This window comes from Dasypus novemcinctus, chromosome 11 (assembly GCF_030445035.2).
Source record: "Dasypus novemcinctus isolate mDasNov1 chromosome 11, mDasNov1.1.hap2, whole genome shotgun sequence".
Lineage (NCBI taxonomy): Eukaryota > Metazoa > Chordata > Mammalia > Cingulata > Dasypodidae > Dasypus > Dasypus novemcinctus.
Window position 1 is genome coordinate 5186543 of NC_080683.1, and position 70185 is coordinate 5256727.

Sequence of the window (70185 nt, forward strand, 5' to 3'; positions counted from 1 at the left end):
AGGGGTGGGGGCTGCAGAGTCTCTTCCTCCTCCTCCTCCAGCTCTTTCCTCTCTCGCTCGCTCCCCCGCCCCCCTCTCTCTCGGCTGCCGCTGCTACCGTTGGCTCCTGTTCTCCTCCTCCTCCTCCTCTCTCCTCCTCTCTGCTCCTCTCTGCTCCTCTCTCCTCCTCTCTCCTCCTCCTCCTCCTCCTCCACCTCCTCCTCCTCCTTCTCCCCCTCTCTCTCCCCCTTTCTCTCTTTTCCTTCTCCCCCGTCCCCCCACCCCTCCCCCCCGGCCTGATGAGCAGGTCTCGCGCCTCCATCCATCGGGGGAGCATCCCCGCGATGTCCTATGCCCCCTTCAGAGGTACGGTGGTGAGGGGAGGGCCGGGGGGGGGGGGCAAGAGGGGGAGGGGCAGGGGGCGGAGGGGGGTGGAGAGCTGGGGCCAGGGAGGGGAGCGGCTGAAATGGAGGGAGAGGGGAGGTCCGGGAAAGCAGGGGTGAGAGCTATGGGAAAGAGAGATTGGAGGCCAGAGGGAAAAGGATAGACTGGGGATGGAGAGGCCAGGGAACAAGCCCTTAAAGAGGGGCTGAGGGGAAAATGATGAAGGGGAAAGAGCGAGCCAGCGAGGAGACGGAATGGTGAAGGATAGGGTTGGGGGAAGAGCTGCAGGAATAATTTGGGGGTGGGAGCTTAGAGAAGAGGAAAATATCAAGGAAATAGAGGGACAGGGTCTTAGGAGAGGGGCTAGAGGGGGAAATGAAAACATAGGGGTGAAAAGAGAGGCCAAGAAGATGGGGGGCGTACGGTAGGGGCTCAGAGAATGGTAGGGGGTAGGAAAAGAGGAGGATGGATGGAGAGAAGAAGGAGCCAGATGGAGAGAGAGGGAGGCAGGAGGGGGAGATGGAGGGTCCAGATGGAGGAAAGAGAGGAGAGGGAGGGAATGGGTTGGGGGAGGGGAGACCAGGGCAGGGGAAGGGCCAATTTGTGTGTGTATTTGTTGTGTGTATGGGGAGGGGATGGGGGATAGATTCAAGTAAGATTGAGTGATGGGAGCAGGAGGCAGTTTAGGACCCTGCCTCAAACTCTGACCCTCATTAAGGCCCCCTGACCGATGAAATGTAACCCCTGGGGTCTTATCTGCTCTCTTCGCTTTACCACTTTATCCCCTCCCCCACTCCCAATCTTTATTTCCATTCCCCCTCCCTCTGGTGTCCATCACATATATCTTTCCCCCCATATGGTGTCCGTTCCTTATATGAGTCCCCCTTCTGTCCTTCCCCTATACCAGTCCCCTCTCTGGTATCATTCTCTCCCTCCCTCTCTTTAAGCTCCCTTGTAGCTATGCCACCTGTCCGCCCCTCCTTCTTGACCCCCTTGCCCCAGCCCCCTGTTAGATCCACCTGGTTTGCTCTGCCCAATGTCCAGTTGGGCCCTTCTGGTGTATTCCCTTGTGCCTAGGGAATTCTCATCACCCCCGCCTTCCTTTCTCTCAACTCCATCCCATTACTTGTCTCCCAGCCCATCCTCTGTTCCCTATCCCCCTCCCCATCTTGTCATCACAGGTCTGTGCCTACCCACTTCCCCTAACACCCCAGCTCCTGTCTCATCGTCTGTTCCTCTTCTCTTGTCTCTTTTCTGGGGTGTTGAAGATTTGAGGTACAAAGACCCTGAACTTTGAATGGTTGAAACAGGGGCTACAAGAGATTCCCATTTGCGCCCTGAGGGATTTTTTTTTTTAAACCTAGTACATCTTTCCCCTTTCTCAGCCATGTTATTGCACCTCTGCATCTGCCTCCCAGAATCCTCCTTCCCTAAGTCCAGGCAGTCTGTGTGTGTTTTCCCAGAGTTGTTCCTAAGCTAACTTCCCTGGGTCGGTCCCTGCTTCCAGGCGAATGTGCTCACCGAAGTCTAACCTGCCTCTCTTTGGCTGCAGCCTCAACCAGCCCCTCCCATCATGTCTATCAACAAATTTCTCCTCTGGGTGTACCGTGTCTGAGGGCGGTGGGCGTGTTGCCTGCAGTGTCTGCCATATAGGGCCTAGGTACTGGCTAACTATCAAGAGAATATTGGTTAGAGTCTCTGAAGTGGCATTGAGGTAAAGTTTCAAACTGCTGGGGTTTCTAGGTAGTGGGGCAGAATCTATATTCTGGGGGGTCATCTCTGACTCTAGTCTTCAGGTTGGGTAAAGTTGAAGGATGTGTTTATAGACAGAAAAGGGCCAGATTTTTTGAAAACTGCCACTCAGGGGCATTCACTTGGAGTGAAGCCCAGCGACCAACTCTTTTCCTGCAATATCTCCATGGCTAATTTTTTCATAAAAGTTGACACAACTTGGTTTTTTCTTTCTCCAAATCCCCTCTCACTCTGATACCTTAGTTCTGACTTTTGTCCCTTTTCTCCGGTAGCCTAATTTCTATCATTTGGTGTCACCAATCTGATCTCTTTCAGCCTGTCACCTATTGTGTCCCTGTGATGCTGTGTAGCATTGGGGTTTAAAGGGGAGGCAGTTTGCAGGAAAAAGGGGCATGGCAAGAAGAACAGCAAAGCTGGGGAAGAAGGAGCCTGAGGGCCTCTCTGAGCACGGGTGACTCTTGGTCTCTGTTCTTCTCTTCTAGAAGTTCTGTCCTATCCCCAGCCCTTGTCCCTAGAGACCCCCTCCCTGTTTCCAGGCCTGAATCTCCCATTCTTTGCCCCTGCAGCCCCTCACTGTGGAGATGACTTCTACCCTGTCCATGGAGGCTGGGTCGAGAGGGGGAGAGGAAGTATTAAATCTTTGATCACTCGACACAGAGTAGAGGGAAGGGGTGGGGAAGAGGTCAGTGGATCTCGCATCTCCCAAACCAGGGTATATTTTCTACCTCCTTCATCCCCTGCTAGATGCTGACAAGAGTCATCTTCTCCCTACTGCTGGGAGAACCAGAACTTTCCCAAGGGAAAGGGTGAGGGGAGGAGGGAGAGAAGGCCCCGTCAATGTCTCTGACTCTGTGAAGGGGTGAAATCCCTCCAGATGTTCAGCTCTCAGAATCTCATGAACCCAGTGTCCCAGCCTCTGCCCCATTCTTTCCCACATCTGTGTAGCTCTCCTCTTACCCTCTTGCAGCCGGGCAGTGCCACCGTCCAAGTCCTTGGCTTTTGCAGTTATTTGGATGCACTCCCTCTTCCCAGACACCTGCCACCAACCTCTTTGTGTGTTTTTTCTTCCACCAGTTTTGCTGCACCTCCAACTTTTTATTTCCTGGAGAACTCCTTTACTTTTCTCTGCCCTGAGATGTGCACTCTTGCTGCCATGATGTCATTCCCCCCACCTGAAGCAGCCTTTTATATTTCTTTCCCCAAGTCTATAGAGCCCCCTGTGATGTGCTTCCCCACCCACCTTTTTGCCCAGATGTATAGGCTTATCTTCTGTTCTTTTAAAGTTGCCATGTGCCCCAGTCCCATCTGTGATCTCCTCAAGGCAGGAAGGGGTTCCTCTCACTTTGTGGACTCTCTTCTTCCCATTTTGGACCCCTGTCTCCCAAATATGGAGAGCCTCCCTTACCATTTCTTTGTATCTTTGTTCCCCCAGATGTACGGGGACCCCCTATGCACCGAACGCAATATGTTCATTCCCCGTATGATCGTCCTGGTTGGAACCCTCGGTTCTGCATCATCTCGGGGAACCAGCTGCTCATGCTGGATGAGGATGAGGTGAGCAGGGTGAGGAGGTGGGGAAAAGGCCTCTGGGGATCCTGGGAGAATGTGGAGAGAAAGATGGGAAGAATCCTCTTTGGTGAATGGGAGAGAGTCAGAGAAGGTGGTGGACAAAGAAGAGAAACATTTGCAGGTAGAGGGTAGGGGAGGAGGGTGAACATTGGGCCATTGAGATTTGGACTGGGGTGTGATAGAAGGAGCAATCAGTGATCATTCTTTCACCTTGGGCAAGGGGTCTTTGAGGGCAGTGTTTAGTATTGGGGAGGAGATGTGGTTCTGAAGATTTGGGGCTGCCTCCTGTTTTCGCCCTGCCCATATTGTGGGATAGGTTCAAACAGGGAAGGGAAACTGAAGGACTTGGAGAAAGTGAAGAAATGGGAAGGCCTCTCTTCCAAAGAGATCTTCAGGAAGCCTCTTCCCTTCCCCCACTGGGCTTGTCCTTTCCCCCAAAGGGGAAAGGGGTAAGGGGAATTGAGGGACCCAGAGAAAAGGCAGGAGATAGTGGGGAGTCTTTGTGTAACTAGGGCTGGGGGTACTGGGAGAGATGATGGAGGTTAGCAGGTCTGGGCAAGGAAGGGGATGAAGACTGAGAAGGCTTCCAGCAGGGACTGGTTGGGCATCAGGAGGGAATGGAAGGGGGAGATGCTCGGGGATGAGGGGAACTGGGAATGTGGGGAGTTGTCTGAAGGAGTAAGAGTGGGGTAGGTGGCATGGACTAGCCAGAGTGAAGGCGAGGCAGTGAACAGAGGGTTCTTGCGGGGGGTAGTGGCCATGGCAGGGTGGTATGAGAGAGAAAGGAATGGGGTTCTGATTTGAGAGCTGAGTCAGGAGTGGCTAGTCCAACAGAGGAAATAGGAAATGCAAATGCGAAGGGTGGATGCCCCCAGTTGTGATTCAGACTGTGGGGGTGAGTTGGGGGGCCAGCTATAGAAAAATGGTAGGGTGACCTGGGAGACAGAGAGGTGGTGAGAGATGTGTCCCAGGATACCCTGAAAAACTACTGGGGAGAGAGAGTGGGGGCAGGGCTAGAATTGGAGTTTAGGGTTAAGCATGGTGTTGAGGGACCAGGGAGAAGGGGATGGGCAGGTGGAGAGTGTGGCAAGACACTGGGTGGAGGGGTTCCAGGTCACACAGTAGAGGCGTTTAGGGAAGGATGTGGTGACTCTGAGGGAGAGGTGATTTAGGGGCACCAGGGGGTCATCTGAATGAGTCACAGTGGTCCCTGGCCTTGGCCAGGGCTCTGAGGTCTGTAGGATGAACTGGGGAAACTGGAACCAATAGGAGTAGTCGCTTTTGGGAATCTGATGGGGGAAGACAATGAAGGGATGCAGAGATGGGGACAGGTCAAGACAGGTCAGTAAGACCCAGTCAGATGGGCGCACTGGCCCGCAAGCTGAGGGTCACCCGGAGTGGAGTGTCCACAGTGCCGTGGGGGTGGGGGTGGATTGGGGAAAGTGAGCCACAGAGAGCTGGAATGGTGAGTTCTGGGGCAGGGGCTGGGGGCTGGGGGCGGCTGTGGTTCCGGTGGCTCCCTGGTAGGGGTGGAGGAAGCTGGAGGGTGGCCGGTGTGGAGGTTGGGAAAGAAGTGGTGAGGGGCCGCTGGGGTGAGGCTACGGGAAAGGTGATGGATACAAGGAAGAAGGGAAGTGAGAGGGGCCGGTGGAGGTGAGGAAGGAGACAAGGGTGGGGGGAGGTGACCAGGCCCTCTGGGGGAGGGGAGGTTGGGTCCCAGTCTGGCCGCACGCCGGGCTGTGGGAGGGAGACAAGCTGTGGATCCTGATTATAAATGCAGCTTCTGCTACCCCCGTGACAGGCACGGAGGGAGAGGAGAGGGTGAGGCGGTGGGAGGTTGGAGAGCAGGGAGGATGGAGGAGCTGAAGGTCAAGGGGAAACTGATGCAGGGGGGCAGCAAACTCCTAAGCGGTGGCGGGAAGACCTGGGAGACTTCTCTGGAGGGTGTTTCCAGAGAACTGGAGAGAGAAAAGAGGGGGTGGGCCTGGAGGGAATGAGGGAGGGAGACTGGGAGAGAGACGGGAAAAAGAAATCCGCTCCAGGGAGACCCAAGGAGTGGGGAGGGGGCGCTGGGTGGGCTGGCCCGGTGAGAAGGGCTGCCCGGGCTTCCTTGATGGGGGGAGGGGAGGGGGCGTGGGCCTGCGAGGTGCTCTGACCCCCCCCCCTCCATCCCCCCACCCCCCCCAGATACATCCCCTTCTGATCCGGGACCGGAGGAGCGAATCCAGTCGCAACAAACTGCTGAGACGCACAGTCTCCGTGCCGGTGGAGGGGCGGCCCCACGGCGAGCATGGTACGGCGGCCGAGCAGGTTCTCGAGCCCCGGCCAGGGCCGGGGGCGGGCCGGGGGCGGCCGGCGAGCGGGGCCGAGGCCCGAGGAGGCTGGCGGGGCGGGAGGAGGCGGAGCCCGCGCCCAGGCCCCGGGGGCGGGAGGAGGCGGGCCGGGGCAGGGCGGCGCCGAGGCCCGGCGGGTGCCCGCTCGGCTGCGCGCCCCCTTCACGCGGGCGGCGAAGTTTGCCTGGCGTCCCGGGGCTGGTACGGATAGCTCCGTAGCTCCGAGGCTCCGGCAGCGCGCTCCTGCCTCCGCCCCTCCCGCCCTGGTCTGCAGCCCCGAGACACCGACCGTTCCTGCCCTCACCGACCCCTGCCCCTTCCCGTGCTCTGGTTCTTCCCAGACCTCTCCCCTTGCCTCCTTTTTCCTCTGCTCATCCCCACTGCTTTTCTTTCCTGCGATTCGGTCACCCCTGTCCTCGGCTCGCCGGCTTCCCTCGGCCCCCCGGCCCTCTCGAGGCCCCTGCCTCTCCTCTCCGCTCCGGGTGGACTCATCGACCCGTCTCCTCTCCTGTCTGTCTGTACAGAGCTATCTCCTCGGTCTGTCTCTCCAACTCTCTCTCTCCATCTGTCTCTTCCCCTGCCTCCCTCTTTCTGCCCCCCCACCTCCCTCTTTAGTCATTTAAAAAAAGATTTTTGTCTTCCTGAGAAGTTCGCTTAAAAGGTTTCCATGGGAACGGTGAGGGAGATGAAGGCAGAGAACAGAGATCTGCAGCCAAGGTGCAGAGAGATGCCCTCACCCCTGGAAACCCCCTTGTCACTGCCCGCGGCCACCACGTTCCCCTTCCACAACTAAGAGTCCAGAAGCCCCCAGCCCATGCCCCGACCTCTGGGTGGTCTCTTCCCCCCCCCCCCCCCCCCCCCCCCGCCAGCTTCCCCTCCCCCGAGGATTCCAAGCGTGCAGTTCCTCTCCGTCAGAGAGCCAGTGGCCTGTCCCCGTCCGCTGGCTCCGCTGGCTCTGTCTGTCTGTCTTCTGACAGTCCCCGGCCTCACTGCCGTAGAGGCCAGCTCTGGGTCCCTGAGTGGATGGGTGGGCGGCCAGGATGTGTGTCCTTGTCATGGAAACTCTGCCCATAGGGGTGTGTGGGTTGCCCATCTCTGAGAAGCAAAGCCAGGTGGTGGTGGTGGAGGGCTGTGTGCAGAGCCTGAGCGTGAGCCCGGCACATCTGTGTGGCGTGTGTGGGCTGTCCACGCCTGGGAAGGGTGTGTGTGTGTGCAGGAGTGCGTGCCTCGTCCCCATGGCCAGGCCAGGACGGCCACCCGTCACGGAGCAGGTTTCTCATGTGTCCCCGTGCTTGGCACCTCTGCCCAGTATTGCCCACATGTTGTCTCACCCTCAGGGTCTGGGGTTTCCTGTGGGGTTTGCGTGGAGCACCACAGTGTACTGGGACTTGGGGGTGGTATGTGGAGGTCGCGTGCTCGCGTGGAATAGGCCCTGGGGGGGGCGGTGCCCGAGGTATATGTATGTATTTTTTTGAGGGAGGGCTTAGTGCCAGAGTTCACGGCTGGTGAATGCTGGGGGTCTTCGGGGGGATGGGAAAGGCGTGGGGAGATCTGCAGGGATCTCGGCATCGCCCGGGCCGTGGGGGCCTTCGGGCGGGTGGGAAGGTGCGTGCTGAGGAGGTGGAAGCTCAGCCTGGAGAGGTCGCCGGGCCTTGAGGGGCACCGGACTGCGGGGTCCTCCTCTGTGGGGTGCGGCTGCAGCCCCGGAGGCCTCCGCGGATTTTTTAGGGGGAGGGTCCTGCCCAGAAGGGGATGTTGGGAGGCCCGGTGGGTTTTGGGGGGTCCCCTCGCCCCCCTCCCCCGCTCCTCTTGCGCTGTCTCCGGGCGACGGGGCTCGTGACAGAGGCGGCCACGGCAGCAGCGGTCGCCTAGCAACGGCGGCGGGGCCCGGGCAACGGCGGCAGCGGCGGGAGCGGCGGCGGAGGGAGCCGTTCCCGCGGCCGTCACCGCGCGGCCGTCCGGGCCGTCCCGGGCCCCGCCGCTGCCCCCGCCGCGCCGGGCGGTGCGAGCCGGGCCGCGCCGCCCCCTCTCCCTCCGCACCCCGCCCCGCCCCGCGCGCAGGGCGGGGCCCTTCCCCCACCGGGCCCCCCGCCCCCCAGGCCTCCGTGGGGGGCGGCGCGAGGTAAGGGCGGGGCTGGGCGGGCGGGGAGCGCGCGGGGGGTTGTCGCGCGCGCGGGGGGCGGGGGCGCGCGTGTGCGGGGGCGCGGAAAGGGGGGTGGGGAGGCCGCGGCGGCGGCGGCGGCGGCGGCAGCTGCTCCCTCCGCATGTTCTCGCTACATCTTCCGAGTGGGGGGAGTTATGGTAACCGGAGGGGGTGCTGCGGAGGTTGGGGGGGGCGGTCGGGGACCGGCCCGGGAGGGCCAAGGTCGCGAGCGCGCGGGGGCGGCCGGTGGTGGTGGGGTCTTGGAGGCCCGCGGTGGAGGGGGCAACCCGTGTTTCCGCGTGTGTGCTCGTGCCCATGCTCGTGTCCCCGTGTGTCGGTGCCATGTGCACACGCGAGCCTCAGTTCGTCGTGCACACACGCGCGGCCGGCAGTGTGCAAACCTGCCTCCGCCCGGTGCCCGCCTGGCGGCTCCTGGGCCGACCCCTGGCCTGCGGGGCAGTCCGTGGCCATGCTGGACCGAGTCACCTCTGACCCTGAGCATGCCTGTCCTGAGCCGGGGCTCACCTCCCGTCAGCCTCCGGTGTGTGGGGATGTGTGGCTGCTCAGGCAGGGTTTTCTGTGTCCCTGGTGGCTGATGTATGTCTTTGCATGTGTGTTCCAGCATTGGCCTGGGTATCTGTGTCAGCCCAGCACGGGTGTCCAGGGTGTGTCTGCATGTGGGTGGTGTGTGAGTGGGGGTCGGGGGAGGGGGTGAGAGTGTGTTTGCTGAAATCCGACAGTGTGTGAAGCACCTTTGGGCTAGGCACTGGGTGAGCTTCTCTGCTTGGCCAGAGTAGGGAGAGAAAAGCTTGAAAAGAGCAGGAGTGGGATAAAGAGGAAAAGTGGGGAGAAGGGCAGAAAGGAGGAACGAGAAGGACTTGGAGAAGAGAGACGTGAGAGCCAGGGGGAAAGAATAGCTGGAGAAGGAGAATGTGGGAAAAGCCTGGACCAGATTTAGGAGAGAGGGGAGAATAGAAGAGACCCTAAGATGGGGAACGGATGGTGATGTTGGGAGAAGAGGGGCCTGGGAGCTGAAGACTGCAGGGGGTGGGAGGAGAGACGGCCTCTTGGTAAAGTGATCGCTGAAAGAAGAAAGGGCCCTGGAGTCATGCAGGGTCTGTGGGCTCAGGCTGGGCTGGATCTGGAGGACTTCTCAGGCGTGGGGCCTGTTAGGGCAGCAGCCCCCGTCCTTAGAGGTTCCTCTCCCCAAATCCTTGCCGTTTGTCCAATCCTGTTCCCATCCTGTTCTGGCAGCCTCCCTCCCCTGGCTCCCCTTGAAGATCTGCCAGCTGGGTGGAGAGAGGAAGAAAGGCCAGAGAGACATTAGGGACTTGGGGGGTGGGGGCCTGGGGAGATTCTGTGGGTGATGATGAGATTAGCGAGGTTGCAGAGGCAGGAGTCCAAGCCCTTGCTGCGTGTGTGTACGAGTGCAATTGTGTGTGTACACAGGGTGGGTACCTGTGTGGGTGTGTGCACAATGCCTGTGTTACGGGCCTGTGTAGGTGGCTGTGTGTGCATGCATGTATATGTCGTGCAGGGCTGGGATGTGGAGACCCAGGGTTGCAGTGGATGCTCATCAGGTTGGCTTTGTGTGTGTACACTGGTACGTGCTGTGTTCTCCGTACATGTCACTGCATGCAGCACTAATAATAGGATGTCCTGTGTTTCTGTCACTTGGCCCCCTTTTCCTCTCTGTTCTTGCTATTCTCTTCCTTGCAGCAGTGAGCGACTTTGTGAGCTTGTGTGTGTGGCTTCTGTGTACCTGTGACTGAAGTGTGAGTTCATGCGTCTTAGTTTCTGGTAATGTGTGTAAGGTTGTGTTACTTCCAAGAACTGAGTGAATCCATTAGCAAATTAGTTCTCTTTCTGTTAATTCCTTAGTTTCAAAGCAAAATTGTAGTGGGTTTGCATTAGACTTTATACCCTCAGTAGAGGAGCTTTCCTCTGAAAATAATGGCTGAGCTAGATTCCCTGGAATGAGACCGAGAGAGCCATACCTGAGAAATGCAGAGAAACGTGACTAGGAGAGAGATGGCCTGAACCCTTAGACGCGTTCTTTAGCGTGCAACAGGAGGATTAGAATACTGCCTTTTTACTCCTTGTCCTTTTTATCATTCTGGTAGCAGTAATGGATGCCTGCACTGGAGTTGGGGGGGGTGGGAGTGGGAGGAAAGGGGGTTGTCCTGAGACAGAGTAGACGTGGTTGTACTTTTTGTGTGAATGGAGGATGCCTGTGCTTTGGGGTATGGGGACGCCTTGATGTGTCAGGATCATGATGTACTCCAGCATGGATCCCAGGGATTAAAGCGTGCCCCCGGCGTGGGGGCCATGTGTGCGTCTCGGGGCTCAATGTCCTTTCCTGTAGTGTGCTGCCCGCTTGACTGCCCGAGGGATTTGGGCCCCACGTGCACACCAGCGGTTCTCATGTGGGTGCCTGGGTCCAAGTACGTACTCCCTCGTGGCAGTGCTCACCTATGTCTAAGCATGTATCCCAGGGGGTCGTGAGCTCTGGGTCTTGTGGATCTGCACCCCGTGCTCACAGTTGTCTGTATGTCTCATAAGCACATAAACCCCCATTTATTTTTTGTATCGTGGTCCTTATATACACGTACCCCACAGTCAATGTATGTTTCTGTGCTCTACACATGTGTTCCCAAGAGACTGATGAGGGTTCCTGTATCATGGGAATCATATTTTTGTGTGCAAATCTTTGCTAAAACCTAGGGTTTAGAGTGAAAGGGGAGCTGGGAACTGATTCTAGGGCAATTCGCAATTCTCTAGGCAGGCAGTGAAGATGTAGCCGTGGCCCTCCCTAGTTCTGGAACCTAGAGGGTTAACAGGCAGCTCTTCCGGTCCCCCCCCCCCCCACAGCCTGTAGCTTCTTGTTGCCGTGGAGATGGTAGCCCCGCCTCTGATGCAGCACCTGCCCCCCCATTGGCTGCAGTGGTGACTGTGGGGCTGAGGGGGGAGCCCAGGCCTGGGCAGCCATTCTGGAGCTGGAGCTGGAGCTTGGCATCCCCCCACTTTTATTCTCCTTGAGCCCCTCAGCCCCTCTAAATCCTCTCGCAGCTGAGCCGTAGCTTCTCTTCTGAGCTGCCGCCCCTGCAGGCCCTTGGCTCTCTGAGCCTCATCGGCAGCCACCTCTCTTCCTCCTCCTCTCCCTGCCCTCACCTGGGAGTCCCTAGAGCCCCCACTGCTCAGCCTCCCCACTCCTCTGCATTCTTTCTCTCCCTTCCCCCCTTCCCTTCTGAGTCCCTGCCACTGCAGTGCACGTGGAACCGGCCCCTTCTTCCTACCCCCCCTTCCTTGGGTATTTCTGTCCCCAGCCTTCCTCCCTTGTCACCCTTCACAGGTCCCTTCCAGGACCTCCCCCTCCAGTCCTGGGAGGGGGTCATGGGAGGCAGCCCTGGCACTCCAGACAGACAGGGATTCCAGGAGGAGGGGGACAGGTTGAAGATGTCCCCAGCCCAGGGAAGAGGAAAGCCTGTCTATAGGCAATGACCTTTGACCCGTCCTTATCCCCAGCTGGCCCCTTCTGAGGGGGGGTGACACCAGGGACCTAGCCTCCCTGGATCTTCGGTGTCCCTCGCTCCTGGGGTTTTACCGACCTTCTCAGCCATGCCCCTGTGCTGACTGCCAGCCCCAGTCATGGGCCTAAGGCCTCCCACCCCGTCCCCCTCGGGGGGCTCCGGCTCGGGTTCCTTGCCCCCTCCTTCCCGCCGCCAGCCTCTCCGCCGCCGCTGCTCTTCCTGCTGCTTTCCGGGGGGTAGGTGAGGCTCGAGCTGAGGGGCCGAGGGAGGTGGGGGGCGCGCTGGGGCCAGGGGTGGACACAGCTCCCCGACCCTCTCTCCAGCTTCCTCTCCCCGACTTCCCCCTGGTCCTTTCCTTCCCTCCAGAATACCACTTGGGTCGCTCGAGGAGGAAGAGTGTCCCAGGGGGGAAGCAGTACAGCATGGAGGCCGCCCCCGCCGCACCCTTCCGGCCCTCGGTGAGTGAGCGAGGGACCTGCCAGCTGGGGTGCCCCGCCCCTCCTGCCCAGCTGGAGCCCCAGGCTGCGGGCTGCGGAAGGGGGCAGGAGGAGGGAGCGGGTGTGCCTGCGTGTCTCCCCACCTCTTCAGTTTCCCATTCTTGGCTCGGCCCCCTGCTTCTGGGACCCTCCCTCCCACCGTCTCCACGCTGGTGTGCCTGTGTTTGTGTGTGCACTCGCACCCGCGGGAGCGGAGGAAGACACGCGGGTAGCAGGGCTCCTGCCCCCCTCCTCAACCCTAGAGGCTTCCCCCTGCCCCTGCCCCTCCGTCATCCAGGTACTCCCTGCCCCCACGGCGTGAGCGGGCAGAGCCCACCCTGCCCCAGCCCACTCCTATCCCCATCTCCCCCCCAGCAAGGCTTCCTGAGCCGGCGGCTGAAAAGCTCCATCAAGCGCACGAAGTCACAGCCCAAACTTGACCGGACCAGCAGCTTTCGCCAGATCCTGCCTCGCTTCCGAAGTGCTGACCATGACCGGTACAGGGCCGGGAGCGTGCGGGCCGAGCTGGTGTGGTGTGTGGCCTCTGAGTGAGCTGGGCAGGGAAGGGGTTGTCTGTGCCCGGGTTTGGAGGACTCCCGCTGGGGCCAGGGCCCGCCCGGGCTGGAGGAAGAGCTGGAGTAGGGCTCTGTCTAGCAGGGGAGGCACAGGGAGAGGGTGAAGGTGAAGCCAAGGAGGGAGGCTCCAGCCCAGGGCTGAGGAGCTGCACTGAAGGACAGCGTGTGATGAGGGCCCTTCACGGAATCCAGGAAGGGGCCGTGGGTTACGGCCGGAATGATCTAGGTGAAGGTTGTCAGGGACGGGCAGGAAGTACAGGGCAGCAGGTTGCGGGGAGCTTGAGGGGGCAGGTATTAAGGATGTGTGCTAGGGAAGGCGAGTATAGAGTGGCAGAGAAGGGGAAGGCTGGGACAGGTATGAGAGGACAGAGTGGGGGGGGGGGTGCTGCCGGCTTAACTCTGGACTCAGGCTGAGGACAGAGCCTCAGAGAAGGTCAGAGGGCACCGCCCCGGAGGCGGGGCTGAAGAGCTGATGTTCGCCTCTGCTGTCTTCTTCACGGGGCCCCCCTCTGGGTGCCGCCTCACCCTCTCCTTCCCGAGGGAGAACCCCGTCCTCCCTTTTCCCCATGTCTGGCCGCCCCCAGGATTGGGCAGGTAGGGAGGCTGGGATAAGGTGAGTCACACCTTCCCCTGCCCCCTTCCTCTGTCGCCAGGGCTGGATTTGGGGTCCGGGAGGGGCGGGGGAGGGGTGACGGTGGTGAGGGCATGGTATTCCTGGCCGCGGGGGTGTGGGGCCGGGGGAGCGTGGCGCTGACGGCAGCCAGAGCCCAATGACGGGGCTGCTATAAATAGCTCCATGGAGGCTCCCACACCCGAGCTCCCCCTCCTGCTTTCCTACTGCTCTACTCTTCACCCCCTCCCCATTCCCTACCACTCCTTCGCTCCCCCTCTGCTGTGCCCCATCTCCAGGCCCCTCAGCCCCCTTGGCTTCTCCCCTCCCGGAGTGATTTCCAGTATTTCCTCCTCTTATCCCACCATTTCTTAACCATGTCCCTCTGTCTCTCCAGGTGCCCCTCCTTAGCTGTCTGCACGCGCTCTCTCCCCCTTCCTCCTCATTGCCTCCCTCCTGTTCTTCCCCAGGCCCGTCTTCTTCAGTCTTCCCTCCAGCCTTGCTCCCCTCTGCCCACAGCTTTCTCTTATTTCTTAGGATTTCCCCCCACTCTTTCCCCTGCCTCTGCTTAAACTTGTCCTCCCCTCCTTCCTCCTTCCTCTCCTTCCTTTCTTTCCGTCACTAAATGTTTACTAGGTACTAGCTGAGTGCCATATCCAGATCACACAAACATCATCTCCTCGGTACCTCTGGTTCTTTACTTCTGTTTTCATCCTTGTGTTGAGGCTCTGGTTTCAGGGGTCACCTAGAAATCCCACCAGCCAGTCTCCCAGGCCCACCTTGTTCTCTTTCTGCCACGGTCCATTTCTGGACTGAGCCATTTCTCTGCATCCCGAGTCCCCACAGCCCCTCATGTGTGAACCGGGGAGAGCCCTTAAAGCCTTCCAGGTCCTCACCCGCGCCTCACATCCTTCCCAGGTGCAGGCTGGATTTCTTTGTCTGGGGTTCTTTCTGTCTGTGTCTGATGTGGAAGGCGTGTCACGAGGCCCTCTGCCCAAGCCTGCACCCTAGAGCCAGCTGATATGCAGGCCCTTGAGTGTGTAGGAACAGGGGGCCCTGAACCCCTCTCCCGACCCTCTCACCTGCTAGGGCCCGGCTGATGCAGAGCTTTAAGGAGTCGCACTCCCACGAGTCCTTACTGAGTCCTAGCAGTGCAGCCGAGGCCTTGGAACTCAACTTGGATGAGGATTCCATTATCAAGCCAGTGCACAGCTCCATTCTGGGCCAGGAGTTCTGTTTTGAGGTACTTGGTCTGGTGGGCTGGGGAGGACCAAAGAGCAAGGGTGGTAGAGAGTGTTGGCAGGGGTTCTGGAGTAAGTGGCACAAGTGGGATGTCCAAGAAACAGAAACTCTGGGGCTCGGAGAACAGAGAAGCCAGGGAGGAAGAGATGGGGGGCTCTCCAGGCCTCAGGAGTCACCTCCTTGCCAGAGCCCCTTCTCTCACCTTCGCACCCCTCTCTAGGTGACAACGTCATCAGGAACAAAATGTTTTGCCTGTCGATCTGCTGCGGAAAGGGACAAATGGATCGAGAACCTTCAGCGGGCAGTAAAACCCAACAAGGTAGTGGGGAATGAGGGGCACAAAGACAACTCGGCCTGGGGAAAGGGGGAGCTACAGGGGAAGCCAGGGGCCTAGGGAGAACGAAGAGCTGAAGGAGGGGAGGCTGGGGGTGGAGGGAGCAGAGGTGGATGAGCAGGGACGACCCCTGTTTTCCTCTTCCTTTCCCTACCTCATGGTCTATTTCCCTGCCCTAAATTGTAGCCTTACAGAGTTGATGAGGCTCTGAAAGTCCCCTGGCCCAGCTTCGCCTCTGCACCCTGACAGGTGGTCGCCCAGCCCCTGCTCGCAGTTTCAGCAGGACACACAAAATTGTCAGTTAGCCTGGGCCTTGGTTTCCCTTCTGTGGGAATAGGGCTGGATTAAGTGATATCTATGGTCCCTTTTGGCTTAGACATTCTAGGAGTCTGTGTCCTTTCTAAGACTTCCAGTTCCCAGGAGAAATGCTCCCAGTTCCATCAGCTATTCTTTGTATCCCAGTGTCCAGTGAGTTCACTGTTCTGGTCACTCTCCTCTGGGGGAGTTCTTTTTTTTTGTAATTTAAAGTTGTTTTAAAAGAAACTTTAGATTACATAAATATCACATCATAAATATATGGGATTCCCATATACCTTACCCCCTCCCCCTCCCACACTTTCTCCCAGTAACATCTTTCATTAGTGTAGTACATTTTTTTATAGTTGATGAACACGTATTGAAGTGTTGCTACTAAGCATAGTCTATAGTTTATATTATAGTTTACACTTTGCCCTGCACAGTTTATAGGTTTTGATAAAATGTGTAATGGTCAATATCCATCATTGCAGTGTCATGCAGGATAATTCTAGGGGAGTTGTTGCTTTTCCTTGTTCTTCTTTAAAAACTAGACCCAAGATATGATCTAAGCCAAGCAGGGTCCAAACACCAAGCTCCTTTTCCACACAGTGCAGCATCGCCTGAGCCTCGCTGCGAGCTCGCGGTCAGTTCTGTCCTCCTGGGCCTTTTTACACCACCTTCCAAGCCTCGCCCATCCTGTGCCTGTGCAGTTCATTTCTCTTTGCAATTGATTTCTGATAGTCTCCGAAGGACAGTCCAGTTCTCCTCTTTACATTTTGCCTTAGTGATTTTTGTTTCTTATTCCAGTTTTTAACGTCTTTCCCAGTCCTGCTTCTGTTGACGAGCATGTGAGCTGCCCTGCCCAGCTCCTTTCTCACTGTCTCTCCTGTTGATATCTCTGTCTTGCTGTCCTTTCCCCTTTCCCGCTGTGCCCACCCCGCCCTGCCAGGACAACAGCCGCCGGGTGGACAACGTGCTGAAGCTGTGGATCATTGAGGCCCGGGAGCTGCCCCCCAAGAAGCGGTACTACTGTGAGCTCTGCCTGGACGACATGCTGTACGCGCGCACCACCTCCAAACCCCGCTCGGCCTCGGGCGACACCGTCTTCTGGGGCGAGCACTTCGAGTTTAACAACCTGCCGGCCGTCCGCGCCCTGCGGCTGCACCTGTACCGTGACTCGGACAAAAAGCGCAAGAAGGACAAGGCAGGCTATGTCGGCCTGGTGACTGTGCCTGTGGCCACACTGGCGGGGCGCCACTTCACAGAGCAGTGGTATCCCGTCACCCTGCCGACGGGCAGCGGGGGCTCTGGGGGCATGGGGGGTTCTGGAGGGGGTGGGGGCTCGGGGGGTGGCTCAGGGGGCAAGGGCAAAGGAGGCTGCCCGGCTGTGCGGCTGAAGGCACGTTACCAGACAATGAGCATCCTGCCCATGGAGCTGTATAAGGAGTTTGCCGAGTATGTCACCAACCACTATCGGATGCTGTGCGCGGTCCTGGAGCCCGCCCTCAATGTCAAGGGCAAGGAGGAGGTTGCCAGTGCTCTGGTTCACATCCTGCAGAGTACCGGCAAGGCCAAGGTGAGCACCGTGCCCGCAGGGAGAGGCGGCTTGGGAGCAGGCTCTGGCCCGGAGGGCAGCTCCTGCTTCGTAAGCGCGGGCCGCAAGGGGCTGATCCTGGGTTTCCCTGGGCTCCAGGACTTCCTTTCAGACATGGCCATGTCTGAGGTGGACCGGTTCATGGAGCGGGAGCACCTCATATTCCGCGAGAACACGCTCGCCACTAAAGCCATAGAAGAGTACATGAGACTGATCGGTCAGAAATACCTCAAGGATGCCATTGGTATGGCACCCTCAGGCCCCCTTCTTCCTACCAGACGCCCACCCCGGCCCTCACGCCGCTGCCCCAGACCCCCGGTCCGCCCTCCCCAGCTTGATGCTTCCCAGCCCAGGGTCTCGGGACCCCAGCCTCCAACCACCTGGTTCCACGCCTCCCCCACCCCAGGCAGCCCCTGTCCCTGCCCTCGGGAACTGCGACTCCCCCCCTTGTGCCCCACCCACCAGGGGAGTTCATCCGAGCTCTGTATGAGTCTGAGGAGAACTGCGAGGTGGACCCCATCAAGTGCACGGCGTCCAGTCTGGCGGAGCATCAGGCCAACCTGCGGATGTGCTGTGAGTTGGCCCTGTGCAAGGTGGTCAACTCCCATTGGTGAGACTGGGAACGCTGGGCTGGGGCCGGGTGGGGGAGTCGTGTGTCTGTCTGTTCATCCATCTGTCCATCCTCAGAGAGGACTGCCTGAGCACCAGTTGTGGCTAACGTAGTGCTGGGTGCTGTCGTGCAGGCAGGGATGGGTGAGGCCTGGTTCCTGCCCTCACAGGGCAGAGCGAGCCGACAGCCTGCCATGCGGACAGCATTAGGTGCCCACTGAGGGTTCTTCATCGAGGAGCTTTGATTGAGATGAGCAGGGAAGGCTTTTGTGCAGAGGGCCCCTGGGTAGAGCTTTGAGGACTGGTCAGATTCCAGTATATGGCCGCGGAGGGCAAGGAAGACGTTTCAGAAGAAGGATGTGGGATGGGCGCGTGAGGCGGAGAAGGCAGGCTTTCAGGGGCAGTGATGAGGACATGTTTAGTGAAGAGCATGGCTCCTAAGGGAGAGGAGGTGCGAGATGTCGGGCAGGCGGGTTAGAGGTAGCATCTGGAAGGCTCCACATGCCAGGGTCAGGAGTTCGAACTTCATTGGTAGGTCATGACATGCTATCAGAGGTGCTGAGAAGTATCAGGATTGATTCCATTAGCCCCTAAGTAGCAGTGGGGGCGAGTGGGGCTGGCTGGAGTAAGGAGCACGCTGTCCAGGCCAGTTGGAGGCTATTATGAATGGGTCAGGTGTGAAAAGCAAGTCCTGAATTGGGCTGGTGGCAGAAAGGAAAAAAAAAAGATGCCGCCTCTGAGGGCAGGATCTGCTGGAGTCATCAACTGACTGGAAGGAGGGGGCATGTCTGCGGGAGTCAGGGGTGACTCAGGAGGCCCTGCTGCTGGTGGTTGGTGGTTGGGAGGGTGGTTGGGAGGCCGGTGGCCTCATTGGCGGAACCAGGGAAGTCAGGAGGAGGAGCCAGTTGGAGGTGTGGGGGCGCTGGTGAGCGCGTTTTACACGGCAGAGTTTAAGGTGTCAGTGGGACATTCAGTGGAGTGGGGAGGCGGCGTGAGTGAGCCGTTCCAGGGACTGGGATCATGCCTGGGGTACCTGCATCCCCATTTCCCTGGAATCCAGAAGAGAAGAGCTGGGGGGTCCGAGCTCCCGTACCTCAAGTGACCCTCCATCTCTCTCCACCTCTGTCTCTCCTGGTGTCTGTTTCTCTTCTCCTCTCCTCGTCTCTCTCACACAGCCCTCCGTCTCTCTCCCACGTGTCTCTCTCCCCTCCTTTCTCTCCCCCCACTCCCGATTCTCTCTCCCCAATCCGTCTGTTCCCTCTGCCTGACCCTCTTCCCCTGACACCTCGCTGTCTTCCTCCTGAAGTCCTGCGCCCCCATCCCTCTCACCTGTTTCCAACACCCTCACTTCCTACCACCCCCCTCAGCATGTTCCCTGGGAGCTGAGGGTCTCTGGGGCTCAGTCCCGGTCTCTCTCTTTCTCTCTCTCTCTCTCTGTCTCCCTCCCCCTTCCCCCAGCGTGTTCCCGAGGGAGCTGAAGGAGGTGTTTGCGTCTTGGCGACTCCGCTGTGCAGAGCGGGGCCGGAGGATATTGCTGACAGGCTGATCAGTGCCTCGCTCTTCCTGCGCTTCCTCTGCCCAGCCATTATGTCGCCGCAGCTCTTTGGGCTCATGCAGGAGTACCCGGATGAGCAGACCTCACGAACCCTCACCCTCATTGCCAAGGTCATCCAGAACCTGGCCAACTTTTCCAAGTGAGCGAAGCCTCTAGTGGGCTTGGGGTGTGCGGAAGGGTCTCCCGAGTCCCGCAGGCCTGGCACGCGCGCGTGCGTGCGTGTGTGTGTATGTGTATGTCCTTTTGTGTGTCTGCAACTTCTACTTTCTGGATCCCCTGGCCAGGTTTACCTCAAAGGAGGACTTCCTGGGGTTCATGAATGAGTTCCTGGAGCTGGAGTGGGGTTCCATGCAGCAGTTCCTGTATGAGATCTCCAACCTGACACGCTGACCAACAGCAGCAGCTTCGAGGGCTACATCGACCTGGGCCGCGAGCTCTCCACGCTGCACGCCCTGCTCTGGGAGGTGCTGCCCCAGCTCAGCAAGGTCAGCCAGTGCCCCTGCCCCGGCTGTTCCCAGGGCCCCTGCCCTCCCTGTTCCTGCAGGCGTCCCCACCCCTCTGCCCGCGCCACCCGAGGCCCTCTGAGGGCCCCAGGGAATACTCTCACCCCTCCCTCCAGGAAGCCCTCCTGAAGCTGGGCCCGCTGCCCCGGCTCCTCAATGACATCAGCACAGCGCTGAGGAACCCCAACATCCAAAGGCAGCCGAGCCGCCAGAGCGAGCGGCCCCGGCCCCAGCCCGTGGTGCTGCGGGGGCCGTCAGCAGAGATGCAGGGCTACATGATGCGGGACCTCAACAGGTGAGTGCCGTGGGGCGCCCCCACCCGTGCCCGGGGAGCTCCTACCTTTCTGTCGCAAATACCGCTCTGGGCCCCACGCGCATCTCTCTAGGCTTGAAAGAAAGGAAAAATAGGCAGGTTCTCAGAGCCGAATGGTCAGGAGACATTAGCCAGTGGTACCCTGAGAACCCTTTAAAGCCAGCGGGAGCAGGAACCCCAGAGCCCCAGCAGCAGGACGTGCCTTCGGCTCCGGCTTAGTGGTAAGCCCAGGAGACCCGCGCGGCCCGCGGTCACTCTGCGCCTCTGCCCAGCCGTGCTTGTCCCAGGGCTGAGGTTCAGCTCAACATGCCAGCTCAGCCCTGTGGCATCAAAACGCTCAGGCAGCTCCGGGAACGAGCACTCCCCCCAGACCCACCACCTCACGGACCCCCCCTTGATCCAGCACCTTAGAGCAGTCACACCCGGAAGCCTGGCGGCCCCCAGGAGCCTGCTCCGGGGCTGTAGCTCCACCCGGATGGGTCGGTGCCTGCGCCTCCCTGTGGGTCACGATTTTGATGATCGCCCTGCTTGTTCCCCTGCCCTCTCCTCCCATGACATCATTCCACCCTGCCCGCCTATCCTGCCATTCGTCCATGCCTCTCCTTCTGCCCACCTCTCTCCTTCTCTCTGTCTGTGCTCGTCCCTCTTTCCATCTCTCTCCAGCTCCATCGACCTTCAGTCCTTCATGGCTCGAGGCCTCAACAGGTGAGGGGCTCTCCCCTCCCCCTCCTCTCCTGGCTGCTCCCTCTCCTCCACTGGCCTTCACCCTCCTCCACTCTCCTCCTCAGTGCAGCCTCATCGCCACCATATCTGCCCAGACTCGCCCTCATCCTTCTCGGTGCCCCCGTCTCCCCCCTTCTGGGCCTCACTCCCTTCCTGGAGGGGCTGTGTCCTCTCCTTCCTCCCAGGTATCCCCTCCTGTCCTCCCTGCTGGCCCTCTCCAGAGCCGCCGCCAGCAGCTTAGCCCTCCCCCACGGGTCCCCGCTCTTCACCCCACAGCAGCCCTGGCCTCACCTGCTCGTGCGCCCCTTCCCTTCTGACAGCTCTATGGACATGGCGCGCCTCCCCTCCCCAACCAAGGAGAAGCCGCCCCCGCCGCCCCCCGGCGGGGGCAAAGACCTGTTCTACGTCAGCCGCCCACCCCTGGCACGGTCCTCGCCGGCGTACTGCACAAGCAGCTCGGACATCACGGAGCCGGAGCAGAAGATGCTGAGTGTCAACAAGAGTGTGTCCATGCTGGACCTGCAGGGCGACGGGCCCGGCGGCCGCCTCAACAGCAGCAGCGTGTCCAACCTGGCGGCGGTCGGGGACCTGCTGCACTCGAGCCAGGCCTCGCTGACAGCAGCCTTGGGGCTGCGGCCCGCCCCCGCTGGGCGCCTCTCTCAGGGGAGTGGCTCGTCCATCACGGCGGCTGGCATGCGTCTCAGCCAGATGGCGTTACCACGGACGGTGTCCCCGCCCAGCAACTGCGCATCCCCCTCTCCTTCCAGAACCCTCTGTTCCACATGGCTGCTGACGGGCCAGGTCCCCCAGGTGGCCACGGAAGGGGGCGGTGGCCATGGGCCACCCTCTTCCCATCACCACCATCACCACCATCACCACCACCGAGGTGGAGAGCCCCCTGGGGACACCTTTGCCCCGTTCCATGGCTATAGCAAGAGCGAGGACCTCTCCTCAGGGGTCCCCAAGCCCCCTGCCGCCTCCATCCTTCACAGCCACAGCTACAGCGACGAGTTTGGACCCTCTGGCACTGACTTCACCCGTCGGCAGCTTTCACTCCAGGACAACCTGCAGCACATGCTCTCCCCTCCCCAGATCACCATCGGTCCCCAGCGGCCAGCCCCCTCAGGGCCTGGCGGGGGGCAGCGGCGGCGGGGGCGGCGGCGGGGGTGGCGGGGGCCAGCCGCCTCCGTTGCAGAGGGGCAAGTCCCAGCAATTGACGGTCAGCGCTGCCCAGAAACCCCGGCCCTCCAGTGGGAATCTGTTGCAGTCACCGGAGCCGAGTTACGGCCCTGCCCGTCCACGGCAGCAGAGCCTCAGCAAGGAGGGCAGCATCGGGGGCAGCGGGGGCAGCGGTGGCGGCGGAGGGGGTGGGGGGCTCAAGCCCTCCATCACAAGCAGGTGGGTGAGAGTGGGGAGAAGTCCCCTGGGTGAAGAGCAGGGAGCGGGGAGGAAGTGGGGGAGTGGGGGCGGGGTGGGGTAGAGTCTGGCCTGAAGTCAGCGTTCTCCCCTCCTTTTGTTGGTTAAACCAGTGTGTCTGTAGAGCACCTGCTCTGTGTCATGTGCTCTGCTAGGCACCACGCTCTGGCTGTGATCAGCGTAGACGAAAGTCCCACCCTTGTCCCCCTGCCATGCCAGAGGGAGACAGACTAAATGAGTAACTTGCAGAGTCCTCAGGAGGTGGTAGTGCTGGGGCAGGGGGTGGATTCGGCCCACCGCCTCCTTTGGCTGTGCTCGCTCCCTCTAAATGTACCCTGCCTTTTCCCACCTTTCTTTTCTCTTTACCCCACCCTTGCCATGGCCCAGCATTCTCAGACGCCATCTACGTTGAACCCCACGATGCCGGCCTCTGAGCGGACGGTGGCCTGGGTCTCCAATATGCCTCACTTGTCAGCCGACATCGAGAGTGCCCACATCGAGCGCGAGGAGTACAAGCTCAAGGAGTACTCGAAGTCCATGGATGAGAGCCGCCTGGACAGGGTACGCCGGGCCCTGCCCGCCCCGCCCCTCGGCCTTCCCTTCACTTGCAGGGGAAGCTTCCAGTCACTTCCAGGGAAAACTTCCAGGGTCAGGTGAAACAAAGCAAAGACCTGCTCCCTTCTCTTAGAAATCCTTCAGTTTGATAGGGGAGACCAGGTACATATAACTGGGTGGTTGAAAATATCAACTCTATTTTTAGATTATATATATGGTAGACTATCCGGGGGAAACCATGTTCTATATTAGCATTACTTTCCAGGTTCTTCCCAGGGAGAACATGAGCCGTGTGCTCCGGGGACTGCTCAGAAAAGGAAAAGTTACTTGCAGTCTGTGCTAATAAATTGGTGGGGAGAGGGGCTTGCAGTTGCACTACAAGTGGGGTCTGGCTTACCCAGTCGCTGTGCCAAGGCCTGGATGACAGGGCCGGTGTGCGATGACTGCTTGTGGAAAGGGGTGTGCATTGGCCCACGTGTGAAAAGCCAGTGGAGACTGCTGATGGGTGCTGAGGGCAAAGGGCCCGACGTGCTCGGAGCATCACGGGTGACTTAGCAGGAAAGTGCCCTGGGGAAGCTGTTCCTCCAAGGCCCTGAGGAAGGAGGGTGGCTGCAGGATTCAGTCATATGCAAAGAAAGGGTCACCCTAAATGGGGGAGCAGAGAGGTTTCTTGGGGGTAGTGGTCTTTGAGCATAAGAAAACATTGGGCCTGATTTCAAGGGGCTTGCTCCAGCAACCTTTCCCTACCAAATTCTGTGAGAAAATTAAGTCCAAATGTCCTAAGATGTCCCTCATAGGCAACAGATGAGTTTCTTTCCTAGAGTGGTGTTGGTTATGAATGGACTCTCTTCAGAGAACTGAGAAAACGGCCCGTCAAATCGTCTTTCCTGTTCCGTGGTCCAGATGAGTCCTTGTTGAGAAAAGCCCTAGACCAGCACTGGCCAATAGAACTTATGGCAATGATGGAAATATTTTATAACCTGCAGTGTCTGATCCAGTAGCCACATATGGCTAGTGCAATCAAGGAACTGAAATGTTAGTTTCAAATAGCCACACCTGGCTAGTGGCTGCCATGCCATATTCTGGATCCCTAGCCGGAGTAACCCCTGCCTGCCCCTAACTAGTTCTAGAACCTTAGAGCAGATCCTGTGACTCCTCGGAGGCCTTCCAGCCCTGGAGTTCCAGGGGCGCTGCTAACAGACACTTACCTCACTTGCCGGCCCTGGGACGAGCAAAGGATGCAGGCACACGTAGGACAGTGCCTCCCTCTCTTCCTCGAAATCTTCTCTTCTGTGTTTTCCATGTGCTCTGGGCCTAGGTTTGGGCTGTCATCACCATACTGTCTGTATTTTAATTATTTATTTATTTATTTATACAGAGTTTTTTCTTTTTTCTTTTTAGTATCTTTTTTTTTACGTACTGTCTTTAATTTCGGGGTACGGTCACTCAAGGTGTGTCTGAGTCTGTCTGGGTTTCTGTGTGGATCCTTCTCTCTGGGTGCACATGTGAGGGCAAGTATATAGCTTTCAGGGTGTGGGAATCTGTTGCTCCCCCATCTGGAGAGAGACTCAGTTCCACGAGGGGAGCCTTCTCCAAGGCGGGTGTGCTTGTGTGATCCATGGGCAGGGAGAGGTCGGGGACAGTGGTCAGGTGTCCCTCCCTGTGTGGTGGCTGTGCCTGGCAGGCAGGGCTGGAGACGGGCCAGCGGGCTCAGGGTGGAGTGCCCCTCACAGTGCGGGGTCGTGTGCCCGGCGGGCAGGTGAAGGAGTACGAGGAGGAGATCCACTCGCTGAAGGAACGGCTGCACATGTCCAACCGGAAGCTGGAGGAATACGAGCGGAGGCTGCTGTCCCAGGAGGAACAGACCAGCAAAATTCTGATGCAGTATCAGGCCCGACTTGAGCAAAGCGAGAAGAGGCTGAGGCAGCAGCAGGTGGAGAAGGACTCGCAGATCAAGAGCATCATTGGCAGGTGAGGGGCGGCCCGGGGAGGGGCAGCAAGGAAGAGCCTGAGGCTGGAGTCAGCAAGTGAGGTCCCCCTCCCACCCTCATCCCCAAACTCGGGAGACCAGCAGGAAAGGCCACCACCCTGCTGCCAGGATGCCACCCACCCCCTCGCCAGATAGGAAGAAGCCTTTGTGCGTTAATGTCCCCTTACAAAACTCTGATCTCTCCTGAGTGGAACTTCTGAAGCCTCTGGAAAATGTGTCTGTTACTGTCCAACCATAATTATGTGTCTGCAATTCTCAGCTCAGGCTGTGCTCTTCACCCCAAACCTGAGCAGGGATCCCTACCCGGAGTAGCCCCTGCCTGCCCCCAACTTAGGCTGACACCTTGGAAAGCTGTTCTGTAAGAAAGTGAAACGACCCTCGTCTTGGCCTGTGCACTAGTTTTCAAATGCACTCCTGAGCCCCAGGCCCCAAAGGAGGTGTCTCGGCAAGCGGGTCAGTTATCTCGAAAGCTAGGGGTGCTGAGGCAGGAGTCGTGGGCCCACACCAACCAGAGCCAGCTCCATTTTGGTCCATTCTGAATGTGCTTTTGAGTGAGATTTAGTTAGAGGAAAAAGGCGTCTTGACTGGAAGTTTTTTTTTAAACCACTGCTCTCACTGATAGCCTCCAGGAGGGCCTTTAACTCCTCGTGAATTCCAGAAATCATCTTGAGCGTCTTCGTCCGAGGCAGGGAGGTGCTGGCAGTGATGACGACTGTTGCCATCCCTCTGGGACTAGGGCTTTCTCGGGCTGTCGCTGGGGATGGCCTGGGCTCAGTGAGGCGGGGCTGGGGACGTGCAGCCAGGTCCTCAGCCCCGGGTCGGTGGGAGGGGTGCGGCTGTTCCGAACCAGGAGGCCGGGGGCCGGGGGCTCCGGGCGTAGAGGTCTCTGTGGCTCAGGGAGATGTGAGGGCCCCTGAGAGGAGGTGGCGAGTGTGCCCCTGGGGTCAGGGCTGTGGAGGGATCCTGAGGTCTTTCTAGGGAGCTGAGGTTCCCCAGGATCAGGAGCTCCGTGGGCAGGTTCCGAGCCCGTGCCCGCCACTAACCCCACTGAAGCCCGTCCCTTCAGGCTGATGCTGGTGGAGGAGGAGCTGCGCCGGGACCACCCCGCCATGGCTGAGCCGCTGCCCGAGCCCAAGAAGAGGCTGCTCGACGCTCAGGTGGAAATTACAATGTCATTTATCTTCTCTGTGTCCCATCCCCATCCATCCCACTGTCTTTCGTGCCTCCACTGCACCAGCCACCCCAGCCCCATCGCCACCTGTCTCTCCCGTTGTCCTCCATTTGTCCACGGGCTGCTCCCTGCAGCCCCCACTGACCCCATCTCCATCCCATCGTCTGTGCCTTTGTCACTCCTGGCAGCGTCAGCCCCACCCTCTGTGCCTTCCCGCTCCCTCTTCCCTGCTCCTGTCTGCGTCTCAGTACTTTGGAAGGCCCCGCTCTTGCTGCCCCCATACCAGCACCCAGGTCCTTGAACCCCTGCCCCTTCCTTGCCCCCTCCTGTTCAGGGCAGGGGGATGAGCTTCCTCCAAGCTCTTTCGGGGCCAGGAGGGCTAGACGAGGACATAGAGGGGTACGAGCTCTGGTTTCCCCAGGCCCTGACAAGTACCTTGTAGACTTGGGGTCCCTATCACCCCTCTTCTCTTCGCTCCCCAGTTTTCCAGGCCCCTTGGCAACTCCTGCATAGCCTGTCCTTGCGGACTCTTCGGAGGTTGCCTCCAGGGCCTTGCCTGTAAGCTGCCGTTCCCTCGGTGTGGACGCACAGGCCTCGCGGGGCCTCCCGACCCTTCTGGCCCTCACACTGGACTCGCGTCTCCGCTCCCTGCCGCCCGCCCTCTCTTCTCACCAGGCAGCTTCCAAGACCTCCCTTCTGCACCCCTACCCCTTGCTCTCCCCAGATTCTGCCCATGCTCTCCTCCCCATGCTCCTTCCTCTGCTCTGACCACCAGGCTCCCCCACCACCACCACCAAGGTTCCTGACCCCGTGACCCCACTCTCTCCCCCTGCAGCTCCTCATCAGGTAATTCTCCTGGTTCCGCTTTGACCACGGGCGGAGGACACAGGGGGAGGTGACTCCGGACCACTGCAGGTTGGTCATGAAGCCCGCTCCCCTCCAACTCTGGAGCCTCTCCCGCTCTCACCACTGCTCTCCACAGACCCCCCTCCTGACACCTCCTGCACAGACCCACCTCCCAAGGCAGCCCCCAAAGACCGCTCTTCTGCTCTTCCCAGCTCTGTTCGGAGCTTCCTCCCCAGTCCACAGAGGCCTCTTACCCTGGGCAGGCCCAGCATCTTCAGACACAGCCCCAGACACACCTTCCTGCTCACGGCCTCCCGGCCCCCCGGCTCCAAAACCTCCTCCTCGACCTCTCCAGTGTGCGTCTGTCACCCCCCATTTCACCAGAGCGTCTGGGGGCTGGGACGTTGGGGGTGGGGCCTGCTACAGGGGTGGGGGTGACGATGGGCTGGGGGACCCTGGCTGTGGGGCTGTGCTGACTGCAGCAGGTAGGTGGGGGTTTCCTCTTTCTCCCCTAACCCGGGTTCTCTACCCCTCCTCCTTTTGACCCCTCACTTGTTTCTCCCTCTCCCTCTTCCCCTACACCTTTGAGGTAGAAGGCACCTGCGGCCCATATTAGCCCTCAGTGGGTAGGAGTTAGAGTGAGTAGTAACTCAGGGAGACTCTAGGGGACTCTGGAAAGAAAGCTGTTCAGATGTCCTGATGGTAGGAGGGGTGGGCAGGGCCAGAAGGGGCCAGAAAGGAATCTTGGACAGACTAGACTTGCTCCTGTGATGTGGGAGTTGGGAGTGGAGCAAGACGTCTTCTCAGATAAGCTCATGGGCTCAGTGGCCATGCTGATTCCCAGGCAGAGGTGCTGGGAACAGAATTGTACATAGCCTTCTATTCTTGTCAGAGTTCACGGCCCTGGCTTGCTAGTGCCACTCGCTGCCCCTCTCCCACCACCCAGTGGCCTTGGCTGGACATGATTCCACCTAGAAAGCTGGCAAATGGGAACCTGCCAGTGAAGGACATCATTTCTGAGATGCTTTATTTTCCGTGGGGTTGATCTGCAGTGGGCAGTGGCTCCTCACACTGTAATTTTAACTCTGCCTGCCCAGCCTGTCTGTCAAAGTAGTTAGTGATCTGTAAACAGATGCTACAAGGCACCAGGGGACCGCATCATTTAAAGGACTCCTGCAGTGAATTCTTTTGTAAAATGAATAATGGCACCCTAATTTATCCACTTTCTAAATTTGGGTCCATGGGGAGGGGGGGAGCCTGTGTGCTGTCGCCAGCAGATGAGCAAGGGGAAGGGGATCTGCGATTTCCTTCCCCTGCTCTCCTGCCCTCCTCAGGACGCCCAGGCAGGCATCGTTTCCTCTCGCTGCCTCGCAGCAAGTGTGCGAGATGCCGGTCAGCTAAGAGGGCAGGGGCTTTGGTGGCCTTCTGGGAGGTGAGCTCTTGGACCTGGGGCTGGACGAGCTGCTCTGGAGACTTTGCTTGGAATGTTTTGCATCCTTTGGTGATATGGTCAGCTATTTCCAGGCCTAAATGCCCGGTGGTCCTGGAAATAACGTGGACATTTGTTCTAAGCCACTGCTAGGTATCAGTCCTTCTGCAGCTCAGCCATTAATATAAAATTAATTTTGACCCTGTCTTTTAAAAAGCCAAGCTAGCAACTAGAAGTGTGTGTGCCAAGGGAGGGTGGGTGCTACAGGTTAGCTTTCTTCCCTCAGCAGAGGAACAGAAGATAAAGAAGTGATGAGAACAGGACCGGGAAAAGGGACTGAAAGGGAGGTGGGGGTCAAAGGATCGAAGCCCGTTTCTGCTTCCTGGGGAGGCAGATCGGGACACACCGTGTCTCTGCAGAAGCTCCTAATCATTTCTGCTGTAAGAGCAAGGCAGGCGGCCCTCCCGCAATATTTTTCTCTTTTCAAACCACTCCCTGAATCCCCTTCCTTTCCCCCCAGTACAGTTAAACCTCTCTAATTTGGAATGTTGTATTTGAGAAGATGGCCACTCTGAATAAGTGACAAAATGAATGACAGTGTCTATTTAATGAAATGCATGTCTTCAAAATATACAGTAAGTAGAACTCAGTGACCAAGGCTTTTTCCACTCCAGGTCCTCAGGGAGCATGCATTAGTAGACAGCACTGAAAAGGCCGTTTTCCTGCATAGGTCAAATATCCCCTCCTACAGACAGCTTTCCACCACTAATTTGCTTAGCATACACCCTTTCTTCAGAGAGAAAAGGAAAACTCAAGCCCAGTTTTTGTTCAATTTATGAAAAAAATTCCAAATCTGTGGGGGTTTGGATTAATGAGGTTTTTCTGTACTGCCTCCCCTTGTTCTTGCAAAACAAAGTTCCTGCCATGGATTGGGGGTGGGCTGGGAAGGGGGTTCCCAAGAGGCCAAGGGTGGGCTGGGCAGGAAATAAGCAGGTGACGCTCGAGGGGTTACCTGGGGGAGAGGCAGCAGCTTGTTTCTTTTGAGCTGGTTTCCTGGTGTGACTCCCTGGGTTGAACAGGCCCCTCTTAGGCGTCGGGGGGGGGGTGGGGGGGGGGGGGGTGGGTGAGATTTTCTTCTCCCTGATCCCAGAGGACGTACCTTCTGCTGCAGGTGAGAAACAAAATAGGATGGCGTGGATGGTCCTGGGGGGTACGGGGAGTGTGGCTTGTGGGGTAGGCTGGCTGTGGGGGAGGCCACTGCTAGGGGGCTCATACCCAGGCCCCCGCGAAGCGTCTCAATAAGTCCGCGCTCTCCTCTTTGGTGTCTTGCAGGAGAGGCAGCTTCCCCCCTTGGGTCCAACAAACCCGCGTGTGACGCTGGCCCCACCTTGGAACGGCCTGGCCCCCCCAGCCCCGCCCCCCCCACCCCGGCTACAGATCACCGAGAACGGCGAGTTTCGAAACACCGCAGACCACTAGCCCACCCAGCACCGCCGACCCCGTCCTCCCGTCCCCATGCACCCCGCCCCGGAGCAGCACGACCACCAGGACCGGACGTCGTTGAGGGACAGCGGGATTGCCTCCATGGATGCCTCCTTGGGGGGCCCTGATTCCCACCCCCACTGCACCGTTTCCAGGAGGGAGAGCGGGGACTCTCAGCCACCCCGTTCCTTCCTGTTGGGGTGCTGCCCCCTCTCTGACCCCCAGGGACCCCTGCCCTAGGACACCACCTACCCCACACAGACCCCTTCACTCTGGGGTGCTATCCCCACCCTCTGCCTCATCGTTCCCCTGAGCACTGGGGGACAGACCCTCGCCCCCAGCCTGGGGGTGTGGCACCTCCAAACTTTCAACTTCAGGGTGATTTTTTAGCAGTAACCAGAGCTGACAATCTAATTCCCCTCCACCGCCCCATTTTGGCCTCCCCTGCCCCCCTTGTTATGGGGAGGGGACCCCGGGTGAGGGGACCCTATTACCCCTTGATTTCTCAGGAGCGTCTGGGGGGCTCAGCACGCACAAACTCCTTCTCCTCCCACCACTCTCAAATTTACTCCCTCCTCACCCAGAACCAGATGGGGTGGAGGGGCCACCGGGGCAGGGAGGGGGCGGCAAGGGGGAATGGGAGCTGTCTCCCCTTCTTCCCACACCTGAGCTGCTCTTGGCTGGTCCCAGAGCGGGGTGAGGGGGCTGATGCCCCCCCCTCCCCCAGTGCATTGGGTGGGGTGGAATTGAGGTGAGGGAGGGGCTGGGGTCTAGGAGGGCGTGTCCGTGGGGGAGGACAGACTAGTTGATCTGGCCCACCCTCACAGCAGTGCCCACCCGCCCTGCCCTTCCCGTCTCTCCTCTTGGTCTCTACTCCCAGGGGGAGGGGGGATCTTACACTAGGAAAAGCCATGTCTCTCTCCCCCAGGGTGGGGGGACCTGTGTTGGAGGAGGGGTGTTGGGCCCCCCCCTTCCATAACTCTGTCCCCCGGGGGAGGTAGGACAGGGCTGGGCTTCCCTCTCATCCTCCCCCCTCCCGCCCCCAATCTCCCTCCACCTCTCTCCCTCCCTCCCGCCAGCTCCACAATTTTTCGGTGTTTCTCTGTACATAGCTCTCTGGCGGGATAGGGGAGGTAGGATGGATGGGATTTAGGGTGGGTAGGCCACAGGAGGGGAGAAGCCCCTCCTTGCCACCCCCTCTTCCCTGACTGCTGTCCCCTACCCAGCCTTGCCCCCTCATCCCTTCTTGCGTTTGGTATTGAGACTTTTCCCAGATCCCACCCCTCTTTCTTTTGTATGGACAGTTCCCCTTCAGTCCCATTCCCTACACACATACACCCAGCCGGGGCCAAATTTATACTTATATAAAAGTTGTAAATATGTGAAATTTTATCCCTGTGCCCTCTCCTCTGCTTTCCCCACCTCAGGCCCAACCCCTGAACACCTTTCCTCTTTGGCTGTTGTAATTATCTGGGGTTTGTACTGTATATATCCGGGGTGTGTGTGTGTGGGCTGGGGGGAACCCCTCTGTATAGAGCTTCCTGGCCCCCTCCTCCCTCCCTCTCCCCGCCCACCCCCTAAGTGTAGGGAGATGCTCTTCCTGCCGGTTTTATTTTGTTTTCTCATTCTCCCTCCCCACCCAATTCCCAGTCTTCTCTAACCCCCACCACTGTCCCTTTTTCTCCACTCCCAGCCTCATTTCCTTTTTTTCTGGAGTGTGTGGTGAAACAGAAAAATCCTGTTTAATAAACGGAGATTGTTCTTTTACCGCTTTTATCTTTTTTCCTAGGCTGGGACCTCTAGAAGGACCAGCAGAATGGTAGGATCTTCATTTTCAAAGTAGACCGACAGCCTGGGAGAATGACCAGATATCCCTCCGTGATGCTACGTTCTCATGGAGTATCACTCTCCCAAACCAGCGAGGACATTTACCCCACGCTGCTTTACACCGAGTGGGGGTTTTGCAGGACCTAGCCGGAACCTCCGTGGTCTAGCGTTCCCTTCACCCACTGCTCCCCTTGGCCCAAAGGAGTAAAGCCAAGAGGCCGGGGACCTGCGGCATTAGCTGACAGGAGTCCAAGTCTATCTACACAGAGCTATGTTAAAAACGTAATGCCTAGAAATTAGGTACGTTTAATTGCTGGTTAAAATGCTCCTGTGCGGAACGGGGGGAGAGCCTGGTTCACTAGCAAATCTGGTCGCAACGCCAGGCCCGCCCTTGCCAGCCGAGTGGCTCTTCCAGCTTGGCTGCTGCTCCTGGGCGCTGGGGGCCGCAGCACCTACCTGAACGGGGCTGGTGGGGACTACAAGGTGGCGGGACACGTGCCTAGCCCACGGGGGGCAGGCGCTCTACTTGGTCGCCGGGAAACAGCTTCCCGGGGCGCCTCCCAGCCCGCCCTCTCCGGCCCGGGCTCCCCGCCCCGCGCCGCGGTGGGGACCCGGGCAGCGTCCCCCGTCCCCTGGCCCTCCCGGCGCCGGGCTACGAGCACCGCCCCGCTCACCTGTGCGCCAATCAGCACCGAGCTTGTAGGCTGCCGCCCTCCGATTGGCTGCGGCCCTGGCCCCGCCCACCGCCCCCGGCGTCGGCGTCCAGCGGGACGGCGGCGGCTTCCGGCCGGGGCGCGCTGCCGCTGCGGAGGCTGCGAGGGCCGCCGCGTGCGGATCGGCGGGGGCGTGTCGGCGGCGCGGCGGCGGGGGGCGCCCGGCGGTCTCTCGGTGGCCGGGCCCCCGGGAGCCGGTCTCGGGAGCCGGTCGTGAGGGGGAGCGGAGAGGCGGGGCAGGAGCGGTCCGGGACAGGTGAGGTCCGGCTCGTGGCTGAGGGACTCGCTCCTCTCATCTCCCACAGGCTCTGGAAGTTACGCCCCCGGTTGGTGTTTTGTTGTTGCCGTTTGTTTGTTTTCGTTTTATTGGCGGGGAAGGGCGCAGGACTGATCTGCAGAAACCACCGCTGACTGAGAAGTTTCCAAATGTTGGGGGAAGGGGAGTTGTTTGAGGAGACATGGGTCCGCTTATCCAGGGCTTCTGTGACCCACATCTCTTTCCTTCACAGCCTCCATCCCGCCTGGGGTCCACCCCCAGTCCCCATCTCTTCTTGACCCTCTGGGATCGCTCTCTTTCCGAGGAGGCCATGGAAACCTCGACGCCTTTGCCTCCCGTGCCCTCCTCCCCCATCTGCAACCCAGCCCCCCGGACAATCCAGATCGAGTTCCCTCAGCATAGCTCATCGCTCCTGGAATCCCTGAACCGCCACCGGCTGGAGGGCAAGTTCTGTGACGTGTCCCTCATGGTGCAGGGCCGAGAACTCAGGGCTCACAAGGCAGTGTTAGCTGCTGCCTCTCCATATTTCCACGACAAGCTGCTGCTGGGGGATGCACCACGTCTCACCCTGCCTAGCGTCATCGAAGCAGATGCCTTCGAGGGGCTGCTCCAGCTCATCTACTCAGGGCGCCTCCGCCTGCCGCTCGATGCCCTACCTGCCCACCTCCTCGTGGCCAGTGGGCTCCAAATGTGGCAAGTAGTAGACCAGTGCTCGGAGATTCTCAGAGAACTGGAAACCTCAGGCGGTGGCATCTCAGCCCATGGAGTGACCCCCTATCACGCACTCCTTTCCAGCACATCCTCTCCAGGAAGCTGGTGCATCCGTTCTCCTTTCCAGACCGCCGTGCAGTCCACTGCCTCTACGGAGAGCCCTGTTGGAGGGGAAGGGAGTGAACTGGGAGAGGTGTTACAGATTCAGGTGGAGGAAGAGGAGGAGGAGGAGGAGGAGGAAGATGAGGACCAGGGGTCAGCAGCACTCTCTCAGATGCCTCAGCCTCAGAGAGTGTCGGGGGGTTTTCCCCGCACTCATGGATCCCACCCTTTGTCCATATCTGCTACTCCACGCAGGCTTCCAGAGAGTGAGAGTGGTCCACCTGAGCCTCCTGCCCCTGTGACTGCACTGCCCCCCAAAATCTTCTACATTAAGCAGGAACCCTTTGATCCTAAGGAGGAGATATCAGGAGGTGGAACTCAGTCTGGAGGAACAAAAGAGGAGACCAAAATGTTTCCTGGAGGTGGCACAGAAGGGGACGGGGAGCTAGGGTTCCTGCTGCCCTCAGGAGCAGGGACAGCGTCTGGGGGAGGAGGCCCATCTTGGAAACCAGTGGATCTTCATGGGAATGAAATCCTTTCAGGAGGTGGGGGGCCTGGAGGAGTGGGACAGGCTGTACACGGGCCTGTGAAGCTAGGGGGCGCACCCCCTGCAGACGGAAAACGCTTCGGGTGTTTGTGTGGGAAGCGGTTTGCAGTGAAGCCAAAGCGGGACCGGCACATCATGCTGACCTTCAGCCTGAGGCCCTTTGGCTGTGGCATCTGCAACAAGCGCTTCAAGCTGAAGCACCATCTGACGGAGCACATGAAGACCCACGCCGGCGCGCTGCATGCTTGTCCCCACTGTGGGCGTCGGTTCCGAGTCCATGCCTGCTTCCTTCGCCACCGGGACCTGTGCAAGGGCCAGGGCTGGGCCACTGCCCACTGGACATACAAGTGACTGCTGAGGCCATGCGCTAACCTCCGGGACAAGACAACCACTGCTGCTGATGGCTACTCCTCTCTCACTACCCAGGCAGCCCTGCCCTGGATCTTGCAGTCATGCCCAAAGGATGACTATATTAGGATTTTGCAGGTGGTCTCTTGTTCTTAGGTATGGGCCTCAGCCTGGCAGCTTTGATAACTCAGATTGTTCATCTCACTCTGGATTTCTCCTAACCACTACAGGAAAGTGGTTTAAATGCCATATATTTAAATTGATCACATGCCCATAATGAACCCTTCCTTTCCTAGTACTAATACCTATTCAGGAAACCAAAATCTGGTCAGATGATTATGTAGTGAGAGAAGTGTGAGAGCGAAAAGACATAATGTTAAATGTTTCATTCAGTCTCCATGAGGAGGTAAAGGAGCCAGTATCCATCTAGGGATACATTTGTTTCAGAGTTTGAGTAATTCAGGGACTAAGCTCTAAGGTTTCCTCACCTTTATCACTGCTGTATGCTATAATAATGTGAGTAGAGCTCTCTTTCTGTTGTTTTGTTGTGGGTTTTTTTGTTGTTATTGTATCTTTTCAGAAGACTCAGATCATAACTCCCCTTCTCACCAGTAAATACCTTCCCAATCCCTTTACTTTTTGTGTTGTAGTTGAGCACTTTAATAAATTGGACATTCCACGTGTCATTGCTAGAACCCTCTTTAAGAGAGGGTCGTGTCCCACCGCTTATGCTTCTTGTCTCCCTTTGACTACCACTTTTCACTCATACTGATCACGGTGACTAGAATGTGACCAGTGGACTCAGGAGATGGCCACTGGCCTAAAGAGCACCCAGGACAGCACCACTTCTCTGAGCAAGTTGCCATGGGCAGAGGGACTCAGGGCTGAGACTGCACATTCTGAAAGGCTAGAGAGTGACCGCATAGTGGGACCATACCCTCCCCCTTTCCCTCCCCAGCAGCCACACTGAGAGGCAGAGGCTGTTGCAGGCTGTTAATTTCTTCAAATAAACTTCCCTGAATTCTAAACTGACAATGGACTGGACTGAGTAATTTGTGTGGGAGAGACAATGAAAGAGCAGAGTTGCAGGTATTGGGGCAAGAATGGGATGGTTTCCCACTGGTGCAGAGAGAATCTGTTCTGGAGTTCAGCTGTCCAGACTCTAGGCCCTGAGCTGCCAGTGAATAAACATGGGTAAATTCCCTTACCTTTTCGAGTCTGAATTGGTCTGAAAAGTTACTTTTTTTTTTTTTTGAAATGGGGTGGGGTGCACTTCTGAACTGTTTCTCTGTCTTCTTTTTCTAAAGGGGTTGGTTCACATGATCTTTATAATATTCTCTGGAAGATAGATAATTACAGTAAGGTATGATAAATCCGTGGTAGAGGGCAGTACAAGCTACTGTAGTGGCACAAAGGAAGCAGAACAAAGACCTTTCATAGGTCAACACAAGTTTCACAAAGAAACACTTTTAATTCTTCATGTACCAGACTGACCACATGTGTGGATGAACTAATGTGGAGGTGATGAACCCGGGAGTCAGTCACCCATAGGACCTAAGGCTGATAGCCTTCCCCAAAGTATGTTCCCTAAAAGCTACTAAGTTTTATACAGGAAAAAAAGTTCCGTGATGAAAGATTTTGGCTTGAACAAACTTGTCCTTCTCTGCCTTTCTCCTTTATTCCTTATAGTGGAACAGATATCCCTCCTACTGTCTAAGGCTAGCTCCTTTCCCAGAGCCTTTGCTCTTTTTTTTTCCCCTGAAGTTTTTTATTTTAAAATAATTTCAAATTTGCAGGACAGTTGTGAAAATAAAGCCCATACAGAGGACTCCAACATACTACCCTCCAGATACCCAGATCACCAATTTTAACATTTTGCATGTTTGCTGTATCATTCTATCCATCTATTAATCCATCTGTCTATCTGTATTTATAAACAGTTGAGAGAAGGTTGTATACATCATGCTCATTGAGCACATAATGCTTCCACGTACATTTCCGGAGAACAAGAATATTCACTTACATAGCTATCTGAAGTAGAGTTATCAAATTCAAGAAACTTAACATTGATATGAAGGTTACAGTCTATATTCCATTTTTTACGCCCAATAATGTCCCTTTAAGCCTTTTCTCCTCCATTATTAGATCTGGTCCAGGATCATGCATTGTGTTTGTCATTGTCTCTTTAGTTGCCTATTTTATATTTTATTTTTATTTTAATGGTGGAAACATATAGAACAGAAACTTTCCCACCTCAACCACTCCCAAGCCTACCCTTCATTGGGATTAGTCACATTCGCAGTGTTGTGCTACCGTCACCACTATCCACAACTAGAAGTTTTCCATCCCCCCAAACAGAAACCCCACACCTGTTATGCATTAACTCTCCATTCCCCCTTCCCCCTACCCCTGGTAACCTGTTCTCTACTTTCCGTCTTTATGAATTTGCCTATTCTAGCTATGTCATTTAAGTGGAATCATACAATATCTGTCCCTTTATGTCTGACATTTCCCTCAACATAATATCTTTTAAGATTCATCCATGTAGTGACCTGTATCAGAATTTCATTCCTTTATGTATATACCACATTTGTTTATCCATCTGCTGATGGACATTTGAGTTGCCTCTACCTTTTGGCTATTGTGAACAATGCTGCTATGAACACAAGTGTACAAATAACTGTCTGAATCTCTGCTTTCAGTTCTTTTGGGTATATACCTAGATGTGGGACTGCTGGGTCATGTCTCCTATGTTCAACTTTCTGAGGAACTGCCAAACTGTTTTCCATAGCAGCTGCACCATTTACATTCCCGCCAATGATGAATGAGGGTTCCTATTTCAACATACACCTCAGCACTTATTAACTTGTTTTTTTAAAATTAGTAGACAGTCTAGTGGGTATGAGATGGTAGCTCTTTGTGGTTTTGATTTGCATATCTTTGGAGAAATGTCTATTCAAGTCCCTTGACCTTTTTTTAATTGGATTGTTTGTCTTTTTGTTGAGATATAGGAGTTCTTTATATATTCTGAAATATCAAACCTTGTCAGACATATGGTTTACAAATATTTTCACCCATTCTGTAAGGTGTCTTTTCACTTTTCACTCTCTTGATAATGCCCTCTGAATGCCCAAAAGTTTTTCATTTTCATGAAGTTCAGTTTTATCTATTTTTTCTTTTATTGCTCATGGTGTAAAGTCTGAGAATCCATTGCCTAATACAAGGCCCTGAAGATACTTCCCTATGTTTTCCTCTAAGAATTTTATCATTTTTGATCTTATATTTAGGTCAATGATCCAATTTGAGTTAATTTTGTATATGGTGCAAGGTAGGGATCCACTTTTATTCTTTTGCATGTGGGTATCCAGTTTCCCAGCACCAGTCATTGAAGAGACTGTTCCTTTCCCGTTGAGTGGACTTGATTCCCTTGTCAAAAATCAATAGGTTATACACACAGTGACCATGGTCCCTGTTGATATCAAAGGTGAGGATGATGAGGCACCTGTCTCCACACCCTCTCTATACAAGGCAGTCATTTTTGACAGTGTTGTAGCTGGGACAAATGTCAATGGATTCAAACTAAATTGCCATGACAGAGACACAAGATTTTTGAAATGCACTTTGAGACTGTTTCTGGTGGATGCTCTTATTATTTCTTTTAATCATGAGCATCTGTCAGTTTGGCATTTGTTATACCCTCTTGGATAGGATATTACCTTAGAAATAATTATGTTTATAAAGATCATATCAATATTCCAAGCAAAATCAATAGGCCTTAGGTGCATGAGTTTGTTTCTTCACTTTCAGTTCTGTACCGTTGGTCTATATATCTGTCCTTATGCCAGTACCACACTGCTTTGATTAGTGTAGCTTTGTAAAAAGCTTTGTAATTGGGAATGGTGAGCCCTCTAACTTTATTCTTTTTCAAGATTGTGTAGGCTATTGGGGTCCATTTCCCTTCCATGTGTTATTTGAACCTTGTTTGTATCCTGCTTTGAACAGACCAAATGTAAAAAGACATTTTTGGTACAATCAGGAAAATTTGAATATGGACTGGATATTAGTTGATGCCAAGAAATTATCATTAATTTTTTAGGTATGAGAATGCCCTTGCAGATACAAAAGGAAATGTCTATATATTTAGAAATACATACTTAAGTAGGAAGGGTTGAAATGACACAAGATATAGGATTTGCTATTGAATACTTCAGTAAAAAGAAAGAATGGATGAGAGCAGTAGGGAGAAAAGAAAAACTATAAGGGATAGATGAAGTAAATGCAGCAGATGCTTAATATTTGTTCAGTTTAGATAATGGGTATATAGGGTTTCATCATCCTATTCTCTCTACATCTGTGTATGTTTGGAATTTTCATAAAAATATTCAAATGTCTTTCTACCCCTACGTCATAAAAGATATTCTCCCGTATTTTCTTTTACAGATGTGATTTCACATTTAGGTCTTTACCTGAAATTAAGTTTTGTGTATAGTGAATGGTAAGGATCTAATTTTATTTTACTTCTATATGAATGCGAAGCACCATTTATTGAGCAATTCATCTTTTCTTTACTTCAGACCTACTTAATTCACATATTGGATTTCCTTATATTCATGGATCTAATTCTGAACTGTTTATTTTGTTCCATTGGTCTGTTTGTATCTTGCTCCAATATCACTCAGTGTTAATTATGATAGTTTTATATTTTCTAGTAAGCATTAATATTTCGTAGGATGAGATTCTGCATTTCATGTTTATTGTGTGCCATCTTTCATTTTGAGTGTGGACAGGTTGAATAGAATATATATTCATATTTACATAAATAATTTCTGAAAGGATATATAGAAAATAATAGTATTTACTGTGTGTGTGTAATTTTGAACCTGTAGGATTTTTTATCTCGTTAAAAATTGTATTAGAAAGCAAAAGCAACAACAACAACAAACAAAAAGTGCAGACTATTTTTTAATGACACCAAATTCTCGAGTAATAGTTTTAGTGGCCCTGGTTATTTTTAAACTGTGCTTTAAATTCTATTGAATATATGTTTATATTTTATATGTTAGGTAAAATCTAAAAGGTATTATTTCATAAAACCGGCTAATGAATAGCTAAAACCAGACCTATAAAAAAAAACTGTTGGTTAAATCAATTGTGTTATAGCATGAAATGGTAAAGAAATCTTCAAACATATGCTCAAATGTATATGAGAATGTATGTTCCAGTAACTGAAACTTTGATCCAAACTATTTTTGTAGTATTTGATATTTTGAGAATGAAAATACACTGAAATGGTAAAGGGAAAAGAAAATCTGATTAAATGCTTAAACACTGCCCAAAGGGAAAAAAGCAAGTTTTGCTTATATTTTTTTTCTTTTGTTTTAAAACATTTTTCTGACTCATTCTTACCACCACTTTATCATTTTAATCATTTGAAAAGGTGAAAGTAAAGTGAATTGTGTATCAAGTGCCATTTCTTTTCAGGGTGGTTAGAAGTAGGCTGTTGATAGATTTTTTAAAAACCAAATTACTATATTGTAGATCAAATCAAAACACTTGTCTAAAGGAAGTAAAGACATGGAAATAAGGTAGTATTTGTTGTATCAAGATAACACATTTCTATTTAAAAAAAAGAATAAACAAATTTTTAAAAAGATAACACATCTCTTATTGATTGTCTAAATTTTTATATATTCTTTTTAATTTTTGAGTTGGTGTCAGGTAATATTTAAAACTAAATGAGGGGAGCAGTGCTAGCTCAGTGGTTGAGCACCTGCGTCCCATGTACAAGGTCCCAGGCTCAAGCCCCGGAAACTCCTAAAATAAACAAATAAAAATACTAAATGAGATACTGAAAATAAATGAACCCCTAATGAAATAATGGATCTAGACATTGAGGATCAGTGACTGCTAACGTCACAAAAAAAAGAGACAACCGTACATTATGTGCCTCTTATGGAAAATCCCTCCAGCACCTATGAATTAGTTTTGCCAAAAATATCCAGCTTGATTCTGATCAAGCCTCAAGATCTAAGTACTAATTTGCAGAAAATGCAAAGGGCAGGAAACATGTGAAACCTTAACACAGTGGTACAATCAGCAAAATCAAGACACTAAGAAACTCTACAGGACAAACAATCCATTTTTTCACCAAAAAATATTGTAAGGAAAAAAGAAAGAAATGGAGGGGAACCTGTTGCTTAAAAGAGATTTTTAAAAAGACATATTAACCAATCATAATGTGTGGACTTTATTTGGGGTCATAGTTTTTTTTTTTTAAGTTTATTGAAGTATATCATTCATACATGAACAAACATATTTAGTGTATAGTATAAGTAGTTGTGAACTTACAAAATAAACATGCATAACATACAGGGGTCCCATACAACACCCCACCACCAACACCTTCCATTGTTGTGAAACATTTGTTACAAACTATGCAAGAGCATTGTCAAAATATTACTAACTGTATCTTATATTTGGTGTATTTTTCCCCCAACCCACTGTAATATTTTCTTTAATTTTTAAAAAATTTATTAAAGTATATCACTCATACATAAACATACATAAACAATAAGTGTACAGTAATAGTTGTGAACTTACAAAACAAACATTTAAAACATTATACAAGAGTCTCATACCTCACCCTACCACCAACACATTACATTGTTGTAAAACATAATTTTAACTAATGATTAAAGAGCATTGTTCCCAAACAACACCCCTCTATCAATACACCATACTGTGGTGGAGCATTTGTTACAGATAAGATAATATTATCTGATTGTTACCAAATCCATAGTGTACATTTGGCACACATTATCCATACTGCCCCATTACCACCACAGTAAATCTTTGGCATAGATGTAAGCATATTACATTATTACAACTAACCACAGACCATCGGTCACTCCAGTTGTAATTTTCCCAAGGTTCTCCACATTCCCACCTACCTGCGTCTTAACTAACCATTAAAATTTTTAGAGTTGACTTGCTGTTCTAAAAATAAAACCTCTTGGGAATTGGACTTGGCTCAATGGGTAGAGCGTCCGCCTTCCACATGGGAGGTCCATGGTTCAAACCCAGGGCCTCCTTGACCCATGTGGAGCTGGCCCCTGCGCAGTGCTGATGCATGCAAGGAGGGCCGTGCCACACAGGAGTGTCCCCCGCATGGGGGAGCCCCATGCACAAGGAGTGTGCCCTGTTAGGAGAGCCACCCAGCGCGAAAGAAAGTTCAGCCTGCCCAGGAGTGGTGCTGCACACATGGAGAGCTGATGTAGCAAAATGACACAACAAAAAGAAACACTGATTCCTGGTGCTGCTGACAAGAATAGAAGCAGACACAGAAGAACACACAGCGAATGGACACAGAGAGCAGACAACTGGGGTGGGGGGCAGGGGGAAGGAAAGAGAAATTTAAAAATCTTAAAAAATAATAAAAATAAAACCGCTTAACTTTTTGACTCTATTATTTCAAATTCATTTACATACATGAAATGTGCTTTCACTTTTTAAAAAGCAGTATTCATATTATACCCTTGTATATTTATCAAAAAGTTTCATATGCTGCGTGTCGACTCTGACACTTAAGTAACTTCTTGGTCCAAAATGACTTCTAGAGGAAAGCAGATGTGGCTCAAGCAATTGGGCTCCTGTCTACCATATGGGAGCCCCCGGGAATTGAACCCCTGGTGAAGGCAAGCTGGCCTGCACCATGGAGAGCTGGTAGCCCGCACTGCGGAAAGCTGGTACAGCAAGATGACACAACAAAGGTAGATGCAGAGGTGACATGGTGAGAAACATGGCCGGCCAGGGAGATCAGGTGGCTCAAGCAACTGAGTGCCTCTCTCCCACATCGGAAGTACTGAGATCGGTTCCCAGTGCCTCCTAAAAGAGAGAAAAGGGAAGCGGATGTGGCTCAAGTGATAAGGCCTTCACCTACCATATGGAAGGACCTGGGTTCAATCCCTGGGACCTCCTGGTGAAAAAGAAGAGGAGAATGTGTGCCTGCACGGCAAGCCAAGTGCCCATGAGGTGAGCTGAGTGCCCATGTGGCGAGCCGAGTGCCTGTATGAGTGCTCATGTGACAAATTGAATGCCGTACGGGGATGCAAGTGCCCACGCAAATGCCCGCGCAGCGAGCCGAGTGCCTGCACGAGTGCCCCGTGGCAAGCCAAGCGCCCAGATGGTGAGCCAGGGTCCCATGTGAGTGCCTGCGTGGTGAGCCAGTGCCCATGTGGTGAGCCAAGTGCTCGTGCAGCAAGCCAAGTGCCCCCACAGTGAGCCAGTGACTGCACAAGCGAGTCACGTGGCAAGATGATGCCGCAACAAAAGAGAGACAAAGGGGAGAGTCAAGACGAAGCGCAGCAGAGACCACGAACTGGGGGGGCACAATTGACAAGAAAAATCTCACATCAGAGGTCCGTAGGATCGAATCCCGGTGAATCCTAAAGGAGAAAGACCAGAAGACCAAAAAAAGTAATAGATAGAGAAGATCACACAGCAATGGACACAGGCTGCAAAAGCAGCAGGGAGGGGGAGGAGGGGGAAGAAAGGAAAAAATGGTGGGGAAAAAAGAGAAAAGAGCAGCAGGGTGGGAAGAACACACAGTGAAAGGACACAGAGAGCCGAGAGCAAGCGCAAACTACAGTGGGGGGAGGGAATTAAGAAAAACATTTTTAATACAAAATGGCTTCTAGATACTAAATGTCATTAATTCAGCCCTATTCTTTGTATGTTAGTCTTTATAAATGATACATTAAAACAAGCCTGCTATTCTGGAAAGGGAGCTAACTAACAAAGCAGCAAGTTATTTTAAAGTCTCCTCCATGAGATTGTACTGGTAGATAGTTGTAAGCCTTTTATTTTATACACCACCATGTTTCTAGAAAAATCCTTTTGGGACACTATTGTACTGATTCTTGGTATCCGTTACCTCTAAAAGTGCTGATTTTTAAAAATTATATTAACAGAAATGTCCATTTGGAATCCAGCTTCCTTATTTTTGTCAAAATACATACTGAAAACTCTTGGTGTAGAAAACTCAACATGCACTGTAAAACAGGGTGTACTTCTCTCCAATACCTACATGGTTGAATTACTGTTAGATTTTTCAAAGAAATGGTCCCAACAGCTTAACTTCATTTATAATATGACAGCTGAATTTGTTTTCCATTAAAATTTCTTTTAAAAATAGAAACATGGCCGGCACCATTATACACATAATGTTATTGGGTTTGTAACTGAAGTTTTAAAATTGTTTTCGAGATCAGATCCCCCGCCTGGAGCAACCTGCATTAATCTTATTTTATCAACCTTTTCCCTCCCCCAAACCACTGTGCCCAAACCGGAGACCTCCCTTGCTGAGAAAGCTATCTCCCAGCTCTGGTTATTAACCTTCTTTTTTTTTTAGCCTAAAGGCAAACCCCTTAATTACTAGCGAGCAATCAAGTTCCCGGGGAGCCTGTTTTGTTTTGTTTTTCCGGAACTAAACTCTCCTAGCTGATAAACTGTGTCCTTTGCTACTCCTTGTATAGTCATAAGTTCAAGTGAGAAAGCTTTCTGATTCAAATTTTCAGCTCATTGAAGAGTTGCAGCATTTTAGTAAGACCACATGTTAAGGGTCCCCCAGTAAAGGTTTTATGAGCCAACTCGAGGTCCTTTTCCGGGCGATGTTTCTTCTTCATCTTCATCTTCATCATCTGGATAGTCCACTAAGCCAACCAAACTTCCCTTGGTGGCTGTTACTGATGTAGCTAAGTTTGTAGTTTTGGAAGGGGACCACAACTTGCTGCTGGTGTCTCAGCCACAACAGATTCCATCAGCAGCAGGGGCAGAGCGACAGAAAGTAAATTCCAAGCCACCAGATGTCCTTTTGGGAAGGTTTTCCTTGTCTTCACTTTCTTTTGTTTTTTTCATCTCCATAAATTTTTCATAACTATCTGGGAAATTATCTTCTGGCTTAGATTTTTCCACTGGTGCCACAAATGCTTTTCCTTCCTCCTCTTCATCTTTATTGAACCACATTTCTTCATACTCTTCCAAAGCTTTTGCATCTCTGCAGAATCTGTTACTACGCAATATAGATGGTACACTGTTCAGTTTCTGATTTTGTATTTCTCTTGCTTGTACTTACTCTTTGAAAAAAAAAGACTTATTTCATTTACTTTATTTTTCTTTACCGCCTCCCCTTCCCTAGATGGATCTCTCGTCTGTCCGCTCATTGTTTGCTCCCCGACTCCAGGAGGCACTGGGAACGGAACCTGGCACCTCCCACACGACAGGTGAGTGCCCACCGGCCTGAGCCACGTCCGCTCCCTGCCGGCTGCAGCTCCTGCTGGCTTGTTGCGTCTGCCCGTTGGGCGAGGGTGGAGCACAGCTCACTGCCGCGGGAGGTGGCACCTAAGCTCCTTGTGGTGGAGGTGGCGTCTGCTCATCTTCTTTTAAGATGCATGTGGTGGGCGCCCAAGGGGTTAAGCCACATCCACTTTCCCATGTTTACTCTTTAATCCTTTGAATGTCTGAACATAGTCAATCGCTTCAAGGGCTTTATAAAAATTTTCAACTATTTGTGTGCTAAGTATTTCCACTCTTCATGAAGCTCCGTTACAGCCGAATTCAGCATGTTATACCAAGTTTCATTATCCAGAGGAACAGTTATAACTGGCTCAAAAAGATTTCCCTTGGTGATGTAACCATTATAAAATTCATCTTTAAGGCCAATGATCTGCCTCATAAAGCAAAGAGCAGGGAAACGGATGTGGCTCAAACCAATTGGGCTCCCATCTACCATATAGGAGGTCCAGGGTTCCCTGCCCAAGGCCTCCTGGTGAGGGCAAGCTGGCCCACACAGAGTGCTAGCCCAAGCTGGAATGCCACCCCATGCAGAAGTGCCCCCCTCATGGGAATGCCATGCAGCGTGGGCCCCATGCAGGAGTGCTGGCTGAGAGCTGGTGCAGCAAGATGACGCAACAAGAAACGCACAGGAGAGAAAATAAGAAGACGTAGCAGAACAGGGAGCTGAGGTGGTGCAAGAGAGTAATAACCTCTTCCCCACTCCAGAAGGTCCCAGGATCGGTTCCCAGAGCTGCCTAAAGAGAAGACAAGCAGACACAGAAGAACACGCAGCGAATGGACACAGAGAGCAGACAATGGGGGGTGGGGGGAGAGAAAGAAATAAAATAAATCTTTTAAAACAATTAAAAAATAAAGCAAAGTGCACACAAGGCCAGGAAGGTGCGCTTTAAATTCATTAAGAGCAAAACTCTTCTTAGCGAGCAAGTCCTTTCTCATAGTATAATTTTTTATGTGATATGCATGATGTTCCACACAAAATGTGAGCAACTCTAAAATTAAGGCTAGCAGTTGTTCTGTTTGAAAATTATCCATTTCACATTTGTCCTCTTACATTGGCCAAAAGTGGTGCCATGAGGACACGCACACGATGGTTGCAGAAGAAATTTAGAACTTCGCTTTGTTTTCTGTTTTATGGGTTGTAGCCAGCATGTTGTCTGGATCAACTGGAGTGTGAGGAAGTCCCATGAACTGAACAGCGCCTCCTCGCTCAGGATCAGTATCACAGATCGTTTGCTCAACTGTTACACTAACGAGAAGCTATCCTCATCACCCTGCTGGGCTTCGTGCTTTACAGATTCTCGGACCGGGGATGGACTAAACTCTCCAAGATGAGAAAATATATCTGTAGTGGCTGATCTGACTTGCACATCATCCATGCCTATTACAATTTCAAGAGCAGGAAGAATTCCCACTTTTGCCAATGTTTTGAAAACGCATGCCTGTTTTGAGATTGCAATGCCCGAGAAAATGCACAGAATTCCTTGAAAAATTGAACTAATTCATGCCGTTTATCATCATCTGTGTCCTCATTTGTTAATTGCAAAAACTACAAACAAAAATTTTTCATCTTCCTGCAACATGCTGACTATCTTGACTTGGCTGGAGAAAGCATAGGACGTAAGAGCAAAAAGAAAATCCTCTTCATGAACAGATGGCGTAGGTAAAATGACGTCCTGAAGGTACACCCATGATGCACTCCTTAGAAAACACGACCTCAAACAGAGTTGCTTTACTTAGGAAGAAGATTCCTTTAATAATTTCACACAAATGGTGGAAGCCTTCAGTGTTTTCTAGGTTCTCACGAGCTTGAAACAGCTGCAGTAGTTTTTGAACACAGCCATGCTTTCCAGGGCCAGAGCCAGCTCTTCCCCACACAGCAGTGAGGCGAGAACTGAGGTGACCACGCCAGCAAGCTCCTCACATTCGTGGAGGTCACACTGCGCAGGTCAGTCCGATGACCGGTTTCAGGCGTTTCTTCAAATCGTTCTTCTGACTGATGTGTGAGGGCCAGTGTGACTTCCACTGGTGGACACTTCCCTTGAACCTGACTGTGTTTTCCCCAGATCTCATCACAAGCCAGCTTTTCCCTGAAAGCTTATAGCCAGAGCAGACTCCTCAGCTTCTGACCAAACACCAGACACCCTGTTGTTCCTGACAGGAATCTTTGATTCCAAGAGCGATTCCTCAGCCTACCCCTCAGATAAGCACATAGCTGTGCGTTCATTACTTCATCACTATTAAAGCATTTTCATTATTTCCGTAAGAATAATAATAAACAAAAAACAGACAAGGAAATTCCGCCTCTCTCAATCTGTTTCCCCTGCTGTACCTACTGCTCTTTCTGTGTATTCTTGCACAATTATATATTTGTTTATTAAGCAGTTTTATTGAGATATATTCACATACTATATGAGCTATCCAAAGTGTACCAATGAATGTCTTTTTTTCAGCTGTTGAAAAGTCCTGTACTGTAATATTGTAAAATAAATAAAAAAAGAGATTGAAAGAAATTACAAATTTTAAAAGAGTACAAGGCCAGTTTAGATTCAATATAATCAATTATAAAAAATAGCATAGCAACAAACATTTATAAATGTAAATAATAATTCAAAAATACAATAGAAATTAATTATAATTCTAATTTTTATATTACAACTCTAACTACTGGACATAACAATCTCTAAGAATGAAATAAATTATTGGTTTAGTTATTTAATTTCTATTTAGGCCATAATTCTTTCTAGATAATCGAATTCCTATTTGGGAATTCTTCACATCTTGTTGGAATGAATTACAGCCGATAACAATTTGCCAAGTCATAATTTTATGAGGTAGAAAAACTCAAAATCTTGTTCAACCATAGTCATGCTAAATCATTATTGATCCAGATAGATTATTTTACTTAAAGAGTATGAATAAGAAAGGGTTAAAGAAAAATGAAGTATCCAAAAATATATCTCATCTCCAGCCTTCCTCAATTAAAAGCAAGTGTTTATTTTGTATGAAAAAAGTTACAGAATGCCGATCACAGAAACAATTTGCCAGTTGTGCTGAGTAATTATTGTTCATATACTGTAAAGTTATTTTACATTTACCTGGTCTACTCCAGCTCTTTTTGGTTACTATTTGCATGGAATGCCTTTTTCCAAACTTTCACTTTTATCCTGGTCGTGTCCTTACATCAAGGTGGGTCTCTTGTAGGCAATGTATAGATGGTTCATATTTTTTATCCATTCTATCAGTCTGTGTCTTTTGATTGGGGAGTTCAATCCATTAACATTCAGTGTTATTGTAAAGGCATTACTTCATCCATTTTGTCTTTGGCTCTCTGTTGTTATATCGTTCTTTTTTATTTATTTATTTATTTCTCTCCCCTCCCCCCCCCCAGTTGTCTGCTCTCTGTGTCCATTCACTGTGTGTTCTATTCTTGTCAGTGGCCTGGGAATCTGTGTCTCTTTTTGTTGTGTCATCTTGCTGCATCAGCTCTCCATGTGTGCGGCGCCACTCCTGGGCAGGCTGGACTTTCTTTTGCACTGGGCGGCTCTCCTTATGGGGCGCACTCCTTGTATGTGGGGCTCCCCTATGCAGGGGACACCTCTGCGTGGCACGGCACTCCTTGCGCACATCAGCACTGTGCGTGAGCCAGCTCCACACGGGTCAAGGAGGCCCAGGGTTTGAACACTGGACCTACCATGTGGTAGGCGGATGCTCTATCCATTGAGCCAAATCTGCTTCCCTGTTATATCATTCTATTGTCTGTTTTCTTATCTTTTAGTTTACCCTTCCTAATAATCTTCATTTCCAAACTATTCTCCAAATCTCCTGCCCTCATTTTTTTCCTTTCAGGCTGCAGCACTCCCTTTAGTATCTCTTGTAAATCTGGTCTTTTGATAACACTTTCTATTAGATTTTGTTCATCTGTGAAGACTTTGAACTTACCCTCATTTTTGAAGGACAGTTTTGCCAGATACAGAATTCTTGGCTGGCAGTTTTTCTCTTTCAGTACCTTAAATACATCCTACCATTTTCTTCTGTCCTCTCTGGTTTCTGATGAGAGGCCTGCACTTAACCTTATGGGGTTTCCCTTATATATGATGCTTTGCTTTTCTCTTGCTGCTTTCAGAATCTTCTCTTTATCTCTCTCTGTCTCTGATAGTTGTCATTCTGAATAGTAGGTGTCTCGGGGTAGGTCAATTCAGATTTATTCTGCTTGGGGTGTGTTGTCCTTCTTGGATATTGATATTTATATTCTTCATAAGCGTTGGGAAGTTTTCATTCATTATTTCCTCAAATATTCTTTCTGCCCCTTTTCCATTCTCTTCTCCTTCTGGGACACCAATAATGTGCATGCTTGTGCATTTCACATTGCCATTCAATTTTCTGAGACTCTGTTCCATTTTTTCCATTCCTTCCTTTTTCTGCTCTCCTGTCTTTTCTATTTCAGATGTTCTGTCTTTGAAATCACTAATTCTGTCTTCAAGCAATTCAAATCTGTTCTTATGCACCTCTAATGTATTTTTTAAAATATTTATTTACTTTATTTATCACCCCCCCCGCCGATGGTTCTCTCATCTGTCTGCTCATTGTTTGCTCACCTTCTACAGGAGGCACCAGGAACCCAACCCAGGACCTGCCACCTGAGAAGTGACTACCCAATAGCCTGAGCCACATCCTCTGCAGGCTGTGGTGTCTGCTGGCTTGTGGCATCTGCTCATTGTGGCAGGGGCAGGGTCTGGCTTGTGGCAGCAGGGGCAGCATCTGCTTATCTTCTTTTAGAAGGCACGGGACCCGAACCTGGTACCTCCCATATGGTAAGTGGGTGACCAACTGGTTGAACCACCTCTTCTTCCCTCTAATTATTTTTGGTTTTTAGGAGGCACTGGGAACTGAACCTAGGACCTGCCATGTGGGAGGGAGGCGCCTAATTGCCTGAGCCACCTCTGCTCCCTGCTTTGTTGTGTCTCTCATTATGCTTTCTTCAGTGTGTCTCTTGTTGTGTCACCTTGTTGTGGCAGCTTGCCACACCAGCCCATCGTGTCAGCTTGCTGTCTTGCTCATCTTCTTTAAGAGACACTGGGAACTGAATGCAGACCTCCCGTGTGGTAGGCAGGAGCTCAATCACTTGAGTCACATCTGCTTCCCTAATATATTTTTAATCTCATTCATCATGTCTTTCATTCCCATAAGGTCTGTTACTTTTCTTTGCAGTCTTTCAACTTATTCTCTATGCTCTCCCAGTATCTTCTTAATATCCTTTATTTCTTTAGTCAATTTATCTTTAAATTCTTTAAAATGACTTAGGAGAGTTGTGTGATTATCACTGATTAATTATATTAAATCCTGTATCTCTTCAGGATATTTGGTTTGTTCTTTTGGCTGGTCCATCTCTTTCTGTTTCTTAGTATGGCTTATAATTTTTTGCTTATATCTAGGCATCTGAATATGTTGGTGAATTTACTCTGATGGTCAATTTCTCTCTTGCTATTGTTTTGGTTTTTTTTCACAGCCCTTCTTTGATATTTGGTTCATCTTATTCTCAGTCTTTAAAATTGCCCAGCTTCAGTTTTCAAAATTGGACCAGGGACTCAGTAGTGGGGTGCAGATTTTCTCCCAGGGGTTGGATACAGAGAGCATGAATGGTTTTGTCCATGCAGTTTCCAGACCAGCCAGCAGATAACGCAAGTCAGCACACCTTTCCAGGGAGGTGTTTCCCTCTCGGCTTTCCTGTGCTCCTGTGTTGAACCTCTGGGGTGGAGATGCAAAGTGGGCTCGCCGGCTGAATTCACTGAAGAAAAGCACCCCTCCCTTTTCCCTTTAAACAGCTGACAGGATGGAAGACGTCTGCTCCCCTCTCAGTGGGCTGCAGTGAGCCAGGGGTTTTACCCGCTTAACATCTGGGGGGTGGAGGAGGGAAGCCCTCCCTGGCCACCACGGGGCTTGGTAACTCCTGTTTGTTGTTTTGGCTTCTTCCTCTCTCTGTCCCTCATCCTCCTGTCCTGGTCCGCTGACTCCCCCAAGGCAGGTCCCTCTGGCAGCATTTGGCTCTTTCTCTGTTGTTTTTGTGAGAGAGCTCTGCCTGTTAGTCCATCACCATCTCCCAAAATTTTACCTTTATCTTAATGAAACGCTTTCTTTTACTTTCTCTGGGTTTACTTTGTTTTTGGGGTGTAGAATTCCACTTTATCATATTGGTCGTGCAGTCTGCCTCTCAGCAGTCAGCATCTTTGAGTGCTGGCTTAGGTCTTTTCTCAAGACCATGGTGACCCAAAAGTATCTGGGAGTTAATGTCCCCAAAGACTAACCATTACCAATGACTCAATGATTTGGGCTTTTAATATCCCAGTTCCCTCACCCCTTGGTTGAGATAATTTTAAAGAATTTGTTTTGCTTCGTTTTCCAAGATTATCCCATGGAATTAAGCTTCAGTTACCCATTGTGGTAGCTGTTTTAATAAAGCCCTCTTTTTTTGTCTTATCTTCCCTCTATCACTTCTCCCTGCTCCAACTGTATTTCCTGCACTTTCTTGTAAATTGCTTGCACTCAAAAATTTACCTCAGTTGGTATAAGATCAACACACAAAATACAGTGGTGTTTCTATGCACTAGTAATGAACAATATAAAAAGGAAATAAAGAAAAAAAATTCCACTTACAATGGCAACAAAAAGAATCAAATATCTAGAACTAAATTTAACCAAGGGTATAAAATCCCTGTGCACAGAAAAATACAAAACATTGCTGAAAGAAAGAGACCTACATGAATGAAAAGACGTTCTGTGCGGATAGATTGAAAGACTAAATATTGTCAAGATGTCAGTTCTACCCAAAGCGATTTACAGATTCAAGGCAGCCCCAATCAAAATTCCAACAGCCTTCTTTGCAGAAATGGAAAAGCCAGTCATCATATTCATATGGAAGGGAAAGGAGCCCTGAATAGCCAAAAACATCTGGAAAAAGAACAGAGTTAGAGTTTGAACCGCGGACCTCCTTGACCCGTGTGGAGCTGGCCCATGAGCAGTGCTGATGCGCGCAAGGAGTGCCCTGCCATGCAGGGGTGTCCCTGAGTAGGGGAGCCCCACGTGCAGGGAGTGCACCCCATAAGGAGAGCCGCCCAGCGCGAAAGAAAGTGCAGCCTGCCCAGGAATGGCGCCACACACACGGAGAGCTGACACAGCAAGATGACGCAACAAAAAAAACCACAGATTCCCATGCTGCTGATAAGGATAGAAGCAGACACAGAAGAACACACAGTGAATGGACACAGTGAGCAGACAACTGGGGCGGGGGGGGGAAGGGGAGAGAAATAAATAAAAATAAATCTTAAAAAAAAACAAACAATGTTGTGCTGGCACAAGAACAGATATAGAGACCAATGGAATAGAATTGAGAGATCAGAACTAAAACCTCACGTATGACCAGCTGATGTTTGATAAGGATGCTAGGTACTCTCAGAGGGGAAAGGACAGTCTCTTCAACAGATGGTTTGATCTGGATATCCACATGCAGAAGAATGAAAGTGGGCCCCTATCTCATAACATATACAAAAATTAACTCAAAATTGGTTAGTGACCTAAATATAACAAAACTATAGAACTCCCAGAAGAAAAGTAGGGGAACATCTTTAAGACCTACTATTAGGCAAAAGCATAATCAAGAAAAGAAAAATATATATAATCTGGACTTCATCAAAATTAAAAACTTTTGTGCATCAAAGGACATTATCAAGTAAGTAAAAATACAACCAACAGAATGGGAGAAGATATTTAGAAATTCTATGTCTGACAAAGGTTTAAATATCCATAAAATAAAGAACACCTATATCTCAACAACAAAAAGACAAAGAACTCAATTAAAAAACAGACAAAGGGCTTGAACAGACATTTCTCCAAAGAAGATACACAAATGGCCAAAAAGTTCTGTGATGATTAGGCTATTGTGTCAAGCTGGCCAGGTGATGGTGCCCAGTTGTTTGGTCAAGTAAGCACTGGGGTAATTGTACTGCAAGGACATTTCATGGACTTAAATGGTCAGTTAGTTGATTGCATCTATGACTGATTAAATTACATCTACAATCAACTGAGGAGATTGCCTTTTTCAATGAGAGACATCTCGTCCAATCAGTTGAAGGCCTTAAAAGGAGAAGTGATTTCAGCAGAGAGAATCCCCATCTCTACTGCAGACAGCTTCTCCGGGGACTCGCTGAGGCCTTCACCCTGGAGCTACTCGCTTGCAGCCTGCCCTACAGAATCTGGACTGTTGCAAGAGACAATTTTATAAGTCTCAGATATTTACTGATATCTCCTGTCTGTTCTATTGCCCTAGAGAACCCGAACTAATACGAGCACATACAGAGAGGCTCAGCCTCGTTAGCCGTTAGGGAGATGCCGATCAACGCCACAATGAGATACCACTGCACACCCACTAGTATGGCAATTATTTTTAAAAGAAAAAAAAAAAAGAAATATTGGCTAGGATGTGGAAAAATAAAAACACTTATGCTTTATTGGTGGGGTGTAAAATAGTGCAGCTGCTATGGAAGACAGTTTGATGGTTCCTCAGAAAGGTAAATGTAAAATTACCATATTACCTTGTTATTCCATTCTTGAGTATAAACCCAAACGAACTGACAGCAGGGACTTGGGCAGATATCTGCACACCAATGTTCATAGCAGCATTATTTACACTAGCCCAAAGTGGAAGCAACCAAATGTCCAGATGAATGGATAAACACAATGTGGTCTATATCTACAATGAAATATTATTCAGCCATAAAAGGAATGAAGTTCTGATACATGCTACAATATGAACGAAACTTGAAAGCATTATGCTAAGTGAAATAAACCAGATACAAAAGTACAAATCTTGTATGATTCCACTTAGATGAAATATCTACAATAGAAAAATTCCTAGAAAAAGAAAGTAAATTAGAAGTTACCAGGAGCTAGAGGGAGAGAGAATGGGATTATTGCTTAATGAGTACAGAGTTTCTGTTTTGGATGATAAAATAGTTTTGGTAATACATGGTGGTGATCTTAGCACAACATTGCAAATATAATTAATGCCACTGAGTCGTACACTTTACAATGGTTAAAATGGCAAATTTAATGATATATATTTGTTACCACAATAACAAAATTGGAAAATTTTCAATGTCTTGATAAGGAGAGAGCGGACCCTGAGATCTGGGATGGAGACATCTGGGTGAATGTGCTTGAGAACTTTGAACTCAAGATTCCTTGGCAGTATCCCATTTCCACTTGACAGAGGATAACAGCCTCCCTTTGTTCAAAGACATGCAGAGGCCACATCTGAGGGAGGTGCTTCACAAGAGGATACTTGCCATCCTCAAGATTTGTCCTCATCTTCTTTCATGGCTTATCGACCAACAATTTGGAATATTTCTCATTCTAGCCTAACAAGAAATACCCCACTTGGGGAGAAGAGGAATTATTTACCTAAAGAGTTGTAGGATCTTGCTGATATGTATCAAGAATAACTGGGTGAACATGGCTGATAATGAGAGTCCTGGACAAAGGGAGTTGGAATACAGGGCTGGATGAGGCTGGATATTGATAGAGGGACTTTCCTGTGACTTAGGATTTAATGTCCTGGCAAAGACACCTGGAACTGGTCCTCGGGCATCACTGAACGAACTCCTTGAAGCTTAGAGAAATAATACCATATTAAGAGGTGGAGATGCTTGGACTGTCTTGGAGGAGCTAAAAGGTGGACATGCTGGAATAGATTTACTGCTTAGGACCAGAGAACCCGTAAGTTAACTCTTTCCCCTGTGAGGGCCCAGAGAACACGCTCCTTCAGCAAAGCGGTAAGAAATGTGCTGCTGCTGCTGAGCACGCACGCCGCGGAGGACGTCAGCAGTGGCTGTCCTTTGGAAACCAAGTTTAGCCATAAGAGAGGCTGCTGTGGAGCAGGCATCCGTGGTACCGACGGGGAGGGCGGGATGTTTAGAGCAGAGAACAGCACTGGGTTGTCCCGCGCTGTCTTGGGAATCTGTGACAGCGGCTGATAGGCCGTGGTATTCCCTGTGCCAGAGAGCTGGGAGACCACCCTGGTCTCCATCGTGTCAGGGTTTTTCTCGAACGTATCAATGGGTTACTTTTTAAAAATCTATACCTGAAATCCCAATATCTGTATTACCTAAGGATCTGTTCCTATTGACTTTGTTTTCTTGGTCCTGTTTCTTCGTATGCCTGGTAATTTTATTCAGTGATTGACATTTTGTATGAAAAATTGTAAAGGCTTTGGATGATGTTCTCTTTCTCCAGAGAAGATTTAACTTCTCTAGGCAGGGAGTTAGAGGTTGGGCAGATTAACTTAATCCAATCGGCAACTGTAATTTATGGCTAAATTTACTGTAGAAGGCTGATCTATTTCTGTTTATCCTTCCTCTTAGGGTAGGTCTTAGCTAAGAGTCTGAGGTTCATAAGCCTGAACTCCAATGTTTACGTCCCTCGCACTATGAGAGCCAAAAACTGCTTAGATTCTCAATCTCTTGGTATATGCTTTCTGCTCAGCTTCTTAAGCTCTCACTTTGACACAAAGAAGCAAATGCCTTGGGGAAAAGCCTAATTTTCGGGACTTCCCTTCTCTCCAGGACCTTGGCGCCTCCATTCTGGTTGTCCCCGGCCTCTACTGAGCCGCTGGGATCGCTGTGAACTCCACTCAGCTTCTTGGCCTTTTGTGGCCCCTGTCGAATAAGCTTCGCCCTTCACCCTGATGCTTATAAACTGGCAAATTCTTCAAGGTGAAAAGTGGAGTTGAATCTGAGCTCACCTCAGTCATTTTTCATTGTCTCTGGAAAGTTGGCCTCTCCAATTTTAGCTACCTTGATAGCTCTCTGATGCCTTCCAGTAGAATTTTGTAGTTGTTTTGAAATTTCATCTGACGTTTCTTGTTCTTGGTGTGAGGATTGATCTGCTACAAGTCAGTCCATCCTAGCTGAAAGAGGGAGACTCTTCTGTATTTTGCACCCCCTTTCCTTGCTTTGTCTATCACTTATCACCAATTGACATTTTTAAAATTTATGTTTGTTTATCATCTCTCTTCCCTACTAGAATATGAGCTTTAGGAGAGCAGGCAATTTATCTATTTTGTTCATTGCTATCAAGCTAGGGCCTAGAACAGTGCCTAGTACAGAGCAGGAATTCAAAAAGAAATGTTATAGTAGCCTTTTAAATGAATTGTGGAACGTGCCCGCATTTTCCCGGAACTGCTTGTACAAGCACTCTAGCAAAGTGATCGAGAGCATCGTGCCAGTTACCAATGCGTCCACTCTCAGCTCTAAATTCACCCTTCAGGACTTGCTCTCCAGTAACGGAATGGGCCGTTCTCCTTACGTGAGCATGCTATCAAGAGTTTTCAGGTGAGGGCACAATAAGGACGGTGTAGGAGGGAGCTTCTCTTCCTGTCTCCAGTGCGCTGCATTTTCTTTCCTTGCATAGCCCGTCAGCACTGTGTGCAGGAGAGACACCCGGGATTGTCCCTGTGCCGCCGTGGAGCTCCGACGTGACCCGTGGCCACCTCGCATGACCCTCCCAGTGCGGGTCTCCTGCCCGTATTGGTGCCCACCAGCCCCGGCTCACCTGCGCCTCAGAGGGTGGTTTCCGACAGCCCTCTCGTGTGGACAGCACGCACTAGCCTTAGGCTCCACCTCCCCAGCTCTGTCCACGCCTGCCCATCGGTCACAGCTCGCCTGCACCCCAGAGGGTGCTTTCCTGCTTGCCTGGTAATCGTTGCCCAGCTCTGGCCTAGGCAGCTTTTCTGCCTTGAGGGGGCTGCAACCACCTTCTCCAATGGCGTCTGAGTCCCGGCTCCCTCCGTTCTAGGATACCCAGTAAGAGTTTCTTCACATCTTTATAGTTACTCTCCTATCATCGTTTAAAAATTCTTTTTATTAAATTTCCTGTTTAAATGACTGATTTTTGTCTCTTGATTTGACACAGAGTGATGCAGAATTGGTGTTCAGAGTGTTTCCAGGAAATGGACCCATCGAGGGCTTTGCCAGTGGTTTCGTTGTGTCTCTGGACCAGAGGCAGGGCTGAGCTCCTTGCCCGTGAGGAATGAGAAGTGGCTGCTAGCAGCCCACGGCGTGAAGTGGCGTCGCAGCGTCTGTGGTGGGTTGTGATGAAGTGCCGACTGAAGCGCATGCGTTGGGAGCCCACCTGGCTGCTGCATTTGACTGCTGTGCCGGTAATAATTACTATAAGGACTGTGGTACAGGGCAGATTCTTTAGAGTGTGACGGGCACGCCTAGAAAATGACAAGCTCATGTCTGTTAACGCTCACTCAAGTCATGAACTAAGAAAAAGAGAGCTTTCATGACAACCCTGCAAGAGTCTCGTTTCTTGAAGTTCCAGAGCCGCTGTTGTTGAAAATCAAACATGGAATTTAAGGTTATAGGTTGCTGAATCATGACGCTTGAACGCACAGCCTCACCCAGCTTCTCGTGTGGACCCCGCTCCCGCTGTTCTGAGCCTCTCACCAGTGGAAGCAGCTTGCCCTCTGCTGTCTGAGGAGACCAACTCTCCTCGCTTGAAAACCTGCGACAACCTCATAGTCGAAAGGGTACTCCTTCTCAAGACCTACCACGGCCATCCCCTGACGCCCAAAACTAGGACCATGAACAGAGTCAAGTCTCAGCGTGCTCCAGGGGGAAGACACCAAGACCCAGGAGGAGACAGCTCAGACACTGAAAGAACTGCGGAGCTTTGCTGTCCTGTATTGGTAGTAACCTGGATAACACGTATGGGAATAGATTCTGAGGTTATTAGATCAAGGATAGAAAAAGAGAACACTTAGATCAGGCCAAGTCTTTGATATGGGTGTACTCACTAGTGTTTTGGGTGTAATGTGTTTGCTTGTGCTGCTGGAGGTGGCTTCTTTGGTTGGTTGACTGAAACTGGAACTCGATAGTGGTATACTTTGATGACATTAAGATGCCAGAGCTTCCCTGGCATGATGGGAAGGGGGAAATCCAAAGGCTTAGGGAGACAAGAATATTGAATTGGATGTGTGACCGGCATAATTATAATCTGTGGAAGGGCCCAGAAGACACTCCCTTTTTATAAGCCCTTCAGAAATACGTCACTGAGGAGAGCACCTCTATCCTTGAAAAGGTGTGTGGCTCCCCTCTTTTGAAGGCTGTGCATAACTGCAGGGATGCCACCTTTAAGATGAACTTCCTGGGAGTGGATGTGGCTCCAGTAACTGAGCTTCTGCTTCCCACCTTGGAGGTCCTGGGTTCAGTTCCCAGTGCCTCCTAAAGAAAAGCAAACAACAGACTACAAGCAAAATACATGAAGAAAGAGGATTTAATGTGGCTCTGTGGTTGAGCACTGGTTTCCCACATATGAGCTCCCAGGTTCAATCCCCAGTTCCAGTACCTAAAAAAAAAAAAAAGATGGACTTCCTGATTTCAGTGGATGATGGGGTCCCAGAGCAACAGGCCAAATCAAAGGCAAGGGGGTACATCAGCCATACAGGATTCAGTAATCCAAATGCCTTGACCTGCAAAGAGTTTTGGTGGGGGCTAACTGATCATGTGTCCCTAGGAAAGAAATAGATAACCAGCCTACTAGAACATTGCTTGATCTATATAACAGGGAAAACTACACACACACACACACACACATAGAGGTGTATAAAATATTTAATATATAATTATACGTACAGCTAACAATATGAACAGCCATTTCTCTGTATAATCTATTATCTCCTACAAATTCAAAGTTTCCAGATTACCCCAATAATATCTGGTTTTGCTAATCAGATACAATCCAGAACTACTCACTGCATCATTTTCTTATGTCTCTTAAGCTACTTTAAAAAAAAAAAAAGATTTATTTATTTATTTATTTCTCTCCCCCTCCCCCCACCCCGGTTGTCTGTTCTCTGTGTCTATTTGCTGCTCTCTTCTTTGTCTGCTTCTGTTGTTGTCAGCGGCACGGGAATCTGTGTTTCTTTTTGTTGCATCATCTTGTTGTGTCAGCTCTCCGTGTGTGCGGCGCCATTCCTGGGCAGGCTGCACTTTCTTTCGCGCTGGGCGGCTCTCCTTACGGGGCGCACTCCTTGCGCGTGGGGCTCCCCTATGCCGGGGACACCCCTGTGTGGCAGGGTACTCCTTGCACGCATCAGCACTGCACATGGGCCAGCTCCACACAGGTCAAGGAGGCCCGGGGTTTGAACTGCGGACCTCCCATGTGGTAGGTGGACGCCCTAACCACTGGGCCAAGTTCGCTTCCCCTCTTAAGCTACTTTTAATCTCTAACAGCTCCCTATTTCATGACACTGATTAGGTGAAAAGACAGGGTTGGTCATCCTGTAGCCTATCCCACCTCCTGGGTCTGATTATTTTTTTGTGGTGGAATTCAGCATGTTCCTCTTTCTTCTATAATTCCTATAAATTATTAGCTTCAAAGGTTCAATTGGATTCAGGTCAAACATTATCGACTAGAACACATTGCAGGTGGTGCAATATTCCTATCGGGAGACATAATATCTGGCTGGTCCTCTGGCTATCTGAGCTTTCTTGTATGAAGTTCTATGCTAAAATCACATTCTTGTTAGTAGTTTCTTTCAGGTTTTTACTAGATAGGGCTTCTGTGTGATGGATACCAGTGAGTACACAATAAATAAGAGGGAAGGGGACTTGGCCCAGTGGTTAGGGCGTCTGTCTACCACATGGGAGGTCCGCGGTTCAAACCCTGGGCCTCCTTGACCCGTGTGGAGCTGCCCATGCGCAGAGCTGATGCGCGCAAGGAGTGCCCTGCCACGCAGGGGTGTCCCCCGCGTAGGGGAGCCCCACGCGCAAGGAGTGCGCACCGCAAGGAATGCGCCCTGTAAGGAGAGCCGCCCAGCGCTAAAGAATGTGCAGCCTGCCCAGGAATGGTGACTCACACATGGAGAGCTGACACAAGATAACGCAACAAAAAGAAATACAAATTCCCATGCCGCTGGCAACAGAAGCGGTCAAAGAAGAACACACAGAAAATAGACAGAGAACAGACAACTGGAGGGAGGGAAGGGGAGAGAAATTTGAGAAAAAAAAAAAAAAGAAAGCAGACAATGGGAGGGAAGGGGAGAGAATAAATAAAATAAATCTTAAAATAAAAAAATAAAAAAAAAACAATAAATAAGAGACTGGGAAGAGTGTTGGAGAAATGCATGCTGAGGATGGAGAGGCTGGTACATTTAACCTCTTACTAACACACACTGGTGCCACTTGGAATATTCTGGTGCCCATGTAGGAGAATTTTTCTAGAAGTAGAATTGCTAGGTAGGAGGACATTGCATCTTCAACTTTACTACTTACTTACTATTAATTTATTAAGTAATATACAAGGGTAATATGCAAATTACTCTCCAATTAGTCAATGTACACCGCTACTAGCAACAGGTAAGACATTTCTTTCCCCCAACACTTGACATTTTCAAATTTTTTTTTACTTTTGCCAATATAATTATGTGCAATAATATCTTTATTTTGAAAATTCTGAGGACACTTATTTGTATTTTCTTCCATTTTTGGAAAGATCTTTGGTATGCATTCCTAAACATATTTACAATTATATCTGTAAACAATATCATATCCAACATTTTAACGTACCATGAAGTTATTTTCCATGTTTCAAAATATAATTTCAAGTTCTATTATATTCCCCTAGTATTAAGTATTTCTAATTTTGACCTATTTTATTCATGTTATGGTTCCAAAATATTTGTCAGAGCTTCTGCCTTTTTTCCTTCCTTTCTTCCTTCCATCCTTCCTTTTTTTTTTCCCCTCATAAGGACCTCATGTCACAGAATTAAATTAACCGCAATCCTTTGTTCATAATGCATTGTCATTGACCCACACCCGTTCATCTTTTACTGTGTTTTATTTTGTTTTACATTTTGCTTGCATGTTCGTTTGCTTGTTCTTACTAGTATTACGGACACCGCACCACCCCACCAGCTGGCCTAAAAACTGAAATGTTGCTAATAACCATCATGCACCTTGGTTTCTCCCCTACTCAGACAACACTGCTGCCACACATTTCACTTGTCTATTTTTCAACCCCACAAAATAAACACTAATATTATTATTAGTGTTAGTTTGGATGCATCTATATTTAACCATTTTGTATGTTAACCATTTCTTACAACTCAAATATTTTGGGGGGATTATTTTCCTCCTTCCTCAAGTGTATTTTTTGGGAAACTCTTTTAGAACACATTACTAGATTTTAAACTATTTCAGTTGTTGTCAGTTTGGGAATATCTTTATTTGCTTCCCATTCATGAAAGATATTCTTGGTGGATACTCAGTTTTAGGTGGACAGTCATTTCCTTCCACAGTTTAAGGTCTGAGTCCTTGTGGTCTAACGTCCATCGTTGCTGTTGAGAATCTGCTGTCACTCTCACCGCCTTTAGAGTCCTCTTTCCTTTCTCTCTTGTTGCTAAAAGACCTTTGCCTAGTCCCTGATGGTATGCACCGCCAGCGTTATTCCCTCACTTGTCACAGTTTCAGAGACTGGAAAGTTTGCTTCCACCTTGGGTCAACAGCTTCCAGCTGGCGGGCACTCTTTGGTGTTCCTTGGCTTTTCCGTCACATGGCAATGCTTTTGGCAGTGTCTGCTCTCTTCTCTTCCAGGTTCCCTTGACTCATTATGTTTTTTGAAATTATTACACACATAATGATATTTCTCTCTTAAATTCTTGGTATTCATCTCATAAAAATAAGGATATTTCCGGCACCCACCCTGATCAAGATGGCAAGTGTGGGCTCTGCCCCTCATGGAAACTTTGAACAGCCAGCAAAAACTGGCTGTTTCTCAAAGCTCCAGAAAACAGTTAAAGGACTGCGTAACAGGATGAGTGCCAAATCAAGAAAAGGGCTACTCAAGGAGGTCAGTCTGCAAAGCCTGGGAAAGGTCCAGCACCCCCCCCTTCCTCATTAGTGCATCCAAGGAAGCACTCACATGCCAGGCACATTCTCATATTACCCTTAACCTTCATGACATCTCAACAGGGAGGCGATACTCCCATTGTACAGAGCAAAAACTGCAACGAGGTCATTAATTTGTAGCTAATTGCATAATCCCTGTTAAAATCCATGTCTGAATATCTGTAAAGTTCATTCTTCCAGTACACTCACAGAACTGTTACTGGAAAAAAAACACAATTTGAGCCACATATATATATTTTTCCTACTTTTAATTTTTAAATATATGTATATATTTATTAGAGAAGTTGTGAGCTTACAAAACAGTCATGCACAATGTGCAGACCTCCTAACAGTGCCCCTCCACCAACGCCTTGCGTTGTGGAACATTCTTACAGATTAAAGAACGTCATCATTATATTACCACTAACTATGGGCCATAACCTACATTTGATATATTTTCTCACACACCCCTGTATTAGTCAGCCAAAGGGGTGTTGATGCAAAGTACCAGAAATTTGTTGGCTTTCATAAGGGGTATTTATTTGGGGTAGAAGCTTACAGTTACAAGACCCTAACAAGTCCAACTCAAGGCTTTCTCACCCAAAGTCAGTTGCCGTGTGTTGAGCAAGATGGCGGGCAATGTCTGCCCGGTCTCTTCTTCCTTCTTCCTCTTAAACTACCATGGGCTCAGCTTCCTCTGATCTCAGCTGTAGGCTGGAGGGTTCATTTCTTTCTGGGCTCAGCTCGCTGTTGTTTTCTCAAGGTCAGCTGTAAACTATCAGGCAAATGGCCCAACGCCTCTTCCTGGGGCCACACAATCAAAGCTGAGTAGTTGTCTTCTCTTCCGTGTCTATGGAGCTTTATTTCTCTGTATCTTCTTCTGTCCTCTTGATTGAGTGTTTATATAGCCCACCAAGGGGGTGGGGAGTCAACTCCGCACACCCTAATGACAAGGTTAAATCAGAGCTCTCATCTAGATTTAATCAAGTGAACATAAAGTCTTTGACTTTAAATCAAAGGGTATCATGCCCAGAGGAACAGACTAGTTTACAAACATAATCAGTATCTCTTTTTGGAATTCATAAATTATGTCCAACTGCCACCACCCTCTTATTATTAGCATCATTTATTAGTATTGTATATTTGGTAGAGTTCATGAGAAAACACCCTCACATCTGTACTGTTAACCACAGTCCATCATCCACCACATGGTTCCGTGTGTCATACAGTCCCATGAATTGTACAGTCATCCAAAGTGTGTACACTCAGGGGCTTTCACTTTCATCACAGACTTCTGCCGTCATCACCTCAGGAAATTTTGAACATTTTCCTTGGTCCAAAAGAAAAAAATTCTATCCCCCTTCCTATTGACCTTAGCATTGATACAGTACCTTCTTGGACATTATTGCAAGAATATTACAATATTGCTGTTGCCTACAGTCCATAAATTACATTAACTATTTTTCTCATGCATCACCATAGTCTTAACACCTTAAAATAATGCTGTACTTTTGTTCTAGTTCATAGAAGAACATTGTTGCATTTGTACTGTTAACCAAAATCCTCATTCGCCACTGGGTCCTCTGTGTTATTCAGTCCCTAGTTTATTCTCTAGCTTTCTTGCAATTGGCATTTACATCCCTGGACTATACCTTTCAGCCACAATAACATTTATAAATCAGCCGTGCTAGATGGTAATGTGTTACCATCAATGTTATCCATTTCCACACTTTCACAGTCAAGCTAATTAAAAATTCTACATACATTAATCTCACTACCCCTTCTCAGCCCTCATCCTATCTCCTAGTAATCTATACTCTATAGGTTTTAACTCCATCTGTTTATTCTTCATATTTAGTTCATATTAGTGAGACCATTTGTCATTTTGTGTCCTTTTGTGTCTGGCTTATTTCACGCAGCATAATGTCCTCAAGGTTCATCCATGTTATCATATGTGTCCCAATTTCATTTCTTCTTGCCACAGCGTAGTGTTCCATCATATGTGTATACCACATTTTGTTTATCCATTCTTCAGTCGTTGGGCGCTTGGGTTGTTCCCATCATTCAGCAACTGTGCATAATGCCACTGTGAACATTGATGTGCACTGTCTGTCCATGACACTGCTTCGTTTCTGGATATCTTCCTAGTAAAGGATTGCTAGGTCAGTCAGCAGCTCTATATTTAGCTTCCTGAGGAACCACCACACTGTCTTTTACATGCCCACCAACACTGAAGGAATGTTTCTCTTTCTCCACATCCTCACCAGCACTTGTAGTTTTCTGATTTTAAAATAATGGCCATTCTATGACCTGTGAGATGATATCACATTTGCAGTTTTCACTTGCATTTCCCTAACAGTTAGTGATAATGAACATTTTTTCATGTGCTTTTTCATGTGCTTTTTTGCCATTTTTGTTTCCTCTTTGGGAAAATGTCTGTTTTCTTTGGGAAAATGTCTAAGTCTTTTGTCCATTTTTTGTTTGACTTGCTTGCCCTTTTATGGTTGAGTTATATGATCTCTTTATATAGCATGGAACTCAAACCCTTACTGGATATGTGATTGCCAAATATTTTCTCCCACTGAGTAGGCTGCATTTTCACCTTCCTGACAAAGTTCTTCTTCCTTTCCAGTTTGGATGCCTTTTATTTATTTTTCTTGCCTGATTGTTCTAGTTAGAACCTCTAGTACTCTATTGGACAATAATGGAGACAGTGGGCATCCTTGTCTTGTTCTCAATCTTAGCAGGAAAGCTTTCAGGCTTTCAACATTGAGTACAGTGTTAGCTGTGGGTGTTTCATTTGTGCTCTTTATCATGTCGAGAAAGTTTCCTTCAATTCCTGTCTTTTGGAGTGTTTTTATCAAGAAAGGATGCTGTATTTTGTCAAATGCTTTTTCTGCATCCATCGAGATGATCACATGATTTCCTGCTTTTAATTTTATTTCAGGCCAATTACCCCCACAGATTATAAAAATGTCTTAAATAATTTAAGAAGAAGAAAAAGAATTCATGAGACTACAAAATAGCTGCACATTAATTGAGAAATTTTAGTTCTTCCATATCTTTCATTTTTTTCAATTTGGGATTTTGTTTATGCACAAAAAAAAGGCAATTAACAAACTGCTTACTTATAAGAAACCCCTAGAGCTTCCAGAATCTAATAAACATGTTTCTGAGTTGAGCATTCCAAATACGTAAAGCAAACCAGCGCAAAATTAATCCTTTAGGGAAACAGATACGGCTCAACAATTGGGCTCCTGTCTACCAGATAGGAGGTCCAGGGTTTGATGCCCAGGGCCTCCTGGTGAGGGCAAGCTGGCCCACATGGCAAGCCGGCCCACGTAGAGTGCTGGCCGACGCTGCGAGCTGGTGTGGCAAGAAGACACAGCAAGAGACCCGGAGGACAGAAAATAAGAAGACCTGGGAGAACAGGGGAGCTGAGGTGGCGCCCGAGAGTGATCGCCTCTCTCCCACTCTGGAAGGTCCCAGGATCAGTTCCCAGAGCTGCCTAATGAGAATACAAGCAGACACAGAAGAACCCACAGCGAAGGGACACAGAGAGCAGACAATGGGGGATCAGGGGGAGTGGCGGGGTGGGGGGGGGAGAAATAAATAAAATAAATATTTTTTTAAAAAATTAACCCTTTAATAAGGAGTCTACAGAGGTAGCCTCAACATAAACAGTCACACGAAACATTAAAGCTGGGCGGCAATACATTTCACTGGTCAATTCTTTGTCATCCAGGCAAAAGAGGCCCCTGGGATGTGCCCCCTCAGAAGGCCAGGTTCTGAGCCAGCCCCTCCATACATGCTGCCCCTTCCCAGCTGCCAGGCTATTCCAAGGATCATCTTTCAGAGACCAGCCAGGGTCGTTCAAATTGTTCTAAATATTATCAACATAAGCTGCATCTGGCATTTGGAGTTAGGGCATCTGGATTTAGTAAGGCTGAGTCAGTTCTCTATTTAATGCATCTGGTATATGTTTAGTTAAAGTAGCAATCTGGGTCTCTTGATCAAATCACTTCCCACCAAAAAACATGAATGCTTGTTATTTAATATAAATTTAATACATGATTTTCAGACAGATTTGACTCTAGGCTACATTTTACTATATGGCCTCTAAACATTTTTTTAACATTGACTTTGCAAATATGTGTGAAAATGAAAAGATGACTTTACTAATGTATTTAGCAAAAGAGAGATGATAGAGATAATTTGTGGAGTCGCTGGAAGGTTAACTCTCTCCTACTAATTGGTCAGTTTTGCTTTCTTTTATTTCTAGTGCCGGGCCCGGGGCTTGAACCCTGGACCTCGTATGTGGGAAGCCGGTGCTCATCCACTGAGCCCCATCAGCTCCCCTGAGTTTGTTTGTCTGCTTGTTGTTTATTTTGTTTTTAGGAGGCAATGGGGACTGAGCCCAGGACCTCCCGTATGGGAAGCAGGCGCTCAACTGCTTAAGCCACATCCGCTCCCCTATGTACTGATTTTAACAAAATAAGTGAGTGGTTTTAATACTTTTTGACAGAAATATAAGTAAAACCTTTTTCAAAATGATTTATTTATTTATTTCTCTCCCCGCTCCCCCACCCTCATTGTTCACACTCGCTGTCTACTCATCTTTTTTTTAGGAGGCACTGGGTACTGAACTCAGAGCATCCCGTGTGGGAGGGAGATGCCTAATCGCTGAGGCACCTCTGCTCCCAAGTAAAACACTTGTAAAATTCAATTTCTTAATGTTTTCAACATGAACCATCATCTTTGCTTCCTAGTTAGCTAGTGTTCCCCAAACATAAACTTTTGTTTTTACAGTTTCCAAATGCTATTGAATGAATTATTCCAAATGAAACATTCTTTCCACACTTGCCATGATAAACCACTACCAGCTGCTCTCACTTGTCTCTGAATGAGAGTGCAAGGGTTTCTCTAAGCTCTGAACCCAGAATCAGATTTTTTTTTTAAGATTTATTTTTTATTTATTTCTCTCCCCCCCCACCCCAGTTGTCTGTTCTCTGTGTCCATTCACTGTGTGTTCTTCTGTGTCCACTTGCATTCCTGTCAGCAGCACTGGGAATCTGTGTTTCTTTTTGTTGCGTCATCTTGTGTGGCGCCATTCCTGGGCAGGCTGTACTTTCTTCTGCGCTGGGTGGCTCTCCTTCCGGGTGCACTCCTTGCGCGTGGGGCTCCCCTACGCGGGGGACACCCCTGCGTGGCAGGGCACTCCTTGCGTGCATCAGCGCTGCACGTGGGCCAGCTCCACACGGGTCAAGGAGGCCCGGGGTTTGAACCGCGGACCTCCCGTGTGGTAGGCAGATGCTCTATCAGTTGAGCCACATCTGCCTCCCCAGCATCAGAACTGTGTGCACTGCCTCATCTCACAGTTGCTTCTCTGGAGCCTGTGCCAGGCTCCAGTATTGCCCAGGGATTCCCAGCTCCTCACGCCTGGCTCAATGCCTGGGTATTACCCACTTTTCTAACATTTGTCTCTCTAATTGGTATAAAGTGGTTATTTCATCAATACAAGTTTTTCATTTCGATTAGTGTATTTATCTTTTTAGAAGTTCAGTTTGGTTCTCTTTTAAAATCTGTCATATCACTGTGTTTAGTTTCCTGCAGGTATATTCAACCTTGTCTTTTATTTCCTTAAAATAATAAACTTAGTTATTTTCTAGTCTATATCAGATATTTCCAATATCTGAAGTCTTTGCACGGAGCTGCCACTATGCGATAGATCAGGCACCTTTATGCAAGTTAGAAAAAGCGGCCCTTCTTCAAGGTTCTTTTTAAGTTTATTTATTAGAAGTTGTAGGTTTACAGAAAAATCATGCGGGAAGTAGAGTTCTCATATAACCCCCCTCACGCAGTTTTCCCTATTATGAACACTTTCCATTAGTATTTTGTTACAATTTATGAGATTAAAGTTTTTTTATTTTTTGAAGTTAGATTATTATTACAAAACCTGACCCACTTTGCCAGGGAGAACTTTCTAGAACTCTGGTCATCAGGAGCCCTGATGGCAGACACATGCACTCACGCTCTCACCCACTCTCATCCACAATCCCTGGATGCTGGGGCACACTGCAGTTGGCAGTCACAAACTCTGCACCCCTGCCGCACGGTAAGAGATCTGGAGTCTAGCAGTTACAGAAATCGGAGCTGCTGGGGCAGTGCGCAGGAGCCTAATTTCCTTGTGCCTCTAGTTACCTTCCACTATAGGCTGGTCATTATATTTGAAAAATTATTTGTAGGAATAATTTGAGGGTCAGTGTAGCAGTTTGATATTATTGATGAATTCCAAAAGAAATATTGGATTATGTTTGTAAACTGATCTTTTCCTCTGGGCATATTAGATTACATTGGATTTATAGGTTTACTTGTTTAAGTAATTATGTAAACCTCTTATGCCAGTAGGGCCTTGAGTCCCCACCCTTTGGTGGGTAGGGACTCACAGATAAAAGGCAAGGCAAAGGACAGAGTTAGGGATTTTTTTAAAAATTTCTCCCCACCAGCTCCCCACCCCCCCACCCCCCCCCACCCCCGTCTCTTCTCTGTGTCCATTCGCTGTGTGTTCTTCTTTATCCGCTTCTGTTGTTGTCAGAGGCACGGGAATCTGTGTTTCTTTTTGTTGCGTCATCTTGTTGTGTCAGCTCCCCGTGTGTGCGGCGCCATTCCCGGACAGGCTACACCTTCTTTAGAACTGGGCGGCTATCCTTGTGGGGCGCACTCCTTGCGCGTGGGGCTCCCTTACGCGGGGGACACCCCTGCGTGGCAGGGCACTCCATGCGTGCATCAGAACTGCTTGTGGGCCAGCTCCACACGGGTCAAGGAGGCCTGGGGCTTGAACCCTGGACCTCCCATGTGGTAGACGGACGCCCTAACCACTGGGCCAAGTTTGCTTCTCAGAGTTGGGGATTTTTGATGTTAGAGTTTTGATGTGGAGTTTGATGCTGAAGCCTGAAGCTGGAGCCCCAGGAAGTAAGCCCACAGAGGAAAAAGAAGCCAGCCCCAGGAAGAAAGGAACCCTGAGCCCAGGAAAAAGCAAGCCCTGGGAAGAGAGGAGCCCAGGAAGCCTGAGCCCTCGCAGCCTTCGGCAGCCATCTTGCTCCAACACGTGGAAATAGACTTTGTTGAGGGAAGTAACTTATGCTTTATGGCCTGGTATCTGTAAGCTTCCACCCCAAATAAATACCCTTTATAAAAACCAGCCAATTTCTGGTATTTTGCAGCAGCACCCCTTTGGCTGGCTAATACAGGCAGGACATAGGTACTTTTCTCCACAGAGGATGTGCCTTTGCTTCTGCCAGGAGCCGGGCCTTCCACATTCCAGGCTTGAGAGCGCTGGGATAACCCAGGCAAGGAGGACCCGGCTGGAATTCTGGAATGTTGGTCCCTTCTGATTTCCCCGTACCTGAGCTCACACGGGGGCTGGGCTGGAGGCCTGCCTTCCTGTTAGACGCCTGCCCACCTGCGGCAGACCCCGGCTCAGAGGGAGACCGTCCTCTCCAGGGCCCTCAGGAGGGAAGTGCAGCCCGGCCCCGCGGCCCCGGGGGTGAGAGCAGCCTGGAGCCCCTTCCTCTCCTTTCCTGCTGCCTCTACAGCGAGCTGCCGCCCCATTTTGTTCTTTAAGGAGGATGTCGTAAACATTTATCCAGCTTATCTCGTTGTTTTTCAGCTGGAGGGCTGTTTGAGAGTGTTATCCTGCCATTACCAAAAAGAGGAAGTCCTGTTGTTTTAATTTGCATTTCTTTGATTAGCGGTGAATTCAAGCAGGTTTCCTCTCCAGTGAAATGCCTACTCATTCTCGGCATCCTTTCCTGCAATGGTTTCCTGCCTTTTTCTTGTTGATTTGCAGGTGTTCCTTAAATACACTAGATGTTAATTCTTTGTTAATGTTTTCTATTGTGATACCTATTACCCATCCACTTACTTTCCGGTGTCTGTTTTGAACAGAAATCCTTAATTTCAATGTGGGCAAATTCAGCAGGATTTTCTCCCCTAGAAGGTTTGCAATTTTTCAGTATCCTCCTCCCTAACTGTGGTTCCGACACACCTAATTGTTGCAGAGTCACCGCCCTGCAGAGCAGAGTGGACTGCTCTCTCTGTTCACTCTGCTTGCGTCCTCACAGCCTGGTCTGCAGGGCTGGCAACCCGCCCCTGCCGCTGCCTTCTCCAGCTGGCGGTGGAAACCACAAATGCGCCCCGCCGGCCGCTGTCCAATTGTGTGCCCCTCGTCCCTGGGCTTAGGAAGTTAAGTTTTAGACCTAAAGGCAGAATTCAACTCCCTTTTATCTCTCCTCTTGGTGCAGCCCACCATTCCAGGCTGCTAAGTTATTTTTGGACCCTGATTCTGTCACCCAGTGCTTTGGCTGTCCCAGTTTTTTGCCACCTGAAACTTTAATATGTCATTTATTTCCATGTCCCAGTAACTGATAAGAAAACTGAACATGAGAAGCCTGGGCCGGAGCCCTGGGGCATGTCCTTGGAGTCTCCTTTCAGGCAGATATTGATTAATTAATGATACCATGCCACCAGGACTTGGTGAGGAGCCTCTAGATGCCTGACCTGGCCTGAGTGCTGGGATTACAGAGGTGGCAGTGAAATAATTCATCTACCCACAGAAAGTCCACCTTCTAATAGAGCAGATAGATGCAGTTAAATAGCTGATGTAATTTGTAATAATCCACACTTGAACAATGCTTTTGTCTACAAAACACTCCCCCACAATTGTCTCTTCTGAGCCCTGTTTGGGATGGGGAGTCCACCAGGAATACGTCCACTTAACCACAAGCCACCGCACATTTCCTATGTTATCCTTGGGGCTCTTGCCAGGAACCCAGTCAAATCCGGCGCACCGGGACTCGTGGAAGTATTTCAGACAGCAAAGAGATGAACCTGGCATGAACTGAATGGCCCCTGCAAAGCCCTGCTCTTCCCCTTTTAGTTGCTTGCTAGTTATC

The 70185-nt window shown here is 50.5% G+C and overlaps 2 protein-coding genes and 1 pseudogene across 3 annotated transcripts; 2 read left to right on the top strand and 1 right to left on the bottom strand.

The window, feature by feature from the left end:
• The first annotated feature begins 256 nt into the window (after positions 1-256).
• SYNGAP1 (synaptic Ras GTPase activating protein 1) lies at positions 257-31177 on the top strand. The gene is given in 24 exon segments (XM_058306575.1): positions 257-345; positions 3548-3669; positions 5872-5977; positions 12057-12148; positions 12542-12663; positions 14441-14594; positions 14814-14912; positions 16174-16800; positions 16918-17062; positions 17284-17428; positions 18886-18947; positions 18950-19121; positions 19267-19358; positions 19361-19467; positions 19602-19780; positions 20462-20503; positions 20842-21227; positions 21230-21342; positions 21344-21661; positions 21663-21923; positions 22325-22498; positions 24252-24463; positions 25549-25639; positions 29261-31177. Coding segments are annotated over 24 exon segments (4035 nt in total). The 5' UTR covers positions 257-278; the 3' UTR covers positions 29408-31177.
• Positions 31178-32082: 905 nt separating this feature from the next.
• Positions 32083-39591, top strand: ZBTB9 (zinc finger and BTB domain containing 9). Of its 2 annotated transcripts, none has more exons than XM_004479784.5 (2): positions 32083-32276; positions 32460-39591. In XM_004479784.5, the coding sequence occupies exon 2, from the start codon at positions 32538-32540 to the stop codon at positions 33936-33938; it is 1401 nt and encodes a 466-aa protein (XP_004479841.1). In that variant the 5' UTR covers positions 32083-32276; positions 32460-32537; the 3' UTR covers positions 33939-39591. The 2 variants fall into 2 exon arrangements, with proteins under 2 accessions (XP_004479841.1, XP_004479842.1); XM_004479785.5 differs by having other exon boundaries at positions 32083-32206.
• Positions 39592-43571: 3980 nt separating this feature from the next.
• Positions 43572-54366, bottom strand: LOC101427314 (serine/threonine-protein phosphatase 4 regulatory subunit 3B-like; annotated as a pseudogene).
• Between the last annotated feature and the right edge of the window lie 15819 nt (positions 54367-70185).

Coding starts and splice junctions, on each gene's coding strand:
- ZBTB9 (XM_004479784.5), top strand. CDS start 32,538: ATGGAAACCTCGACGCCTTTGCCTCCCGTGCCCTCCTCCCCCATCTGC.